This window comes from Cajanus cajan, chromosome 2, assembly GCF_000230855.2.
Source record: "Cajanus cajan strain Asha chromosome 2, NIPB_CcT2T_4, whole genome shotgun sequence".
Classification (NCBI taxonomy): domain Eukaryota; kingdom Viridiplantae; phylum Streptophyta; class Magnoliopsida; order Fabales; family Fabaceae; genus Cajanus; species Cajanus cajan.
In genome coordinates this window covers 14,216,717-14,288,805 of record NC_138518.1, presented here as the reverse complement: position 1 = coordinate 14,288,805, position 72,089 = coordinate 14,216,717, and the positions used below count along the sequence as shown (strand labels likewise).

The 72,089-nt window shown below is 36.0% G+C and overlaps 3 protein-coding genes across 7 annotated transcripts; all 3 read right to left on the bottom strand.

Moving 5' to 3' along the window:
• Positions 1–18,615: 18,615 nt before the first annotated feature.
• Positions 18,616–21,340, bottom strand: LOC109814005 (uncharacterized). Of its 2 annotated transcripts, none has more exons than XM_020378318.3 (4): positions 21,175–21,340; positions 20,524–20,638; positions 19,499–19,575; positions 18,616–18,878 (listed from the first exon to the last, which is right to left on the bottom strand). In XM_020378318.3, the coding sequence occupies exons 2-4, from the start codon at positions 20,622–20,624 to the stop codon at positions 18,736–18,738; spliced, it is 321 nt and encodes a 106-aa protein (XP_020233907.2). In that variant the 5' UTR covers positions 20,625–20,638; positions 21,175–21,340; the 3' UTR covers positions 18,616–18,735. The 2 variants fall into 2 exon arrangements, with proteins under 2 accessions (XP_020233907.2, XP_029130324.2); XM_029274491.2 differs by lacking the exon at positions 21,175–21,340 and adding an exon at positions 21,019–21,133.
• Positions 21,341–25,351: 4,011 nt separating this feature from the next.
• Positions 25,352–47,521, bottom strand: LOC109814023 (uncharacterized). 3 transcript variants are annotated; one of them, XM_083067942.1, is made up of 7 exons: positions 46,993–47,451; positions 46,854–46,898; positions 46,475–46,768; positions 45,991–46,160; positions 41,042–42,614; positions 30,613–32,152; positions 25,352–25,582 (listed from the first exon to the last, which is right to left on the bottom strand). In XM_083067942.1, the coding sequence occupies exons 1-5, from the start codon at positions 47,216–47,218 to the stop codon at positions 42,432–42,434; spliced, it is 918 nt and encodes a 305-aa protein (XP_082924068.1). In that variant the 5' UTR covers positions 47,219–47,451; the 3' UTR covers positions 25,352–25,582; positions 30,613–32,152; positions 41,042–42,431. The 3 variants fall into 3 exon arrangements, with proteins under 3 accessions (XP_082924068.1, XP_082924070.1, XP_082924069.1); XM_083067944.1 differs by lacking the exon at positions 41,042–42,614 and having other exon boundaries at positions 46,993–47,510; XM_083067943.1 differs by lacking the exons at positions 25,352–25,582; positions 30,613–32,152; positions 41,042–42,614 and adding an exon at positions 44,979–45,503 and having other exon boundaries at positions 46,993–47,521.
• Positions 47,522–50,617: 3,096 nt separating this feature from the next.
• LOC109814011 (uncharacterized) lies at positions 50,618–59,761 on the bottom strand. Of its 2 annotated transcripts, XM_020378328.3 has the most exons (8): positions 58,958–59,761; positions 55,969–56,265; positions 53,805–53,924; positions 52,255–52,335; positions 51,740–51,799; positions 51,585–51,667; positions 51,374–51,430; positions 50,618–51,079 (listed from the first exon to the last, which is right to left on the bottom strand). In XM_020378328.3, the coding sequence occupies exons 1-5, from the start codon at positions 59,748–59,750 to the stop codon at positions 51,771–51,773; spliced, it is 1,320 nt and encodes a 439-aa protein (XP_020233917.2). In that variant the 5' UTR covers positions 59,751–59,761; the 3' UTR covers positions 50,618–51,079; positions 51,374–51,430; positions 51,585–51,667; positions 51,740–51,770. The 2 variants fall into 2 exon arrangements, with proteins under 2 accessions (XP_020233917.2, XP_020233918.2); XM_020378329.3 differs by lacking the exons at positions 50,618–51,079; positions 51,374–51,430; positions 51,585–51,667; positions 51,740–51,799; positions 52,255–52,335 and adding an exon at positions 54,028–54,217.
• Between the last annotated feature and the right edge of the window lie 12,328 nt (positions 59,762–72,089).

Here is a 72,089-nt window from a genome sequence, read left to right as displayed (position 1 = left end):
GTTACACTTGTATTAGCATGTAGTAGTATATAATTTTTTTTTCACAAATAATGTCGTTCTAATAAATTTTCAGTTGAATTAATGGATGAATCTTCATCTTCAATACTACCGATTAATGATGACCATAATTTTAAACATATTATTCATATTCAAGTGCATGAAAGAGAATACGTAAATGCATTGAGAGCTAATATACTTGAGATATGTGAAGAAATGTTAGTTAAAAGAATATTAAAGTTAATTATTTGTCAAAAGATAGAGACAATTATTTGCCAAAAGATAGAAAAATTATATTGGTTTTACTTTTTTTTCTTCTTATTTTTTTACATTTTTTTATTAAATTTTGTAGTATTGCAAATCCAAGTTTTCTTGTGAAATCCTTTAAAATCTTAAATATAAATCCATCAAAATTCATTAGAATCTGAATTATAAAGTCTTGATTAAAATCTAAGTTTTAAAAATCTTTTTTAAAAAAATCTTAAAAGTCATGACGTTTTTACAACTTTTAAAATTCACAAGACCTTTTCATACTAAAATTGACTTAGTTACCTGAAATGAAATAAATTATAAATTAAATATGAGCTACTATTTTTATAATAAAGTAATGATAATTTAACAATTTGCAAGACTCGAGCACAAAACCAGAGGAAAGAAATAATTGAAATAAAAAAGTGCAAGGAACAATAATGGAGCTGTGACACCCTTTACCCTAACATATATATATATATATATATATATATATATATATATATAATATCTTATTGGATAAAAAAAATATTTAAAATTGAAGCAACAATTCCAATAATCGTGTGAGTAGAGAATTCACATTCATGTCCTTAATTCAAATAGCAAATAAAATTACAAAGAATAAAAATTGAATTTTTCAAAATATATACTTTAATAAATCATAAACAATGTCATATTCTAATTCTATCTATGTCCCGATGTCACATGTCCTATCAGAGCAAAATCCCACATAGAAGCCTAAGCTCCATCGTCCACATCCTCAGCCTCATGCTGCTAATGGTCTCCTGTATATCAAACAAGAGAAACAACACAAAAGAAGGGAGTGAGAAACATCTCACTCTGGCTCACGGTGTAGGAACGCACACCGGATAGCTAAACACAAACAATACAGTTACCTCATAGATCAATCAAAAACAATAGCTTATCCAATCATCAAAGTCATACAAATAGTAATTTATCATCATTTAATAATAAGAATGCACATGCATGGACACGGACTTCACTTTATCATGCATGTGGCGCCCGTAAAACATCACATGGCATATTGCCACTAGCAATACATGAAGAGTAGTCTAGGAGTACATGCTGGGTCACACCCTCTGCGCACTCTCACTAGAAGGATATACTACTAGAGCCTCGTCGGGATAGCTAAGCCGCGCAAGATACATCCCATGCACACAATGGGCGAGATTGAGACTTCCAAACCGAGCTATCCCCAAGGACTAATCCCCAAAGCTTTTACACTAGGGGGCCTTCTCTGGCGGTGTATTCCATATCGTACCCTTAAAACATTTATGCAAATGATGCATGTCAATCAAGACTCTATGCATTCTCATATCACATTATAATGTCTCATTCCCATATCACATTATCATGTCTCAACACATCTCATCATCACATCTCCTCATTATATTTCATCATCACATTCGCATTATCACATCATATTCACAATTTTCACAGAGCACTTTTATTCATATCAGAACTCATCTATTTGCGAAAGTAAACATATATTCATACATCTCGTACAACAAGGAATACAACAGAACAATCAGAAGGTAAAACAGAAAATATTAGAAATATGACCGTTTCTCATAGGGTTCCCACAGGAACCCACAGAGCACTCTAATTCATATCAAAACTTGTTTATTTTCAAAATTAAACACACATTCACACATCTCTTTTAATAGGGAATATAACGGAATAGACAGAAGGCAAAACAAAAATATTCCTATTTTGCCTGCTGCTCATAGGGTTCTCTCAAGAACCCATAGAGAGTTCCAATTTATGCAATAAATATTTAAAATAAGACAATTCACGTATATAATTATTATCACAATTAATTTACTCATACAAGCACCAATGCACTCCCTTAGGGTTTCCCGTAGGAACCCATAGGAGCACCAAATTCCACAATCATAGCCTAAACAAAGTTTTTATTCATACACGCATATTAATTAAGTAACTAGGAACATACAAGAAAAATATGACATACAACAAACACAAGATTGGGGGTCAATCCCACTACCCAGCATACAATCCCACACCCAGAGCGAGGTTTCTCACTCCCCCCTTACCTCGATAAACAGGGGTTGAAACTGAAGCAGGATCTCCTCCTCCAGGTTCCCCTTGGTCTCCAGAAAGTGTAGAAGAAAAAGGGTCAAAAGTGAAAAAAATGTGCTTTTCTGGAGTGCTGGAACACATTTATAGGCATCAGGATTTGGCCAGAACGGCCCGTTCCGAATCCGGAATGGCCCATTCTGGCCACATAGAACATGTAGAAAAGCCTCTCCCAGAACGGGCCATTTTTGTTCTTTCAAATCACATCCGAAACGCCCCGTTCCCAAAGTGGAACGGCCTGTTCTGGGTTGAAATTTTACCCATGCATTATCGAGTTGGAACGGCCCGTTCCCAAAGTGGAACAGCCCGTTCCGGGGCTATGAAAATCCAGAATTACTAATTAATAAATAAATAAATAACATATATATATATATATATCAAATTAAAATAAAATATCAAAACAATTTAAAACATGATTTCTTCAAATAATAATTATAACAAAATATCATAATTAATAATATTGTACAAAATAATTTTCATAAATGATTATTATTAAAAACCTTTACAAATTCAATCAAACCCATTTCATTAATCAAAATAATTATAAGGAAATAATCTTCATAAATACAAAAATAAATAATTATTATTCGTAGTATTAGTAGAAAAATTCGGGGTGTTATAGGAGCACTCTCCCAATCAACAAAGGAAGAACTATCTCTTAGTAAATGGTTTATAGGCACACACAAAATTAGAGGAAAAATATGTCAAAATAAGAGTTGATAATTGTAGACACCCAATTTCGTCCAAGGGCATCCAAACAACGGGACAGGATTTTAGAGGGCCCAAAAGCCCAAACAAGCTAATTTTAGAGGACTGGAACGGGCTGTTCCAAAATCGGAACGGGCCGTTCCAAGTTTTTAAAAGGGCCAAAAAATCCTAAATTGGAACGGGCCGTTCCAATATTGGAACAGGCCGTTCCAGGCTTATAAAAAGGGGGTTAAAATCTTTACTGGAACGGACCGTTCTAAGTTAAGAAAAAGGCCTAAAAACCTTTATTTGGAACGGCTGTTCCAGTCTACCAAAGGATGTGTTAATTTTATCCCTGGAACAGGCCGTTCCAATTTCAGAACGGGTCGTTCCAGTTACAAAATTAACACAGAACGGTCATATCCAGAACGGCCCGTTCCGATTTTGGAACAAGTCGTTCTGGACCCTTTTTGAAGTCTATAAATAGATAGCTTGGGCTCATTTCTCAGGACCTCCAAAATTTCGTCCAAAGCTCCTTAGAGCTTGAAATTTCTCTCTCTCTCCCTCCTATTGTATTTCTTGAGTTTTGTGAGGCTTATTGTAGTGTGAAAGGTTGCCACAAAGCACCTAAAACCTCCATAGTTGAAGATCCAATAAAGCTTGTTACGAGGTATTACTCATCAATCTCTTGTTTTATCTTTCTCTTCTTTTATTTTACATATTACTATAATAAACGCAATTATGTAGATATCTTAGGGGTTCACCGTGTAATTTAATTTTCATGTAAATAATCATTAATAAAGGGGATTAAATATTTAAACTATTAATTCTTATTATGTTATCTTCATCATAGGGTACCAATTTAGGGCGTTGTAAGGGTGCTTAATACCTTCCATACACGTAACCGACCCCCGAACCCAATTCTGGTTGTCAAGGCCATTATTGGACTTTTAAAAATCTTTTCTTTTTTCCAAGTTTTGAGTAAAACATTGGTGGCGTCTCCATGAACTTATTTTCAAAACCATTGATTAAGGATTAGTCTGGCGTCCGGGCATTCCTTAATTGATGAGATTTTCAAAAGGATGTCTAAACCATAGGTCGCAAGATCAAAAATTTTCGGGTTGCGACAGATGGCGACTCCACTGGAGACGTTTAAAGAGGGTAAGGCCCATTTAATTGATGAAGTTAATAAAATAAAATAATAATTTAAATATTTTTCCCCTTTACTTTGTTTGCTTTATTTTTTTGGCTTTAATATCTGTTTGTCTGTTTAAATTCTGCATCTTTTTGAATACAAAATTGTACACAAACCTTTGCACACAACAGTTCCCCCTACACCCGGGGGCATGAGGGTATTATACATAGGGAGTGGTTGACTTACGACCGGCCCAAGTTTGGCCTTGGAGCCTGCGAACCTTGTCAAAAATCACACTCAAGGTGATAACCGGTTACTCTAGCCTGAAATACTACGACAGACCTTAGAGTTTGCCAGGTGACGGTGACAGAGATACTGGGTCCCTATAATGGGGGCACCTTGGGGACCTTAAGACCAGTGAGATTAGAACTGTCCTATACAATGCACTTTTATTAACAGGGACCACAGACCAAGGATTTGAATGTGGTTGTTCGCGGGTGTACATTTGTTTGAGCATATGTGTGTTGCATTTGTTTGTGTTTATTTATTTCAAATGGATAAGAATTACAAACGAATAGATATTAATAAAAAAAATATGATAAAAAATTTAACTCCCTTCTATATACCTAAACCTCAAAGCATCATATAGGATAGTTTATTTCAAAAAAAAAAACAACAAAAACAAACAAAAAATATGGCAAAAAAAATCATGCATCATAACCCTTAGCCAAAAACATGATAAAATTTAGGCAGAAAATAAATATCATGCATCTCCTAGGATAGTATATTAGCATACATTCATTAGAAATGGAAGGCACATATAATAGTATGCAAAGAATGTTCTCTAAACAAAAATCAATGAGAATGATATCCGTTGAATTTCTCATATGTCTTTGCATCCTATTTTACGTTTCATATAGATAACACGCCTTCCTTGTAAATAATAAATAAGAATAAAAAGGGAAATCTAATTTGTGCGTGTTAACCGGATAATGGAAATTACTGTAATCAAATGCGAACCTGACACATCAAATCGAGGAACACTTATCAGTAATTGGAGGCATCACACGCCCAAATCGACGATTCAAACAGCGAGACTTTCCCATGACGAAATGACAATTGCCAGGATAGGAGGAATGATCAAGAATGGACGAATTCTTGCTTCTAGGGAATTAGAAGACAAAATCCAATTGAGGAATAAAGACATTGCGCGAAAAAAACCCGCTAGGATGAAAACCCATAAAGGGCGTCCTAGGCAAAAATTAGGGTAAAGAAAAAAAAATCAAAATCCCGATATGATACGTCCTATGAAAAAGTTAGGGATATATAAAAATGTCTATCTGAGTTGAAATCGAAATGTGGCTCGAGTATTCCCTTCGAAAGCAAGAATTCATAAAGATTTCACTCCTAGTTCGAAACACTGACGTGCAAGCAAGTGGAACGGTTTTTTGAAATTATCAAATCATCCATGACTTTCTAGGGGGCAACCTTCGTCTATCTCTTTGTGTATGAATCACGAACTCGGGGCATGCTCGGGCCTTTGAGCTTTCTTAAAGGGTCACGTGTAAATTGAAAGTATTATTTTAAATGCCATAACTCTCTTTCGTTTCTCTTCTCCCTCTAAATATCCACTCTAGGCCTCATCCATCAACCCTTAACAAACAAAATGTATTTGCAAAAAAGATGTTACTCAATAATAGCATGGAAAGGATAACAAAGGAACAATCAAGAATTCAAACATGACTAGGTTTTAATAAAATAAAGACATCCCATACCTCATTAGTGCTGCAAAAAAAAATGAAGGCCCAGCAGGAAACCCACTAAGGAGGCTGCACAAAAGTTGGGGCAAGATCTACTAGGCAACCCACAAGTAAAAATGGGTAACCTAGGCAAAAGAAAAGATCAAAAGAAAAATGTCCGCTAGGGAACACATCTCAAGTGACCTAGGTAAAAGTTAAGACGTTAAAGCAGCAACCTGAGTTGAAAATCGAAATGCGGCTCAGAGGAATCATCCAATTAGAGTACGACCCCGAGTCATCACTTCACTTTCCAAAAAGGCTAAACACAATGTTAGCTTCTTTGTAGCAAATATGCTTTGTTTAATAACCATAAACACTAAAGCCCACCTTGGCTAGCCATTCTTCTAAAAACCCCTTTTGAAAAATAATCCCTTCTAACAACCTTTTGAAAAACAATACAAACATCCCTTTTCTTCTTTTCTCTTGACCCTTATGGCATTAAAATGGCACTGAAAAGATACACGGAAAATGCACAGTGAATACTCACTGAGGGAAGACTAAGATGTCCCTTAACGGAGTTTAGAGACATTTGACTACACACTGATAATTGAGGAGCCATTGAAACCTTGAGTTCAAAAGAACATATCCCGGCAACAATCACAAACGACACGAATAAAAAGGAATCGTCAACTTTAACCTTAACGTGCACAAGTTAATCTCCCGACATAAAAAAAAATTGCATGTTTAGGACTAAACACATGAGCATAAACTGCATCGCATGCATATGAGTTAGGGGCATATGGAAGGGCGTTACACAAAAAAAAAATAAAAGAATCATTCCTGTCTTGCATTTTCATTGCATCCATGCATCCATGTATGCTACTTGCTATGGGTCAGAAGGAGTCGTCAGGACAAAGCACTCATAAAAGTTCAACAGCTAAGCATGAGTTGAAGCGGTGTCAAATGGCAACCCCAAGTAATTCTATGTGCCCACTAAGCAAAGACATATCAATAGTGGAATAGAATGTAATCGACCAAATAAGAAATCCCATAAGCATGAAGAGGCCATCGCGCCTTACTCCTCAATTAAATGAAGGATGATCCAAGAGAATGCCAAGAGCAGGCATGATTTCCTCACCAAAGCCAGGAGTGGCTTCCAAAATAATACTCATCAATAAAGGTTCAGCAAATAACATCATCATGGGAATAGATCCTTCCACCAATGATGACAATAAAAAGTAAAAACAACACGAGAAAAAGGAAAGCTTCATAAATGTTGAAAAAGCCGAACCATTCAGAAAAATAGCAGAAAAAGGCAAGCTTCAAACATGAAAGAGCTGAAGCTAAACAAAAATGAAATTCAGAAAAAAAAAAAAAAAAAAAAAAAAAAAAAAAAAAAAAACTTACCACAAGCAAGCACCTGGAAAGGCATCACAATACTCACATAGCAGGGGCAACACTAGAATCCTTGTCATCCATCTATCTCTGCCCACCAGCACAGGGGCACATCAAACATCTCCTGCCTATCCACTTAGGGGCAGTCTTTCATCCCACAACACCCACAAGAAGACATCAAGTGCAAGATCAGTAAGGGTTGCTAGATCCCTAAAACTAGTACAAGATCGGTAAGGGTTGCTAGTGTTAGAAAAGAATGGCACAATCCAAGAGGGGGGTGAATTGGATTCTATGACACTTAAAAAATTTTCAGAGTATTTAGGATCTTTATTTCAATTAAAATTTTCTAAAAATGAATTTTCAATGAAGTTTCTTAAAGATTTGTTATTGAAGAATGAATCCTATATGCTTTCTTTATTAACCAATAATAAGGTTCACAGATAATATCAATATGTAATGCTTTGATTCAGTTCAAACCAATGTTATTCATGCACACATGTTAATCAAGAACAATCTTCTTTAATGCACAATCAAGATATTACGCAAAGTAAAAGATAAGAGTAAGAGAAGATTCCACAAGTCTTTTATCCTGGTTCAGCCACTCCACATGTGACCTACATCCAGTCCTCAATCATAACCTGATCAAGATTTGTTCCACTATCTTAATGAAGAAGGTTTACAAGCATACCACACATGCATATACTCCTACATTCAAGATAACCACTTTCTTGACCTCAAGAAAGCACCCCTTGTAGAAATCCACTACAAGAATTCCTTACCACTTGAGAAACCCTCTCAAGATTTACAAGTATTCACAAAGAATTAAGGAACGAATTCACCTGGAATTCAGAAGAAAATCTTAATCTCTTCCCTTTCAAGAATGTGATGATGATGATGATCTTTTCTCAAAGTTTTTCACAAACGTTTTTCTTCTTGGATTCACAAAGAAAACTCTCCAAGATTGTCACAAAGACTTCACAAAAACGCTTTTCTAATTTTGATTCTCAATTCTAACTCTGTTCTGAAGTTTCAAAATGTTCAAACTATTTATAAAAATTTCAGAACCAGATAATCGATTATTTTAAAGAATAATCGATTATTTTGTTCTTCAGATTTTCTGAAAATCCACCAAGAAACAATTTAATCGATTATTTTGCTGGATAATTGATTATTCCAGAGAGTCATTTCTGGGATAATCGATTATTTCACAAATAATCAATTATTGCAGCAAGGCATCCCTTTTTGCCTGTTGCTGGAATAATCGATTATATTTAATGATAATCGATTATTTTGAGTTAGTTTTCAAAACTTTGTTTTAAGTCTCAAAATAACTTTTTAACCTTTAAACTCATCATCATACACTCCCTAATCAGATTAGATATAGATTTAGCTCATGCACACAGCACACAAAAGATAAACTCAATCAAAACAATTTTATACACTATAAACTACTCCTATTACATAGCATTTTCCTTTGACTTTGTTTTTGACTTCTTTGGTGTTGATGTCCTTGGCACACCTTTGTTATCATCAAAACTCTTCAATCTTCAGAGTTGATCTCATCAATCTCAACAACTAGATCCCTAAAACTAGTACAAGATCGGTAAGGGTTGCTAGATCCCCAAAACTAGTACAAGATCGGAAAAGGTTGCTAGATCCTCAAAACTAGTACAAGATCGGTAAGGGTTGCTAGATCCCCAAAACTAGTACAAGATCGGAAAAGGTTGCTAGATCCTCAAAACTAGTACAAGATCGGTAAGAGTTGCTAGATCCCCAAAACTAGTACAAGATCAGTTAGGGTTGCTAGATCCCTAAAACTAGTACAAGATCGGTAAGGGTTGTTAGACCCTAAAACTAGCAGTGGGCCGGCTGAAGCCCTAAATATCCAGCTTGGAGAGGCTAAGCTCAGAATATACTCTCTCTTTAACAAGCCACAAATAAAGAAACACACTACCATGAGACAAGTAGAAGTAGTAGGAAGCATCTACATCAAGACCAGAAGCCTAGATGTTTCGGTTTACCATCCTTATCACCCGACGGAGCATATAAACCAACACTCAGTTACTCTTAGGGACAAGGATATAGGTAAACACCATCTACCCGAAAGAAATAGTGTGGAGGCATCTACACTGTTAAAGTAAAGGAGAAGATTCAGACACAGAAAGCGACATGGGGCATTCACATGGATCTTGAAGCCTAGATGTTTCAGTTTACCATCCTTGACACCCAACAGAGCATACAACCCAACACTCAGTTGCTCCAAGGGGCAAGTATATAGGGAACACCGTCTACCCGAAGGAAACAATGTGAAGGTATCTATTGTCAAAACAAGAGTGAAGATCTGAGTTTTCACCTCACTATCACAAGAGAAACAATGGAGCTTCTACTCGAAGACTAAAGATCAGGTGTATAGTTTGTCACCCTTGTTACCCCATAGAGTATGCAACCCAACACTCAACTGCTCTAAAAGGTAATGATACGAGCAAATACATCTATCGAAGGGAAGAAACGTAGAAGCATCAACACAGAGACGAGAAGAAGGCCCGGACGAAATATCTACGTCTTTACTTGCCTTTGGAAAAACAACATAGCTATTCCAAAGGACAAGTAAAGAGGGGCAGCAGTAGACACCCAATTTCGTCCAGGGGCATGTAAACAACGAGACAACATTTTAGAGGGCCCAAAAGCCCAAACAAGCTGATTTTAGAAGACTGGAACGGGCTGTTCCAAAACCGGAACGGGCCGTTCCCAATTTGGAACAGGCCGTTCCAAGTTTCTAAAATGGCCAAAAAATCCTAAATTCGAACGGGCCGTTCCTAAATTGGAACGGGCCATTCCAAGATTGGAACGGGCCGTTCCAAGATTGGAACAAGCCGTTCCAAGCTTATAAAAAGGGGGTTAAAATCTTTTCTGGAACGGGTAGTTCCCAAACTGGAACGGGCCGTTCCAAGTTAAGAAAAAGGCCTAAAAACCTTTCTTTGGAACGGTCGTTCCAGTCTACCAAAGGATGTGTTAATTTTATCCCTGGAACGGGTCGTTTCAATTTTAGAACGGGTCGTTCCAGTTACAAAATTAACACAGAACGACCATATCCAGAACGGGCCGTTCCGATTTTGGAACGGGCCGTTATGGACCCTTTTTGAAGTCTATAAATAGACAACTTGGGCTCATTTCTCAGGACCTCCAAAATTTCGTCCAAAGCTCCTTAGAGCTCGAGATTTCTCTCTCTCTCTCCCTCCTATTGTATTTCTTGAGTTTTGTGAGGCTTATTGTAGTGTGAAAGGTTGCCACAAAGCACCTAAAACCTCCATAGCTGAAGATCCAATAAATCTTGTTACGAGGTATACTCATCAATCTCTTGTTTTATCTTTCTCTTCTTTTATTTTACATATTACTATAATAAACGCAATTATGTAGATATCTTAGGGGTTCACCGTGTAATTTAATTTTCATGTAAATAATCATTAATAAAGGGGATTAAATATTTAAACTATTAATTCTTATTACGTTATCTTCATCATAGGGTACCAATTTAGGGCATTGTAGGGGTGCTTAATACCTTCCCTACACGTAACCGACCCCCGAACCCAATTCTGGTTGTCAAGGCCATTATTGGACTTTTAAAAGTCTTTTCTTCTTTCCAAGTTTTGAGTAAAACATTGGTGGCGACTCCATGAACTTATTTTCAAAACCATTGATTAAGGATTAGTCTGGCGTCCGGGCATTCCTTAATTTGTGACGTAGCAGGTTGGTGTTTTAGTAGCCCAGAACGAGCCGTTCCAAGCTATTAAAATGGCCAGAAAATCGTAACTGAGAACGGGCCGTTCTGGAGGGAGAACGGGCCATTCTGGTTGGAGAACGGGCCGTTCCGGAGGGAGAACGGGCCATTCTAGAAGGGAGTACGGGCCGTTCTGGTTGAAGAACGGGACGTTCTGGATGAGTTCCAGAACGGGCCGTTCCGATTTCAGAACAGGCCGTTCTGCATGTAATTTTTGTACGTGTTGAGGGGGTGCAGAACGGGCCGTTCGTGTTTCGGTACAGGCCATTCTGGCCACTCCGGAATGTCTATAAATAGGGGCTGTGGGCAGTTGAGGGGAAGAGGTTTTTTTTTAGAGAGAGGTTCTAGAGAGAAGGGCTCTGGACTGGGAAGCTGACCTTTGAAGGATTGAAGTTTCGAGCTGAGCTTTGGAAAGGGGATTCCGCTTCTTGGCTATCCTGATCCAATCTTCAGGTAAGGGAAGCTAGTTGAGGTTAAGTTGATAAGTTTTTATAGATGTGGACATGTTTATGTTGTAAAGTGGTTGATTTTGCTGATTAATATTGTTAATGCTGTGATAGACTATGGCCAAGGCCAAGGAATCCAAGAGGTGATATACTGAAAGAACCAAGAGGAATGGGATGATCTTAAAGACCTTTTTCATATATTTTGTAAATAGTCTCTTGTATAGGTTATTTTGCCTTTGTATTTGTGAAGCACTTTACTTGCTTTTTCCTAGTGTTTGTATATTGTTTTTGAGGTAGGTTACTTGGAGAGTTTAACTCCATTTAACCTCCCTAGTTGATACATTCATCTTGTATTTTTTCAGTAGGGAAAAGGGGGTGACATTTAGCAATTCTTGAGGGTGTAACAAGTAATTGGGCTAGAACTGGGCCTAGGCAAAATTTTGCATATCGGACTCATTTTGCTCCTAATTTTTCATAGATTTGATTTAGTTAGGTCTCATCATCATATGATGAACCTAATTAAACCAAATCAAACATTTTTGAATTAATTCAAGGAGCAAACATGAACCAAGGCCGCCTAGCTCTTTTCCTTGTTCTTGGCTGAAATTAGCTTGTTACTCTTCAAGGTTTGAAGCTTGCCTTGCAAGCTTCTAAACCTTGGAAGGTTAAGACAACCTTACCATGGTTCTTAAGTGAACCATGGTCAAGGTTAGCTTCTTCTACAAGCTAGCTAAACCGTGGGAGTTAAAGCTTACCTTACCATGGTTCCTAATGAACCATGGTTAAGGTTAGCTTCTCCTAGAAGCTACCTCTCCCTATATATTTGTAATTACCTCATTTGTAGACACTTTTGAACATTTGAGAAATAAAATTCTGATTTCTCTCTCAAGAGTCCCTCTCCAAAACCGAATGAGAACTTTCTCTCCTAGGTTTTCTAGCAAAGTTTCTCAACTTTGCCTTGGTTCCTCAAGCTTCCTTCACAAGCTTTAGGAAGTGGCCGAACCTCCATTCAAGGCTTCTCCTCCATTGAAGGCTTCTTCAAGGAGAATTTCGAGCTTCTCTTGGAGTCAACCTCAAAGCATTTCGGTCCTAAGCATGGAGGTGTTGAAGTTCATCAATCTTCTTCAACTTAGCTCCATCTTGCTGTATGATGAAAAGTCGAGTTGTGAAGTATGTTGTTTATGTTGTTAATGATGTAACGCTGAGCCGTACTGTATGATGCTAATACTGAATTTCCTTGTTGAACTGATTAATGATGAGTTGTGCTGTGGGATGTTCATGCTGAATCATGATATTTGAGTCGTCTTGTATAATATTGAGCTGTTTTGATGAAAACGGGTTTTCGGGGTTTCTGAGGTTTTGATGAAAATCTTGAGGTTTTCTTGATTGTGGCTGCATGTGGGTAAAGCTGAGATTTTTGAGATGGTTGATGAAAATGGGAACTCTTGGCTGGATTGCATGCTGTTTTTCTGGCTGTTTTTGCAGGATTTGGTGAAGTTTTTCGAAAATAGAGTGTTGCTGTTGAGCTTCGCGCTGGGCGCTGTTCTTCACGTCGGGCGCGTGACCACCAGGAGACTCTATTTAGGTAAGCCCGCCGGGCGCAAAGGTGTGTGCGCCGGGCAAGCTTGAGAATGAGAGTCTTTGGTTGGCCCCCGCCGGGTGTGACTTGAGTTGCGCCGGGCGCGATATCAATGGTGATCTGTTTTGGGTGTTCTAGTGTCACGCTGGGCGCGCGTTTGGACTCGCTGGGCGCGGAGGCTCCTTTGGAGTCTCTGCCAAGAGGGCCTTGGGCGCAATGCGAATTGCGCCGGGCGCGAGACCTTGGTAGGTCTCTACCTTCCCCATGCTGGGCGCGGGTTAGGCGACGCCAGGCGCGTGAGACTCCTTGGAGTCTCTGCCTGGTATGCGTTGGGCGCAATCTGAATTGCGCCAGGCGCGTGAGAGTCTTGGGCTCTCTGGCTGAGGCACGCCGGGCGTGGGAACTCTTGCGCTGGGCGCGTTGGCCCCTGGTGCTCTCTGGTTGAGCCGCGCTGGGCGCGACCATGGGTGCGCCGGGCGCGTAGGAGGATGTTGACTTGATGTGCTATTAGCCGTTAAACTTTGCTGAAATTGCTGAGAGAGGTTGTTTTATGCTGAGCTGAGCTGTAGTTGTTAAATATTATTGTGCTAACTAGTTGATAACGCTGAATTATGTTGTTGAGCTGAAATTGACGAATATGTCGTGTTGTTAGATGTTATTGCTGATTAAGGATGTTTAGGTTGTGCTGTAAGTAGTTTAGCTGAGCCGTAAGCTGATAATTGTTGTATGCTGATATTGCTGTGCTGTAAGTTGTTTAGATGTGATGGATGCTGATATTACTGTGCTGAGCTGGGCTGTTATTGATGATTTTAAATGCTAAAATTATATTATTGTTGTGCTCTAGAATGATGAGCTGAGTTGTGAGTAGTAAGCTGTGTTGAATACTACTTAGCCGTGCTGTATGCTGATTTTTTGTGTTGTGCTGTGAGCTGTTTGGTTGTGTTGTGTTAGCTGAGTTGTATGCTGTGTATGACCACTATTGTGGTGCTGTTCTAGCCGCTATGTTGGTGCTGTTATTAGCCACTATTGTGGTGTTGTTATAGCCGCTAAGGCGGTGCTGTTATAGCCACTAGAGTGGTGCTAAAATAGCTACTATGTAGTGCTGATATTGTTGAATGTTGTGGTGTGGTATAAGCTGTGCTGGTGTGCTGATAGCTATAGCTGTTTACTGTCATATTGCTATATATGTATGTTGTTTCTTTACACTAGCTTACCATTTGTTGTCTCCATGATGTTTGGACTGCGATGATCATACTACGTATGGGAGCAGAGCAGGGATAGGTAGGTGGCTGATGGTGAGTCTGCAGCTAGCAGATGGAGTGAATCTTCTAGGATCTTTTGATGTTTAGCTACTTAGTGTAGTAGCTTTTGATGTATTCCGTACACTTTAACTCTATCCAGATTTGGATCATGTATATATATATATTCTAGACCCTATATGTATACACTTGTTCCTTTCTGTGTGGTGTTTCTAGTGTGCTGTGCAGTGTGTAGTGACCAGCCGGGTCGTTACATAATTGATGATATTTTCAAAAGGATGTCTAAACCATAGGTCGCAAGATCAGAAATTTTCGGGTTGTGACATTAATTACCTTGATCCCAAATCCAAACCATATGAATCTACATAACCACCACACCAAATCTAAGACTCATAGATCGAGTAAGATGCTACATGCTACGATGAAATTGCTGCACCAAGCATCAATTTAGGGCTTCCACATAGCTCCCACGTGGAAGTAAGAATCAACGAGTGCATTAGGGAGATAAAACTTACAACTTCACAATAGGAATAGGAAAAAAAACTCATTGTAACATCCTAAGATTTTTTTCTTCTAATAATTAGTAATTATTAATTAGGAGATGATGATAATAATGATTTTATTTTTATGATTAATAGATTTTTCTATTCATTTTAATAGATTTAATTATTCAAGGGGGTATTAGAAATAATAAAGATAAAAGGGGGTTTAGAGAAATAAGAGTTATATATTATAAGAGAAGGGAGAAAGGGAGATATTATTATTCATTTTTCGTTTTATGACCTTTGATGCTTGGGTGCTCTGAAGAGAACACACCCAGAGAGCAAGGAGAAGGGATCATTGAATGAGAGGAAGAAAATTAGGCTCATATGTTGCATCGGAGTGAGAACACTCATTTTTGGGGATTGAGTGTATGCATGAATGGTAGAGGGATTGACCCCCAATCCCATAAGTTTTTTGTTTGATGAGATGTGTTTGTTTGATGTGATTTATTGAGTATATTCTGAATATGTAATTTATTTGATGATTAGATCTCTACACTAAATTGGTGAATTTTCTGGATGTAAATTAGATTTCTACTTGAATATAAATTGGATGAATGATTTAGGTGATGCTTACTCCAAGATCTTGTTTTGTGTTGATGTGTTTGGGTGTTGGAATGCTAACGCTAGGCTTAAATGTTTGATGTTGAGCGTTCCTTCATGTGTATGAAGGCACTGCCCAAACGTGCTGGCGTCGAGTGTGGAAATGTCCACACCAGGTGCAAGGCATTGTGGTGCTTTCTGTTTCAGCTTAACGTTGGGTGTGGTGTGTGACACCGGGAGCGAGATGTTTAGATTACCCTCTGCCTTGGCTTAAAGTCGAGTGCGACTTTTGAAAGCCGAGCGTGAGAAAGGCTGAGTGTTCTCTGCCTTGGCTTAAAGCTAGGTGTGGGTTTCCAAGCTCAACGTGGATGGCTAGGAGGCTCTCTTTGATGTTTAAAATGATGTTAATGTGATGTTTATGATGACGAGTATGTGTGTGTGTGTGTGTATATATATATATATATATATATATATACACACACACACATATATAGGTGCCTGATGAATGATGATTTCTATCTTGATGGATGATAATTGATGTGAATGGGTATTAACATTGATGAATAATGGATGATATCATGATCACGATGTATTTATATAAAAGCATTGATAATTTATGTGAATGAGTATAGATGTTTATGAATTATGGATGATATGATGATCATGATGAAGTTATATAGAAGCATTTGCATGGTTGTGACATGCATCATATTTGCATGTTCTGTGATTATGGTGGGAACATGTTGTCTATTGTTCTGGTGGGAACCTATTGATGTTCTGGTGGGAACACTTTTGTGTTGGTATCCTAAGGTTAACTCAGGACTTAGGTATCAATTGTATATTCTTGATGATGATGGTTGAGTAGCCATACATTTAGATGTAGGTGTATATCACATTGCATTTTTGTGTATATGTGTGAATGGAATGGATGATGTTTATAAATGGAGTTGAAGTATGAGTCGTTATTACTATATTTGAAGTATGAAGTGTTATTATCATAGTTGAAGCATGAATTATTATTATAGTTGTTTATCGTGAAGGGATGGGATGCCAGGGTTGCGACCCATTCCCTATAGAGTGAGAATTGTTATCACTCCCTATTGTTGTTGGTGTGTTTTGTTTTTGTATGTTGCAGACAAGGACCCTCAACCTTGGAAGGAACAAGGAGAGGTCTAGGTGTGTGTGAAACTCTAATGCCAATGTGACATCGAGGATTTGGAGTAGATTAGGGATTTTATTACTTCTTGTTATTTCAATATTCTTGATTACAGTTTGTTTACTATTACTCTATTTATTTATTTTCCAATGAACTGGATTATTCTATTTATGATTTTTATAAGGATGTATTTGAGACTTTTACGAGTTTAAATTGGTATAATTCTTGAGGGTAAATGGGTGTCACACTCATAAAAGAGATAAAATTTGTTAATTTCACAAGAGAAATAGAGATCATCATAAAGAGTGTGGCTATGTGGATTGCAAAATTAAAGCTTGGAAAAATATTTTGTGTCTCTACAAATCCCTTTAAATTTAGGAGAAAGAGACAAATTACCTAAGGTTGATAGAGATGCGCTACATGGAGTGAAAAGGGGTGATAAATTTAGGCTTATTGAAAAAAATATATTATTTAGAATGAAGGGTTGAGATTAAAATAGTAACATTGTTTTAACAATAACCATTAAATTTCATTAAATATCATTAAAAAAATAAAAATCTTAATTTTAGTAATTTAACATAGCAATTTAAACATCATTAAAAAAAATTGATTCATTAAAGATAGCAATTTAAAAATCAAAATTTCATTTGACTCAATTTTAGTAAAAATTTAGTTTAAAAAATTATTTATAAAATATATTAATTTAATAATAATAAACTTTAGTAATAAATTAGTTTTAAAATAAAAATAAATTTATAAATAGTATTACTTTAATATAATAAAATTTACAATTTTTTAACAAAAAATTAGAAAAATTATTTTAAAATGTTGATCTTAAAAATTTAAATTTACCCTTAAGTTTAGGATAAATTTTATTAATAATTTAATTTTAAAACATTAATAAATTACTTTAATTATTATTTATTTTACATCTTAAACAAATTAACACAAAATAAGAAAAATATTTTAGTGACTAATTTGCAACTTTTATGTTCGGTCGCTAAGTCAATCACAAAAACATTTTTGCTATCGACAATTAACGAATTTCAGTCGCTATTTTGCCTTTTTTAGTAGTTGAACTCATTTGGATGATCAATTTATTTAAGATCTTATTTAATAAGTTCTTATGTAATAAGGATTTATGTTATAAGTGTTTAAAATACGATGAGTTATTGCATTTGAATATATATGTTAACAAGTACTTATACTATTTTAAAGTATTTGGGCGTATAATTGTTTAAATACTTATAAGATGTTATGATTGTTATCTCATTTTAAAAATTAAAAAATTATAAATTAGATTTCGACTGAAAGTAAAATAAAAATATAGAAAGTAATTAAATAATCTTTTTATATAACAATAATATTAAAATGAAAAAAGAAATTTTTTTGAAGGAGTGATGAAAAAAATATAAATCTGGCTTTTAGTAAAAGAATGAAAAAGAAATTATATCAATGATAATATCTGAACATAGGATATTTTACAATAAATTCTCACATAAACTAATCTGAACTTAGAATATTTCGTAATAAACTCTCGCATAAATTAAATAAAATTATACTAGATAACTTATCAAAATAAATTCAAAACATCTTACGAACTGCTCATAAAATATTTTATAAGTTTGTTTAAACATTCTCATAAACACAGATCAAATACAAAAAAAAAATAAGAACACAATTATAATAAGTAACACATTTTATATAAGACTATAAATCATTGAGTCGTGAAATGTGGGAGAGATAAGTATAAGTGAATGTGTTTACAAGTGAGAAATTGTTGTAAACAAACAAGAGCCAAACACTTGATTGCTAGTCTCCTATATATACATCTTTGAATCTAGCTATGAGGTACACATAAAACTGGAATATACATATCCTCTACAAATTGATCATGGGTCTTGCAAGAAAGTAGCCTGAGGGCATTAAATAAATCAAATTAAATACTTTAATTCAAAATGCAATAAATGTTTTGTTTCTTAAATAAAAATTATAACAAATCTACTTTTATTTCCTTAACCCTCCAACATTTGCCAATGCTTATAGACTAAACTAAGACCAACAATACACAGCCAGGTCAGTATCCAAATTATAAATAGTCTAAAGCAGACTTTATTTTGTATCCATATTCTGTTCAGTATTGGTTTTGGTCCTTTTAAAATCATTCACAGCTTTATCAAAAGTTCCCCTAACATGCTGGCACACATGCATCAGTTCCTGGCATCCATCTTTTAACACCTCTTTTGCCGGATCCCCTGAACATGAACATTGAACAGAAAATTGCAATGTCAAAGCAGATTGTAATAGATAATAAGTTTTATGCAAACATCAGATTCAGAAAGGTACTTTAAGATGCTCTATCTTTACACTGACCCTATCATTTTCTCCCCTGCAGTGATTATAGTGCATTACCTAAACCCTATGATATCCACAAAAACATCTCAAGTTCAACGTCAACAGAGAAAACCATGAGAAAATTTTTAGTATCATGATATCTAGTGTGATAAATTAAACTTGCTTTGACAATTTTAGTATCATTAGATGCCAAATGTCATGTAAACTATCTAACAAAACTAGCAAAAATATAGGTCCAGCAGCATATATAGATTGTGTAGCAGACTATAAAACTTGTGATTGTAAAAAAGGGCAATCCAGTGCAAAAGGACCCACATCCTTATACACATCCATGTTGAAAGACTTTTTCCAAGATTTAAACCTATAATAACCTCAAAACCTTATAGTTGGTTCAAGGCTAGCCCTTCATTTGTGATTGTGTTAATGGAAATAGAGATTGCAGCACTTGTCGTGGCACAAATTTGTTGATTGCAGTTATTTTGTGTGGACTAACAACTCAAAACATTTCATGTGTTGTTACCTGTTGTCTGGACTCTGATATTTACACGATTATCTGAAGGATGAGGAATGCTGTACCCGCAAAATGTCACTCTTGGACTGCAAAACAATATTGATGACCTCAACTTATCAGGATATATTGAACTGAACCCACGATAAGGAAGAAAGGAGGCACACAGAGAGACATTTAAAAGCCAAACAAAACTTGACATTTCTCATAAGTACAAAAAAGGAAAATGAAAAGTAAATCACTCCAAATATCTTCCTTTCAACTACTAAATTGATACCAAGCTAATCCTTTGGCTTCTTCCCTTCCTTTCCACAACCAAAAACCATTCCAAACAAAGGCTCAAACTTAATTTAACAAGCATCAAAATGGATTAATCAATTATTTCCTAAATAAAGTATACAATGAAATCAATACAAATAAAGATTTATATGTCTTAATCTTAGGTCTCTTCCTTCTTCAAAGAATGCAAGGAAGAGAGTAGTAGGGATACGTCAACCTATTTGTTGTTTCATAACACAAGGATACGGATTATGTTCATTTCACGATCCTTTGCAGATAATCATAATGATTTGGGTGCATTGTGTCCTATGTTGGAGCAAATTTTGACAGTCCATCATAATGATGGCCTAAATTTAGAGCAATGTGCAGTTTATGGTTTTGCACACGTGCGTAGTAAAATGATTTTGCATCTTTGTGTATTTCTTGGCTCCAAAATTTGATGCGGGACAGAATCTAGTTTGTACCACAACTACAAGCTCTGCACATGGCTTCTTCACTTTTTAATGTTCTTTTTGTGTCCACAATTTTCTGTTTTGGAGTATATCATATTTTCCACTTGTTTCTACTTTTGTTCATCTCTAAAAATATCTATGTTTCAATGATTTAATACAAATAAAAGAACACAACATTGATATTGCATGCTCTTTGGGCACCAGAGGACACAACATACTTCATTGATTGAAAATATATGAATTCACAAAATTACAGACAAATACAGAGGTAGTCACATAAGAAAACTCAAAATCCACACTACTAACTCTTGATTTAGGGTGAATCGGACAGGATTGGCAAATGTATGATCCTCATCCACCAGACAAAATGTTGATTTACTCTGATCAGAGTGTGACCCAATCTCCATCACTGACAGTCAATCTGAAACATCATATAACATGATTTAACAACAAACTTTAAAAATAACAGCCCATAGAACCATTACTAAAACTTAAATCACAAATTAACTTTCTTGTACAGTAACTATAAAATTGCTTTTCAAGTTTGTTCATATAATAATAATAATAATAATAATAATAACCCTTAAGTTCCATTAATTACTGACAGGTGACAACCAAATTGCAACCTGATGTTATCCTAGTTAACACAACCTTTAGGAACAAAAACTGAACACCTATGGTTACACTAAGCAATAGCATCGTAAGCATCTCAATGAAAATAAGTCCACAAAGAACTGGCATCCAATTAAAGAAAAAAGAAAAAAATTATCAATGTTTGCTAAAATTTTGCACTCTTTGTACTTTGCAAATGTCACTGTGTGGACAGAACCCATTAGTACCAATAAGCTAAAGATCGAAACTTTGATGATATTGATCACGTCTTTAATCAAATAAAATACACATCAAAAAATACAAAAGGACACACACGTGTGTGTGGAATTGAGGAAAACCCCTTACTCGTGGCAAAACCAAGTAGAACACAATGTCAGTGCTTCAGGTGCAATTTTGATTCGATAATCGAAGCAGGTAAATATAGGTTTTCACTTTTTTGGTCCACGGGTGTTAGGGTTTTTATTGTGTTCGGGCCACAAAATTGGATTTGTGTAACTTTTTCTCTTTTTCACCCTCTTCTTTTTTCTTTTCTTTTTTTAATCTTCTCTTTGTGAATATTGATGTAGATTATTAAATACTAGGAAAAAAAAATACTTCATGCCTTATTGATGCTATATGAAATGTGTGAAAATTACAAAATCTTTGTTGTTGAGTTTGCAATTTATCAAGGAGCAAAATGATTTTAGATAGATAATTTTTTTAAAATTAATAAAATAAAATTATTAAATTATCCTATACTAAAAGAAAAAAATGTGTAGTTATCATAATAAATAAAGGATAAAAATATCTTAAAAAATGTGTATCAAAACACAATGTATCATCTTTATATATTATTATACATTTTAACTTACTTTTGAATTATTAAATATTTATGATTTATGAATATTTTTAGTCTCTATAAAATAAGTGATTTTTAATTTTAATCCTTGCAAAATGTTTTCTTTTTTTTTCATCATTTAAGAGTTTTTAAACATTATTTTTAGTTCTTGTAAAACATTTTTGGTCTTTAAAGTAAGTTAATTTTGAATTTGGTCCCACTAAAATACTTTTTTATTTATTTTTATCCCTTTAAAATCTAAAAGTTATATTTTTTTTTTTATTTCTAACAATGATTTTCAGATAGATAAATAATATATATTTTAAGAACCTATAATGAATTTAGAGTTATCAATACTAACATGATACTACTATAAGTAACACTTGAGATGGTTACTTAACATTTTGATAAATAAATAATTAGTTAAAAATAATTATATAATAACATGGTCTAAATTTATAGGGATAAAAAGTAAAGAAATATTTTTAGAAAACTAAAATTAAAATCTATTCATTTTACTGAGACTAAAAATATATTTAAATTAATATTTAAAAATGATTGATATTTATTTTTGACAAATTTTAACATTTAAAATTCAAAATTTTTAGCATATATCTAAATCAAAATTTGAATATGATGGAAATTACCTTCTCTAAATTAAGTATTTTAAAATTTAAGAAATTTAAATTTAACTATTTAAAAAAATAAATAAAAGATATCTAAATAAAAAAAATCAAATTTAAAACATTTCAAGTTCCTTGAAATGTTAACATTAATCATCCAAATACAACTTAGAAAAAAAAAACATCGAGTTATTTACAAAATTAATTGTATCCTCAAAAGAGAAAATCGATAGAACATTGAAAAATATATGATGAGGTGATGAAGAAAGTGAAAGCTTCATTATCTAATACATGTCAAAAATCAATTTAAAAATAATTAAAATTTCTTTATATTGTAAAAAAATGTGTAAATATATATAAAATTTGTGTGAATATTTTGGAAATCATAAGAAAATGTCATAAATTTAAAAATATTTTTTCATCACAAAATGTCTAGTGAAATCCATCGAACACCTTTTGTGGTGGTTGTTCATCTCAAATGGAAGTGAAATTTCATATTTATTTGGCAAAAAGTAATTAAAATATTAGTTATTAAAAATCATATTTATTTTTCTTTTCTTCAAACTTTATCATTGTTATTTTTTTCATTGACTCTTAAAACTTTGATTTTTTTTGAAAAAAATGTGAAGTATTCTCAAATCTTATAAACTCAATAAGTTCCGTCAAATTTAATAAATTCTTAAAAGATATATTGAAAATTAAGATTTAAAAAGATTTTTCACCATAAAAAAATATCGACCTCATGATAATTAATCAAGATTCTTTTTCTTAAAATGAAAATATTGTTATATTCAATTAAGACAATCAAATTTTTTTAAAAATAATTTGTATAAATTTATTAGTATTTAATTAATATTTTTTCACTTAATTAAAGTTTTTTGATATTCAAAAAATATAAATTTCAATGGATTATTTTAAAAGATGAATTTTGTGAGATTTCTTAATATACTTTATAATCAATATCATATAAAATTTTGAGGTTTTGTGTAACTTTTCTATTTCTCTATTTCCCCCCCCCCCCCCCCCCCCTCCCCCCTTTTTCATTTCTATTTTTTCTCTCTCTCTATCTCTCTCTTTCTCACTCTCTCTCTCTATATATATATAGGGAGCATATCAAGTGAGAGAGAATTTATTATGAGAGATGAAAATGTTAAAATATAACCATTATATTAATCAAGTGAGAGAAAATTTGGGATTTAATCAAGTGAGGAAATTAATTTAAGGGTTATATTTTAACCCTCTCATCTCTCATAATAAATTCCTTCTCACTTGATATGCTCCATATATATATATATATATATATATATATATGGGGAATGTTAATGTACTCCCACCTATTTTTTAGTGGGAGTATTTTAGCAACCTACACCAATTTTTTAGGACAAAAAAGCCACTCATTTATTTTGATTTGGTTAATTTGTACAAAGGATATTATAGTAATTTAATTTAATTTTAAATGAAAACAAAATATTTTCTCTCTCTTATTAATTTCATTCTCTAAATCATTTCTCTCTCTTATTAAATTTCTTCTCCAACTCATTTCTCTTTCTTATTAAATTCTTTCTCTAACTTATTTATCTCTCTCCTATTAAATTCTTTCTTTAACTCATTTCTCTTTCATCTCTCATGATGTCTCCCTCCTCTCTCTCTGAACAAATAAAAATTTATTAATAGAAAAAATAAATGAATTGGAGAATGAAATTAATAAGAGAGAGAAAATATTTTTATTTTCATTTAAAATTAAATTAAATTACTATAATATCCTTTGTACGAATTAACCAAATCAAAATAAATGAGTGATTTTTTTGTCCTAAAAAATTGGTGTAAGTTGCTAACATACTCCCACTAAAAAATAGGTGGGAGTACATTAGCATTCCCCTATATATATATATATATATATATATATATATATATATATATATATATATATATATATATATATATATATATATATATATATATATCTCTTTCCCTCTCTCTTATATATCTTTTCCATCTCATTGTCTATTTTTTCATCTTTCTCTTCTTTATTTATGAATATTGACATAAAATTCATCAATATTTATTTTAATTATTATATAATTAAAATAATTTTAAATTATAAAATATTATTTATCTTAAATTTTGAATTGTTAAATATTTAAAATTTAACTAATACTTTTTTGATAAAATTTAATATTGAAATTTTTAAATATTAAAAAATAATTCTGCATATGGTGAAATATAAATTGTATTCTCTTAATTAATTATTTGAAATTTAAAATTTTGAATTATGTTATTTGGTCAAAATAACTATAAAATAAATAAATTTAAATTAAACAATTAAAATTTCTAGTATCTTAAATTATAAAATTTCCAATCTAAACATAACCTAAGATTTTTTTGGATTATTTATAACATTAGTATGTAAAATATACCTTCAAAAGAAATAAAATATAACATTAAAATTGTGATAATGATTTCTCAAGATTTTTTCAGTCATACTCATGGTGATAACTCTTGAAATAAAAAATCCCAAGCGTGTGGTTCAGCAGTAGGGGTTGATCCACACTTAAGCGAGATCAGGGGTTCGAATCCTGCCTTGTGTATGCAGCCGCGTAAAATCTTGGGGCCAGCTATCCCACCCTTTGAGGTGCCTCCAACATAGCGAGGAGATTAGTCACTGCTATCGGCCCTGAATACTCCAGGGACGAACCAAAAAAAAAACTCTTGAAATAAAAAAGTTATGTATCCTAAAGGAATGTGATGAAAGTGATATTTGATATTTTTAAATTACACATTACAATTTTAAAGTCAACACTTTCATTAATATTTAAGACACCATATAAACATGTATTAATATGTGATGGATTTTTTATTAAACCAGTAAATGAGTTTTCATCTTCAGTATTAATGAGTTATGAATATCATAATTTGGAACTTATATCCGTTCAAACTAGAAGATGTCAATGTACGAAGGATTATAAAAAAATGTTTCTTAGAATGACATGAAGTGTGACACCCTTACTATCCCAACTCATATATAAATATTAATCATATAAATAAACTAAAGAATAAAATTATCAACGTTGGTAAAAAAGTTCACAAAAAAACTTCATAACTGTTCTTTCTTCAATATCCAAAATAACTAGAAATAAAACTTGGAAGGTAAAATTTAAATGTTTACAAATTGTTTTCAAAAGACAAGGTATAACTCAAAATACATATAAAAATCTATATCCTAGAATTCTCTGCCCCGATGTCACAATATTAGAGCACACCCACAATTCAACTGTTGGCATCCTAGATGCCACTCAAGCCGGATCTTCCTCACCTAAAACATCCACAAATCGTACGGTGAGAAAAGAAAACATTTATATATATAGCACAAGAGAAAACACAACATAGTAACTTAATATTCATAAATATTTCAACATAACGTAATTCAATCAACCATGCATCGTCATCGCGTCATAATTCTCAATTACACCAATTTGCACTTCACACTATGCCAAGGTCACGCTACCCATTTAACAATTTAAGGCCGTGCTCACCCCTGATATAACACTGTGCCAAGGTCACGATTCCCCTGTAGCATATCTAGCCCAAGGTCGTGCTCACCCCCGACATGTTATTCAATGTCACGATACCCACATAACAATCTAAGGTCGTGCTCACCCCTGATATAACATTGTGCCAAGGTCACGTTACCCCTAACCTAGGGCCGTGCTCACCCCTGACATGTTAACTAAGGTCACGATACCCACATCACAATCTTGGGCTGTGCTCACCCCTGGTCATAGGTGTGAAGAACCACAATCACATCTCATTCACATTCCACACAACATCTCATAGTTCAATTACATACACGCATCAGATAAGTCCAAAATAATGGGTTTCATACATCTCAAGCAATTCATATCTAAGTCATCAATTTTATCAAGTAATATAGTAATAACATTCATAAATTAATATAATAATCAATAGAATTATCAATTTAATATAATTTTAACATAAACAGTAAAACTCCTAATTATTTCAAAACCTAACTCACAGGCACTTTTCTACAGTTTCGTTCTCCCTCTCAGATCATCATTCTTACAAATTAAATATGTATTTCTAATCCTCAACACATACAGAATCTAATAGGGTCATCAATTTCTCAAACAGAAATATTCCAATTTTTTCAAAACCTAGCCTACAGGCAGTTTTTTATAATTTCATTCTCTCTCCCAGAGCATTATTTTTACAAATAAATCATATATTCTTAATCCTAAATTCATACAGAATCAAATAAGACCAATAATTCTCCAAATAGAAATAATTATAAAATTGCTCATAATCCTAAGGGATTCTTCCCCTACCCAATTCCCTCATGTAACTTTACATATAAATAATTCCTTTTTCCCCCATACCTGGATATGTAGAAGCTGAATTTATACGAGATCTGGTTGGTCTCCCTCGCTGGGTTCTCCTCGGTCTAAAGTAGAAAGTAGAGGGAAAAGAAGAGAGAGCAGAAGAAAAGAAATCAGAAAATGAGAGGTGTGCCTTTTTGGGAGTGGCAGAGAGCTCAATTTATAGGCATCCAACTTCGCCGGAACGGCCCGTTCCAAATTCGGAACGGCCCGTTCTGGACCCTTGAATCATGGGTAAAAATCACACTCAGAACGGCCCGTTCTCAAACCAGAACGGCCCGTTCTGGTTGCATTTATTACTCACAACTGCCATAGCCCATTCCAGGCCCGTTCCCATTTAGAGTTAAAGGCAGTTTTTAATAGTCCAGAACGGCCCGTTCCAACTTGAGAACGGCCCGTTCTGGGCAACGAATTCTCATAAATTTTGGTAGTTTGGAACGGCCCGTTCCAATTCCGGAACAGCCCATTCCAAGCTACTAAATCACCCCTATACATTTATAAAATTTACCAAAATACCCTCAATTTAATAAAATAAAAAATGAAATAAAACTGGGGTGTTACAATTCTCCCCTCCCTTTAAAAATTTCGTCCTCGAAATTACCTGAAGCAAATAAAAATGGATATAATGCTTTCATCTTCTCCTCTAGCTCCCAAGTAGCACTTTCAGATGTAGCTCCTCCCCAAATAACTTTCACCAAAGGAATTTCCTTACCCCTAAGTTGCTTCACCATTCGATCCTCAACTCTCACCGGGGTAGCTTCCACAGTTAGGTTCTCCTTAACCTCAAGATGATCCGACTCAATCACATGCGAAGGATCATGAATGTAATTCCGAAGTTGGGAAATGTGGAAAACATCATGGAGATTTGACAGATTAGGAGGCAAAGCAATTTGGTAGGCAACACTACCGACTCTTTTTAGAATTCGGAAAGGACCAATAAATCGAGGAATAAGTTTTCTGGATTTTAATGCCCTGCCAACCCCAGTCCACAGAGTGACTTTCAAGAACACATGGTCACCTTCTTGAAATTCCAAGTCCTTCCTTCTCCTGTCAGCATAACTTTTCTGTCTACTCTGAGCTGTCCTCATCCTCTCTTGTATCAATCTAACCTTATTAGTGGTTTGTTGCACAATCTCAGGTCCTAAGATAACATTATCACCAGGCTCGCACCAACACAAAGGGGTCCTACATCTCCTACCATACAAGGCTTCATAAGGTGCCATACCTATACTAGAGTGGTAACTATTATTACAGGTAAACTCTATCAAAGGTAAAAGACTATCCCAACTATCCCCTTGGTCCAACACACAGGCTCTAAGCAAATCCTCTAAAGATTGAATAGTCCTCTCAGTCTGACCATCAGTTTGAGGGTGGTAAGCTGAACTAAGTCTAAGTTGGGTCCCTAAAGCTCGTTGTAGGCTCTCCCAAAACCTAGAGGTGAATCTAGGGTCTCTGTCTGAAACTATGCTAGATGGTATCCCATGTAATCTCACAATCTCATCAATATACAGTCCAGCCAATCTCTCTAGAGAATACCTAATGTTAATAGGTAAGAAATGTGCACTCTTAGTCAACCTATCAACTATAACCCAAATGGAATCATGCCCTTTCCTAGTCCTAGGCAAAGCAACTACAAAATCCATAGAAATGCTATCCCACTTCCACTCGGGTATACTCAAAGGCTGAAGTAGTCCTGAAGGTTTCTGATGTTCTATCTTAGCCTTCTGACACACTAAACAGGCACTCACAAATTCAGCTATATCTTTCTTCATCCTAGGCCACCAAAATATCTTCCTAAGGTCTTGATACATCTTAGTTGCTCCTGGGTGAAAACTAAGCTTGCTCCTATGACCTTCCTCTAGGATCAAACGTCTAAGTGTAGGGTCACTAGGCACGCACACTCGGTCTTTAAGTCTTAACACTCCATCTACACCCAAGGTAAATTCTCCTCCAACACCTTGTCCTATAGCATCACGTCTAGCCACTAGAAATGAATCCACTAACTGTGCTTCTCCAATTTCTCTCAACAACTCACTAGTCACCCGAGTCATACTTAGTCTCACACTACTAGGGGTCACCTCACAAGTCAAACTCAAGTCTCTAAATTGAGCCAAAAGGTCCATCTCCCTAATCATAAGAGAAGACAAATGCAAAGATTTCCTACTTAAAGCATTAGCCACCACATTGGCTTTGCCCGGATGATAACTAAGATCAAAATCATAATCCTTAAGGAACTCTAACCATCTCCTTTGCCTCATATTTAATTCCTTTTGGTCAAACAAATACCTAAGACTCTTATGATCACTAAACACCTCAAATTTTGAACCATACAAATAATGTCTCCAAATCTTAAGTGTGAATACCACAGCTACTAATTCAAGATCATGGGTAGGGTAATTCTTCTCATGTATTTTCAATTGCCTAGATGCATAAGATACGACCTTTCCCTCTTGCATTAACACTCCACCCAAACCCATCTTAGAAGCGTCACAATAAACCACAAAAGTCTTACTAAGGTCAGGCAACACTAAAATAGGTGCACTAGTCAACTTCTCCTTAAGGGTTCGGAAAGTATTCTCACATTTACTATCCCATACAAACACAACTCCTTTCCTAGTTAAACTTGTCAAGGGTAATGCTAATTTAGAGAATCCCTCTATGAATCTTCTATAGTATCCAACCAATCCAAGGAAACTCCTAATCTCACTAACTGACTTAGGTGTTTCCCACTTAAGCACCGCCTCAACTTTAGATGGATCTACTACTATACCCCCACTCGAAATCACATGTCCTAAGAAACTCACCTCCTCTAGCCAAAAGTCACACTTAGACAACTTGGCATAAAGTTGTCTCTCCCTGAGGGTTTGAAGTACTACCTTTAAGTGTTCCTCATGTTCCTCTTTAGTCTTGGAATAAACTAGTATGTCATCTATGAAGACAACTACAAATTTATCCAAGTACGGATGAAAAATTCGGTTCATGTAATCCATAAAAATTGCAGGAGCATTCGTCACACCAAAAGGCATTACTAGATACTCATAATGTCCATAACGAGTCCTAAATGTTGTCTTAGGTACATCCTCACCCTTAGCTTTAATCTGATGGTACCCCGATCTAAGATCAATTTTACTAAATACGCAAGCACCCACCAACTGGTCCATAAGATCATCTATCCTAGGCAATGGATATTTATTCTTAATGGTCACCTTGTTCAACTGGCGATAATTTACACACAATCTCATGCTACCATCCTTCTTCTTGACTAAGAGTACGGGTGCTCCCCAAGGTGATACACTAGGCCTCACAAACCCCTTCTCCAACAAGTCTTCTATTTGTTTCTTAAGCTCCACTAACTCTACGGGTGACATCCTATAAGGTGCAATAGAAATAGGTCTTGTTCCTGGTACTAAGTCTATGAAAAATTCTACTTCTCTTCTAGGTGGTAAGTTAGACATATCATCAGAGAAGACATCTGAAAAGTCACACACAACAGGTAGTTCATTCACCAAAACATTACTCTCAGAATTCAAAGAAGCTAACAACATGTACACTTGGGCATCCTCTTGTAAAAATACCTTAACTTGGTTGGCAGTCAAATAATCCTTACTCACTTTTTCAACAGGCTCACCAAAAACAATAGATTTATCAGCACAATTCAAAAGGACATGATTCGAAGATAACCAGTCCATACCCAGAATAACATCTAGCTGACTTAGAGGCAAACAAATTAAGTCAACCATGAAATCTCTACCATCAATAATCAAAGGAAACTTTAAACAGACATCAGAAGTAGACACTGAATCACTAGTTGGTGTCTCTACTATTAATTCAAAAGACAAGGAAGAAACAAGTAATTTTAATTTGGACACACACGCATGTGATATAAAAGAGTGAGTCGCACCAGAGTCATACAAAATAATTAGAGGAGTTCCATTGATGAAACACATACCCTGGATTAAGTCTTTGGATTTCGAAGCTTTAGCACCACTCAAGGCAAACACCCTTCCTGTCGCTCGAGGTTTACTAGCACTCCCTCCAACCTCTGTTGTCTTGTTCTTGGGGCAATCACGAGCTCTATGTCCCTTCTCTTGACATTTGAAGCACGTTATTACTTTGGGCAACGAACATTCATATGCCCTATGACCTGGCTTCCCACAGTTGTAGCAGTTGTTGTGTGGAATAGAACCCACACTTCCCCCTCTAGAAGTTTGGCTAGCCGTGGGAACTTGGCTCCTTTGTTGCACATAACCTTGATTATTCACCTTAGAACTTTAGTCCCCAGCAGACTTGGTGTAAGGTTTACTCTTACTAGACGAACCAAACTTATTATTCCTCATGGGTCCTCTACTCTTATAATGAGTTACCCTAGCACGGTTGTCCTCATCATATACTCGGCACTTGTTTACCAATTCATGATAGTGAGTGATCCCTTGATAATTGAAAACTTGTTTAATCTTGGGGCGAAAACCACTCACAAACTTCACACATTTGTCCTCCTCATTGCCCACACCATCATACATGGGACAAAATCTGACCAAGTCTTCAAACTTAGTCACATACTCAGCCACAGAATCCTCTCCTTGCTTCAATTCAAGGAATTCCACCTGTTTCTTATGTCTCACATCTCGGGGAAAGTATTTCTCCAAGAATAGCCGCTTGAAATTCTCCCAGTTCACTTGGGTACCTGCAACTATCATTCTTTGTAAAGCACCTTGCCACCAGATGCCAGCCTCTCTAGAAAGCATGAAGGCAGCCAAAGTCACCTTTTGTATCAAAGGACATCCCATAGCTTGGAATATCTTTTCAACTTCAAAAATCTAGTCAGCAGCTCCATCAGAATTATAACCCCCACAGAAACTTGGTGGATTATTTCGCTGGAATCTCTCCAACCAATCTACCTCTAGTTGTTGGTTCATATTACCAAGAGCCTGAGCCATCACTTGTAAAGCATCAGTGATTGCACGATCGTTCCTACCTCCTACCATTACTTTTCTGATTACCAGAAAAGTTACCAATTATACTATAAGTAAACAACAAACTTAATCAATCATAGCACTAACATATCAACAAATTCCACAATCAATTCATTCCATCAATTATCTACCAAACAAGCATAGTAGACTCATAACTCACGGTCGATTGGATCGACCTACTCTAATACCACTAAATGTGACACCCTTACTACCCCAACTCATGTATAAATATTAATCATGTAAATAAACTAAAGAATAAAATTATCAACGTTGGTAAAAGGGTTCACAAAAAAAACTTCATAATTGTTCTTTCTTCAATATCCAAAATAACTAGAAATAAAACTTGGAAGGTAAAATTTAAATGTTTACAAATTGTTTTCAAAAGACAAGGTATAACTCAAAATACATATAAAAATCTATATCTTAGAATTCTCTGCCCTGATGTCACAATATCAGAGCACACCCACAATTCAACTGTTGGCATCCTAGATGCCACTCAAGCCGGATCTTCCTCACCTAAAACATCCACAAATCGTACGGTGAGAAAAGAAAACATGTATATATATGGCACATGAGAAAGCACAACATATTAACTTAATATTCATAAATATTTCAACATAACGTAATTCAATCAACCATGCATCGTCATCGCGTCTGTAGACCCCTAAAATTGTCCGGGTCGGAAATAAGACTCAAAGACTCTCGAAGACCGAAGGAAAGTCAGCCGGAAGGACTCCTGGAAGACCCTAGGATGATTCTTTGTAGGTCTAGAAGTCTTAGAGTAGCTTAGAATAAGGGTATGTGAGGATTGGAGCTCAATACACCCTCCTAGAGGTTCAGTACGGCCGTACTGAGCCATTTGAACTACAATACGGCCGTAGTGAAATCAATACGGCCGTACTGAAGTTTTTGAACTTCAGTACGGCCGTACCAAATTCAATACGGCCGTACTGTAGTTCAAAAACTCAGTACGGGCCGTATTGACCCCCTAGGCCGTACTGCGCCTCAATCCTATAAATAGGACGTCATTGGCTCGTCCTTCCACACTTTTGGAGCATTCCTCCACCCTCTGGCTGAGTATTCTTGGGTTTTTGAGCTATTCTCTGCCCTAGAAATCTCTCCGGGAGCCGATCCGACTAAGTTCTTGAGTTCACGAGCCATTAGCTTGAGACTCGAACAAGTCGAAGGGAAATCTCTTTGATTTCCATAGTAAACATTATTTTTAGGGAAAGGAGCGAGCGAACGTGTAGTGGGAAGGAGCGCCAAAAAGCCTCCTAGATTCCTTTTTGAATATATAAAAGCACGCTTCGAAGGTTTCTTTCCAAATCCTTTCTTTTACCGCTTTTTTGATTGTTGCATTGCACGTTTAAAGCTTTCATCATGTAGATAGTTTACTTATAATCGTTCCAATAAATAGGGGTAGTTTAATAATTTTACGCTATTATTTATGAAATAATCCGTCATAGGGAACCCAAAAGGGGCGTTGTGGGGTGCTAACACCTTCCCCGCACGTAATCGACTCCCTTACCCAACTCTGGTTGTAATGGCCAAAGTTGATTTGCGAAAATCAATTGCCTTATGTCTTTTTCCAATGTTTTGAGTAAAACATTGGTGGCGACTCCAAGAACCCCTTTTTGCGAAAACCATTAATCCATGGAGGGTCCCGTTTGGGATTAACATGGATTGGTGAGAATCATTTAACAAAATTGTTAGTTCGATGAGGTCTCAATTTGAGAATAAGTCGTTCTAACAATCCATCATTTTTCAAAACTAAAAAGAGTCCGACCATCGTCGCGAATGCCAATGTCCGTTTCGGCGGGTGGCGACAGATGGCGACTCTGCTGGGGAAGCCTCGAGAGTCAGTCCCATTTAGTGATGGATTATTTCTAAAATGATAGTTTAAAATTACTTCATTACCCCTCGCTTGTACGATAATATGTTTTACCTAATTGGCTTTAATAATTGTTGGGTGTTTAAATTTTCGCAATTGTTTGAAATATAAACTGCACACGAACCTTTGCACACAACAGTTCCCTCTATACCCGGGGGCATGAGTGGAAAGCCATAGGGAGTGGATGCTAGTACGGCCGGTTGTCGAATGGGTCTATAGGTGCCCGTAGACCGTTGTCGGAAAGCATCACTCAAGGTGAAAACCATGAACTCAAGTCCGACAGTGCGTTGGAGCTTTCCATCGACTTACGACGAAAGGGATTGGGTCCCTATAATGGGGGCACCTTGGGGGCCTTAGACCGGTGAGAACAGTTAGAACCTCCTTGAATATGCAATTGTCTGCAGGATACCCCTACCTCGTGATTCGCTCGTGACTGTTCGTGGATGAGTGAATTGTTTGTGCATTGTTTATGTGACATTGTTTGAGCATACATTGCATTCTTTAAACATACAACATTCCCCTTTTAGAATAAGAATAAATAGGAATAAGAATCTTCCATTACATGGTGTTAACATCTACCCTCATCACATTCATGTAGGTAGTTTCCCTTTTCACCCAAAAAAATATAAAAAACAAAATACCCAAAAAAAAAGTTATTTATCCAAACCAAGCAATATCATGCATCATCTTAGGAGCATCCTGAAAACATGATAATGCTTAGTTGAATAAACACAATGCATGCATATTCAACGCCATCATCTCATATCATGCATTCTTATCGAAGATCATGGAGGGATCTAGGTGCATTTCATAGTCATTCATTTGCATACATCCCTCCTAGTAATTCATTAATAATAGTAATAAAAAGAAAGGATTAAGCGATGCGTATGTTCAGAATGGATCGCATGCCGTTTGTTATTAAGTGTAAGCCAACAACCGCGCCAAGCGAACGCACATCAACTCCGTTGTTGGTAATCAAGACGAATAAAGGGGAAGGTCCGACACCGTTGAAGATCACTGCTCCAAGACCTTTTTCCTACGAATCGAATAAGGCTGTGCCATGGATATACGACATCCATTCTTCTGCCGACAGCGATATCTCTAACATCGCTGGACTTGGGGGCATGACTAGGAGTGGCAGGATCTACACTCCCGAAGATCTTCATGATAAAGCTCCCAAGAATAAAGGAAAGGAAAAAGAAAAAGAGAAAATCGAGGAAAATAAAGAATCCGAGGAGGAGACTGACGAGCTGTTAAAATATATCCGACAGAGCGAGTACTCCATCGTGGATCAACTTCATAAGACGCCAGCAAAGATTACTCTGTTGTCGTTGATCCTATGCTCCGAACCGCATCGGCAAGCTCTGTTGAAAGTCTTGAACGAGGCATACGTGTCGCACACTATCTCCCAAGACAAGTTTGAGGGGATTGTTAGTCACATCACGGCTAATGATCACCTCACTTTCACCGATGAAGAAATCCCCGCTGAGGGACCGAACCACAACAAGCCCTTGCACATCTCTGTAAAGTGTAAGGAATATCACATCGCTAAAGTCTTGTTGGATAATGGATCTTCCTTGAATGTGATGCCAAAAAGAACGTTCGATCAAGTGGCAATCAAGGGAATCCAAATGCGCCCGAGCAACATGATCGTCCGAGCTTTCGACGGTTCTAAAAGAGAAGTGGTGGGAGAAATTAATCTTCCAATCCAAATTGGACCCACCATCTTTAATGTCGAATTTCAAGTGATGGACATTACTCCCGCGTACAGCTGTCTCCTCGGCCGACCTTGGATTCATGATGCGAAAGCTGTTCCCTCTACGCTCCACCAGAAAGTCAAATTCATAGTGGGTGACAAGTTGGTGACCGTACAAGCCGAAGATGACATACTCATCAGCAAGCCATCTGCCATACCTTACGTGGATGCAGCAGAGGAAGCTCTAGAGACCGCCTTCCAAGCATTGGAGATTGCCAATGTCGAAACGTTTCCCCGAGAAATGAAGAAGGTAGCCTACATGCTCACCAAGAACGGATACTTGCCTGGACAAGGACTTGGCAAGGATTCCCAAGGAATTCCCGAGCTACCCATTATTAAGGATAATCCGGGGAAACAAGGGTTAGGATACAACCCTAATAAAGATCAAAGGACGAAGAGGAACCAAGATCCTTCTCGACGTTCTTTAAGCCAGATCTTTAGGAAGGTCGGTTCACAAGCGTCAAGGCCGGTCGTCGTCATCAAGTGCTCTTCTTCTTCCGATAGGGATGTATAGACCTGATGACTGTTAGAGATCACTCCTCGGGGACAGCCCGACCCCCGAGCCTCGATAGGGCACATGTTTCCGCTAGAATTATAATAAAATCGTTCTTTATTAGTTCTTATTGCTTCTTTTCTTGCTTGCAATAAATTTCTAGACCACATTATTTTTAACCCTGTTTGAATAAGCATGAATGAGGTTAAAATCGTCTTAATAACAATAAACCCGCATCATTTTTATGTGGAAGTGTGTGTGACAACTTGGAGCACCTTTCCTTGGCCTCGACAAGTGCCATCATGGATAAAAAAGAAATCCTTTAAGGACAAAATCCTAAAAACAAAAAAAGCTCGGCAGGAAACCCAAAAAGGGGGCTGCGCAAAAATAAGAGCAAAGAACCCGCTAGGAATCCCACGAAAGGGTGACCTAGGCAAAAATTAGGGTTGCAAAAATGAACAAAAACAAAGGTCCGCTGAGACGCCACAAAGGGGTGTTTTAGGCAAAAATAAGGACAATCAAAAAGCAAAAGAAATCCATGATGGTACCATGAGCTGAATTCAAAAAGAAAGGTTCAAGGGAAACTATCTAAGTTGTCGAATCACAACGTCAATAACAAGACTTTCTTAACTTTATAAGTGTTTAATCAAACAAGCCTAAACACATGAGCCTACCTTGGCCAGCCATTCTTACAAAAACCATTTTCAAAACAATAATAATCCCCTCTAAAACACAAACTTTTGAACAAAAATATCTTTCCTTTCTTTTCTCTTGTCCCAAACGATTTTAGAATAATCTAGTGGAAACATGGAGATATAGTGGTCAATAGGAAGGTTGATACGTCTTCTAAAGGAAGGGAAGGATCACTGGGTTGATGGCACCAATCTCGATATAACACGCATCATTCCTCGGTTACAAAAATCGGTAGCGCGCAGCCCTTCTAGAGGAATGGCAAAAATCCAAGCAAAGAAACGCATCGGTTAATTCTTTTGAAAAATAAATCAAATAGAATTAGGTGCATCATACCGCATACATGCATACAGATGATAGGTGTACTGGAAGATCACTTATTCTCTGTTTATTGAAAAAAAAAAAAAATTGTACGAAATTCCTTTAATAATCGGTCAATAAAGAAAGTTGGAGGGGTTCCTATAAAATCCGTAATCTCCTGCGTAAGAGGCTCACAGAAATCCTCCCTCACATCGACGACAGAAATTCCTCCAAGAAGAGGAGGATAGGGAGAGCCATTCATTTAAAAAAAAAAAAAAAAAAAAAACATTAACAAAATGATTAAACTTGCATTTTGTGCATCACACACATTAGTTGCACATTCAAAGACCTTATCATGAGGCAGTCGCATAAAATAGAAAAATAGGAAAAATTTCTTGTGTATGACAGCAGCCAACAGAAAAAGCCGAAAAATCGACAAAAAAGGCAAAAAAAATTCAGAAAATCCAACAATCGTACAGAATAACTGAGCCTGGAGAGGCTTGCCGAAATAATACTCCCCAGAGACATCTCAGCTTGCACTCTTGGGCCGAATTCCCAGTGAAAGCTATCAGAGCAAGATCAGCAAGATTCCCCAATGGAAGCATGATCATCCAAACAAAATATCCGAGTCAAAGGACTTAGACTTCCTCAGTGGAAGATAGCTTTCCAACTCGAGCGACGAGTGAAGCTAAGCCTGAAGAGGCTTTCTAAATAATACTCTGGGATACATAAGATCCTCAATCCCCATTCGCCTACTCAGAGGCACTCCTTCAAAAAGAGAAAATCCGAAAAGATCAATAACCATTCCCCAAGCGGAATTCGGTATTCAGCTAAACACCGAACGTCAAGATAATCCGCCTAACAGAAGAGGCCAATCAAGATCAATACGACAGAATCCCCCAGCGGATAACAGCCTACGCAGAGGCAACAAAACCAGAAAATCAAAAAAGTCACCCGAATAAGGATAACCGGGATACTCCACCAACGTCGAAAGGACGTCAGCCAATCATAAGGCATCGCTCACCTCAGAAAGAGCATCTTTGTGTCTGCATCCCCAAGGAATCAGAATTTCCCCAGTGGGCACCAACTACGCAATGGAAAGTTGGGACACAAGAACCTATGAGTAACTGCACATCCCCTAGACGGATCCCTGCGTTATCCAGCCCTCAGCGGCACCAAAATCAAAAACAACCGTCGAAGCAGCATCGTGGACTGTGGAGACAAAATCATCACAAATCCCTGGAGAGGGCAAACTCACGCTACCAAAGTGACCAGAAGCACGGAGGTATGCAACCCTGGGGAGGGCAAACCGCAGACCCTGGAGAGGGCAAACTCACGCTACCGAGGTCGTCAGAAACACCGAGGTATGCACGAGCCTGGAGAGGCGACGACTAATACTCAGCTACCGACGTCGTCAGAAACACGGAGGTATGCAGCTGCCAACGTCGTCAGAAACACGAAGGCATGCAGACCCTGGAGAGGGCAAACTCACGCTACCGAGGTCGTCAGAAACACCGAGGTATGCACGAGCCTGGAGAGGCGACGACTAATACTCAGCTACCGACGACGTCAAAAACACGGAGGCATGCAGACCCTGGAGAGGGCAAACTCACGCTACCGAGGTCGTCAGAAACACCGAGGTATGCACGAGCCTGGAGAGGCGACGACTAATACTCAGCTACCGACGTCGTCAGAAACACGGAGGTATGCAGCTGCCAACGTCGTCAGAAACACGGAGGCATGCAGACCCTGGAGAGGGCAAACTCACGCTACCGAGGTCGTCAGAAACACCGAGGTATGCACGAGCCTGGAGAGGCGACGACTAATACTCAGCTACCGACGTCGTCAGAAACACGGAGGTATGCAGCTGCCAACGTCGTCAGAAACACGGAGGCATGCAGACCCTGGAGAGGGCAAACTCACGCTACCGAGGTCGTCAGAAACACCGAGGTATGCACGAGCCTGGAGAGGCGACGACTAATACTCACCCTGGAGAGGACAAACTCAACCTGGAGAGGCTACTCAACAATTTTTCTCACCTGAAGACACTACAAGTCGGAAGGATGGCTTACTCCCCGGACAATTGGGTCAACTCCTTTACTTGTCAACCGGTACACCAAAAAAAGCCGTTCGACTAAGTAAAGGGGGGGCAGCTGTAGACCCCTAAAATTGTCCGGGTCGGAAATAAGACTCAAAGACTCTCGAAGACCGAAGGAAAGTCAGCCGGAAGGACTCCTGGAAGACCCTAGGATGATTCTTTGTAGGTCTAGAAGTCTTAGAGTAGCTTAGAATAAGGGTATGTGAGGATTGGAGCTCAATACACCCTCCTAGAGGTTCAGTACGGCCGTACTGAGCCATTTGAACTACAATACGGCCGTAGTGAAATCAATACGGCCGTACTGAAGTTTTTGAACTTCAGTACGGCCGTACCAAATTCAATACGGCCGTACTGTAGTTCAAAAACTCAGTACGGGCCGTATTGACCCCCTAGGCCGTACTGCGCCTCAATCCTATAAATAGGACGTCATTGGCTCGTCCTTCCACACTTTTGGAGCATTCCTCCACCCTCTGGCTGAGTATTCTTGGGTTTTTGAGCTATTCTCTGCCCTAGAAATCTCTCCGGGAGCCGATCCGACTAAGTTCTTGAGTTCACGAGCCATTAGCTTGAGACTCGAATAAGTCGAAGGGAAATCTCTTTGATTTCCATAGTAAACATTATTTTTAGGGAAAGGAGCGAGCGAACGTGTAGTGGGAAGGAGCGCCAAAAAGCCTCCTAGATTCCTTTTTGAATATATAAAAGCACGCTTCGAAGGTTTCTTTCCAAATCCTTTCTTTTACCGTTTTTTTGATTGTTGCATTGCACGTTTAAAGCTTTCATCATGTAGATAGTTTACTTATAATCGTTCCAATAAATAGGGGTAGTTTAATAATTTTACGCTATTATTTATGAAATAATCCGTCATAGGGAACCCAAAAGGGGCGTTGTGGGGTGCTAACACCTTCCCCGCACGTAATCGACTCCCTTACCCAACTCTGGTTGTAATGGCCAAAGTTGATTTGCGAAAATCAATTGCCTTATGTCTTTTTTCAATGTTTTGAGTAAAACATTGGTGGCGACTCCAAGAACCCCTTTTTGCGAAAACCACTAATCCATGGAGGGTCCCGTTTGGGATTAACATGGATTGGTGAGAATCATTTAACAAAATTGTTAGTTCGATGAGGTCTCAGTTTGAGAATAAGTCGTTCTAACAATCCATCATTTTTCAAAACTAAAAAGAGTCCGACCATCGTCGCGAATGCCAATGTCCGTTTCGGCGGGTGGCGACAGCGTCATAATTCTCAATCACACGAATTTGCACTTCACACTATGCCAAGGTCACACTACCCATTTAACAATTCAATGTCGTGCTCACCCCTGATATAACACTGTGCCAAGGTCACGATTCCCCTGTAGCATATCTAGCCCAAGGTCGTGCTCACCCCCGACATGTTATTCAAGGTCACGATACCCATATAACAATCTAAGGTTGTGCTCACCCCTGATATAACACTGTGCCAAGGTCACGTTACCCCTAACCTAGGGTCGTGCTCACCCCTGACATGTTAACCAAGGTCACGATACCCACATCACAATCTCGGGCCGTGCTCACCCCTGGTCATAGGTGTGAAGAACCACAATCACATCTCATTCACATTCCACACAACATCTCATAGTTCAATTACATACACGCATCAGATAAGTCCAAAATAATGGGTTTCATACATCTCAAGCAATTCATATCTAAGTCATCAATTTTATCAAGTAATATAGTAATAACATTCATAAATTAATATAATAATCAATAGAATTATCAATTTAATATAATTTTAACATAAACAGTAAAACCCCTAATTATTCCAAAACCTAACTCACAGACACTTTTCTACAGTTTCGTTCTCCCTCTCAGATCATCATTCTTACAAATTAAATATGTATTTCTAATCCTCAACACATACAGAATCTAATGGGGGTCATCAATTTCTCAAACAGAAATATTCCATTTTTTTCAAAACCTAGCCTACAGGGACTTTTCTATAATTTTGTTCTCTCTCCCAGAGTATCATTTTTACAAATAAATCATATATTCATAATCCTAAATTCATACATAATCAAATAAGACCAATAATTCTCCAAACAGAAATAATTATAAAATTGCTCATAATCCTAAGGGATTCTTCCTCTACCCAATTCCCTCATGTAACTCTACATATAAATAATTCCATTTTCCCCCGTACCTGGATATGTAGAAGCTGAATTTATACGAGATCTGGTTGGTCTCTCTCGCTGGGTTCTCCTCGGTCTAAAGCAGAAAGTAGAGGGAAAAGAAGAGAGAGCAGAAGAAAAGAAATCAGAAAATGAAAGGTGTGCCTTTTTGGGAGTGGCAGAGAGCTCAATTTATAGGCATCCAGCTTCGCCGGAACGGCCCGTTCTAGACCCTTGAATCATGGGTAAAAATCACACCCAGAACGGCCCGTTCTCAATCCAGAACGGTCCGTTCTGGTTGCATTTATTACTCACAACTGCCATAGCCCGTTCCCACTTAGAGTTAAAGGCAGTTTTTAATAGTCCAGAACGGCCCATTCCAACTTGAGAACAGCCTGTTCTGGGCAACGAATTCGCATAAATTTTGGTAGTTGGAACGGCCCGTTCCAATTCCGGAACAGCCCGTTCCAAGCTACTAAATCACCCCTATACATTTATAAAATTTACCAAAATACCCTCAATGTAATAAAATTAAAAATGAAATAAAACTGGAGTGTTACATGAAATAATAATCAATTGTCTATTAAAAAATTAAAAAATATATTAATTTTACTTTTATTTATTTAAACCTTATAATTTTAGAAGAATAAATACAATTTCATTTGCATCAATAATTTGTTGAAATGGAAAAGGCTAAATTGGACTTTTTCCCTCTTAAAAAATTCATTATGTAGTTTTGATAATCTATTTTTAATTTTATAATTTTAGTTTCCTAATTTTATAAAATCTGCAATTTGATTTCTCCATTTAGTGTTCATTCGCTTAATGTTAAAAATTATTACATAAATATCTATAAATGACATGACAAATAATATTTAATAATATATAGACTAAATTTTATTAATTATTTTTATTTTTATCTCAAATAAGTGATAAAATAAGATAAAAATAAAAATTATAAGTATAAATTAACCTAAATATTACTAAATATTATATCATGATCAAAATTACAATTTTAACAACCAATAATTAAATATTTAATGACTAAAATTAAAAAATTAAAAAATAAAGAAATCAAAATTCTAGATTTAATATATGAAAAGTATAATTTAGTTAATAAAATAATAATCTTAAAAGAAAAAAAAAAAAGTGGACGTGAGTGGAGCAGTCACCGAGCCCAGCTCCAAGTTTCACCGCAAGAAAAATCATTACACAATGCATGATCATTGAATTACGTAACGCATACGCAAGCATGAAAACGTACCACACACCTTCAATTTTGCCACTGTTCTAAAAACAATTCTATTTCTGCCCATATTTAATAACCACTGCAAAATTGAGTGAGAATTCCAAAGAAATTAAGAGAAGACTCTTTTTATTCTTTTTTTTTTTTTTACCCCCATTTTTTCACTGCTTCTTTCACTAGCAAACTTTGCAATGGATGAAAAACATGTTTTTCCTTCTTGTTGTCTCTCTTTTCTTCCTTATCCATGAAAAGCACCCTCCTTGCCTGCAAACTTGCTCTTCTTTCTTCATGCATTCACCATTCACTTCTCTTGCTTTTTCTTTTCTTGTGTCCCATCTTTCTTTTTCCTTCACTTCCACCTGCACATGCATTTCCACCTCACATCAATCTCATGTTTGCATGCTATCTTCTACTTCTTAATTCCATCAATCATTTCTCATCAATGTCACTCTATTGGCTAGCCAACTTTTTCCAATTACACCATCTTCCCCTTATTCATTTATTATAATAATAATAATAATAATAATAATAATAGGATTTGAATCGAATTAATATTAAAGGTTTTGTACATTTTACCTTAATCGGAGTTTGAATAAAGTTATTATGAGTATCAAGTTCTATTCTCAATGTTTGAGTATTTAATGCACTTGGATATAAGACCTAAAATTGAAACTAGTGGTAAATTAGCTAAGCAACCCATTAAACATCTTTCTCTAATTTTTAAACAACTTAAAATCTCATGTTATATATCAAAATAATATTTTATTATTAAATATAATATATTTATTTATTTATTATTAACTATAATTTATTTTATTATTAAAATAATAAAGTTTTAAATATAATTTATCTATTTATTATCACTCAAAATTACTATAATTATAACAAAATTTAAATTTAATATTCTATATGCACTAATAGATTGATCATGCTGACTAAATACAATTTACTCGTAGTTTATGTCTGGTAGAAAGAAAAAAAATAGGTGAAAAATAAAGTGAAAAATATAGATAAAAAATAAAATAAAAATTTAGTTATTTAATTAAAGAAAAATATATAAAAAATAATATATATATATATATATATATAAGAGATGAAAGATAAATAAATAAATAAAAAGATGGGATCCTTCCTTTTCACTTTCTTTCTTTTCAACTAAACAATCTCACTTATTTTTATTTTCTTAATTTTACACTCACTATCCTATTTTTTTATCCATTTTTATGTGTATAAAATGATTTTAGATTGTGCCTAGTATATAGGAACGGGGTCACTAGAAAACGTAACTTCCTGCAAACCACACGTGTGGCCCTACGTGCGTAAGATTTGGGAAATCACTCAAATGTACTACACTGAAGGACAGTTTGGGAACCTTCTCCTTAATTTAACTCAATTGGCACAAGTTAAATGTCCATTTGGTTTTAAAAAAATGATTTTGTGATCACTACAAAATTTATGATTAGATTAATTTAAGCCTACATTTCAAATGCATTAATAATTTAAAATCAATTTTATCGATATTTATTTAGTTAAAGGTAGAAAACTACGGTGAGTATCAAGTTATGGTGAGTTTACCATCAAAATAATTATTTATTATTTCCAAATATCATAATCTAAACAAGATTTTAGATTTAAACTTTAAGTTAAAATATTTTTTTTTCTATAATTTCTTCTACTTTACCTTTTAATCTTTATAATTTAAAATAATTATTTTAATTTATATAATTATTTCTTTCAAGTTTTGTCACATCAAGATAACAGAAACATTGTTATAAAACTGAAAAAATGAGAAATCTAGGGACTAGCAAGATAAAAGATTGAAAATAATAAATATAAAAACTCAAAAGAATTATTTTAAATTATAAAGAATAAAATGTAAAAAAGTTAAAAAAAGTATTTTAACATTAACTTTATTATCTTTATTGTAACGTAAAAGGGAAAACTATCAATTTTTCAGTGTCACGTTTTGGTCTACCTAACAAGTAACAAGTTACACCCACGTGTATCCATTTTCAATGCAATAAAAAGAGGGTAAAATGTATTCGCAGAAAAAGGTAAAATAAATAAATAGATAAATAAAAAGTACATGTCAGTTACCATTTGTCCATTTCCCATGTCAAACTCAAATAGTCAAATTTCCTTAATTAGCCTTTGCATGAATACTAGAAAGAGAAAAGGTATGAAAGAAAATATAAACAACTCTTTTTTAATTTTATTATTTTTAATAAATTTTAAACAAATAACAAAGTGGGTTAGAAAAAGAGTGTATTATTAGCATTGAGAAGGCATTGTTTTCATTAATTATCAATGACAAAATGATTTACCTAGATTCCAAAATCTCTAGAGACTTCATATGAAACATGGAAGAAAACAATTACACTGAAAGAAAATAGCACAAGTATCTTAAATCATTCAAGAAGGAAAAAAGGGTGGATTGAATGGTTAATTTTGAAAGGGCTTATCATGTGAAGAAAATTTTATGATCACTTGAAAAACTTGCTTCCCCAAAAAAGCAGACAAGTGCAAGTGTACGTGTAGACAGCAGACAACTTGGGGTGAGCATGAAGGGACCAAAACTAGAGTGGCATGTGCTCATGAAACAGAGATAGGGACCAATATATCTAGTACTGCCCACACATTTCACATTGGAAGGTTGTAATCTATTATATGACAACTAGATTTGATTCTCTTATCTTGGAAAACACACTCTTGGCCTAGGTTTCTTCTTCTTTTTTTTTTCTTCATGAATTTTCTTAATAGATTACTCACATCTTTTACGGAAAAATTATTCGAATTAGATAAGACTATTATGAATAATAATTTTTTTTTTGAGTATTTAACATAATTATAGATCCAATATTTGAATTTGAAATTATTGATTAAACCGAGACAATCTCGTATTAATTGATCCATGTATCTTGTATTTGAAATCATTGATTAAACTAGAACAATTTATTATCGATTGATCTATCTATTTATAATTTTTTTTTATTCATTTTGCATTTTAACTTTTGAGAGATGATACAATAGAGCTGACTTTTTGTGTATGGTTTTAGTACTTTGTCAGGTAGTGATAAAAATGATATATACTCAACCTTTAATCAATGTCGCAATAATTTTTTTAGGACATGCTATTGTTCTTTCTAGCATCGAGATGCTTGAGTTCCTATCACAAGATGCATTTTTCCCCATGCTTTCTTGATTTTATCCAGCATTATAGTAGGGTCTTCTGAAAGTAAGCAACTCAACTTTACAGGATAAAGGAAATCATTTTAGTCATTTTGATAAAAAAGAATTAATTTATTAATATTACATGTACCTATATAATAACAAAATTTTAAATTTTTATACTTACCATCTGATCATATTTTAACAAATTAAATCACTAAATTATCAAATTTACAGTGAAGGTACAACAAAAAGAATTACAGAGAAGGTTTTATTCAAAAGTAAGCACGATATCTTCATAGGAAAAGGGATGATTAAGTATAACAAACAGGGCATAAAAGTAAAGCATCACCATATTTTTAAAAATAGCACATTTTTAATGTTACTATTTTTATCTTCATTTAATGCTAGTCATTAAAAGGGGAATATTAATGGCTTTGACACTTTAAGGACCAAAGAAAAATGGATCTGAAGCTAAAATATTAAGATCATAACTGGAATATATTAGATTATTCTGATTCTGACCAAGTCATGAAAAATAAAGTGGAAGAAAAATGAAGCACATACCTTATCCTCAGTTATAGTTTTGGTATTGGAATTTAGAGGTTCTTCAGATAGATTTATTGGTCTCTTTATGATGGATGGAGTTAAATCAGTGCTGGGGTTGCTTGAACTAAGATAAGGAGGTGGTGTACTTTGAGTACCTGCATCTCTTGTCATTCCCTCTTTTCCTTTTTCTGTATAGAATCAGCATGTTTTGTTAAGTTCCTTACAACTATGTCATAAAGTTAAAGCAAGCATATAACTATCTTAATCATTATAGTTTCATACATTTTATTTTTTAATTTCTATTTATATTATTTTAGTTATTTTTTAGTTTTAATCATTTATTTCTATATAGACTAAAAAAATAAAGTTTATAAAATTATATAAACTAAAAGAAAACAAAATCAATATATATATAAATTAAAATAAAATATTTTTAATTATAAAAACTTAAAGGTAAAATTTATGAAATATAATGATAATTAAACTATTAAAGTATGTGAACCTGGAATGTGAAAATGAAGAGCTAATTCTTCTTGTGTGAAACTATTGCAAGTTGATGTCTTTGTTTGCATTTGTCTTGAAGAATAGACTAGAGGGGCAGACATGGTGATTTTGTTTGTTGTTGAGTTTCTAAATGATCTTCCACTAAGAGTTTTGGCAGATAAACACTCCATTGGTACCTCTCCTGAGAAGGGGTTGCATATGTATTTTTCAGCTTCATTCCACTTGGAATTCAAGGCAAACCCTTCTGGAGATAGGCACTCCCAACTTTTATAGCCTGACCTTGCTTGCAATGCTGCAGTGGACCACCATGCAATTGGTTGAAAAAAATTCAGCTAATATTTATAAACCCTCTATACTAATTATTCATTCTCTGGTACCTTTAAGAGCAGTGGTGAAAGAATAGGTTGAAGGGTCTATTTCATCTGTCACAAAATTGGGAGAGATTGAGAGAAACCAAAGGTTGGAAAAAGAAAATTTTCATCAACTCATTGAATTGGAGAGAACAAAGAAATGCACCTTTTAAAGGGTATCCAGGAGAAGAAGCAGTGCTGGAAATGGTTATGTTTGATCTAAAAGACCTTGTGTCTTCTCTGAAGCTTCTTATATATGATGCTGAGTACCTTCTTGACTTGCTGTTCTCTCTACTGATTCTAGCTTTCACTGACCATTCTGTCAAGTTGAAATCTGAATCATCTTGTTTCCTGGAACTATAAGATGGTTGCATTTCCACAGTGGAGGCCATGAATGAGTTAGAATGGTTTTTAAGTTCTCAAGGTGTGTAGTGTACTAAAATTTGCACTGGCTTAAAGGTGGATGCAGCTATATGACATGTCCATAAAAGAACTTGAGAATTCAGAAGGTGAAGCTTTTTGTGTAGGTGGCATGTAGCTTTTGTACTTAATTTGTTCTGGCACAATTTGCTCTTTTACCTTTTGAATTTCCGTCAACAAATTGTTGATCAGTATGATACTATATTCAATCTTTTAAAATAAAGTTTGTTCGAATTTTGTGGATAGAAAAAAATGTTATTGATAAAGAAAACCTTATTATAAATGACCCGTCAAGTTTTTCAACAAACATTAATTAAATTTAGTGAATATTTTGTATCAATAATATAGTTAAAAAAATCTTTTGAATCTCTCGGATACAACTATCGTTCAAATATCTTTCTGTGTTACAACCCTATCTTTACTTTTATCATTTTTTATCTCTGCATTAAAGTCATAGTACTGCACCAGTAACTTTAGCATTCTTTGACATAACTTGTGCCGGGTAAGGTTGTTTTCTTATATAGTTTATCAATGGATACAAAAAAAAAAAACAATTGGATTTTATACGGTTCTCTGTTGAGGAAAGACAAAGTATAAATTTGTCTACATTTTCCCACTTAGTTCCATTAATTAGGATACTGTAGTAGTTGGTACTACAATCTATGGGCCACACAAAATTCCATCAATTTAGACAATTTTAAAAGAAGAGTTTTATCCTTTCTTATAACACTCCTACACGTACCTAATATAATTTTACTAACAAAAAAATAGATATACTTGAATTTATCAACTTAGCTTTAGAATATACCTTAAAAATCATTTGTTAAAGATGTCAATGATTGATTGAAATCTTTATGCATGAAAAATGGGAAGAAAAACTAAAGAAAACAAAAATATGATAACATTTTTTTTTAATAAAAATCTCACATGACTTGTATATTTTGATCTTGATCATTTATTATATATGGTCATATTTATTTCTTTTACTCAAAGATAGAATATATGCTTTAATTTGATATATTTTAATCTTACACTCTTTTTTATATGGATATTTCAAACTTACTGAACTACAGCATATAATTGATCAGTTACATCATAAATTGCCAAAACAATAAACGTGGCCACTTTTTGATTATGAATTTGCGGCAATCAGATAGAGAAAGGTTTACATTTGTGGGTTACCCTTCTTGTTGTTTTGCACTTAAAAAGGCCAACACAGGCCGTAATGTGTATCACTTATTCAAATGGATGCTATACCAGCTCACAAAATCATTAACTTCTGTTTGAAAAGACACAAACTCTTTATACCCAATTCAGGAAACTTCTCCTTTAGCTACTATATTAGATGTTTGATGATTATCAATGATAAACTTACATCAGAAAGCTCACAAAGAAGCTTCCGGGAAGCTTTAAAATAGATAGTAAACATAAATGACATGGCTTACATCTTTCTTGGTAATTTGAACACTAAAGATTAAGCGCTCTTTTTTATTTTATTTTTTATTTTTTATATTTATAAATAATACTATAACTTTTATTTTTTTATTTTTATTTTTATTTTTTACATTTACATTATTAAATCATTGGAGAATTACATTTTTTTGAGATAAGATTTTGGGAATTTTCTTTATTTAATAATGTTTTGTAATATACATATTTAACAAATTGACGAAATCATTGTGTGTTTGAATATGGGTTAATATAAATGATTTTGAATTAACATGATTTTATAAAATTAATTGAGTAAACATGAGATAAAAGTAACGTGATTTTCGATTGGATGACAAGAGATATGAACTTGATTTTTATATTGAATATTGTTTGAAAACTTATTATTAAAATTGATTTTGAATGAGAATTATAAATTTGGACAGATAAAATCTCAAAATTGATTAACTACTACTAGTTGCTTCCAAGTGAATGCAAAATTTGAAATGTTGAAATCAATTTTGCTAATCGTAAAATATGTAATAAACATAATTCAGACCATTTTGCATGCAATGAAATTGATTTTATACATGTCTGACGTGAAACCAAACATATCCTATATTGAGATATTATCTGGGTGATTATACATATAAAACTAACTTTAGATTTTTTTTAAACGTAAATTGTAGATAAATCGAACTACTATAAATATGTAATTTTATAGACCTTATTCACATCATGACCCATTAAAAATATGGTAAATGCATTCTTACCTGTCACTTCAAAGATAAACTCATTTTACAAGAATCTTCTATTTAAAGTCACATGAAATTTATACACTTGGTTTATATAATAAGAAATTTTAACTCAGCAGTTATATTGATGAAATGAAACATGAAAAAGTTAATAAATGATACAAGTATGTCACAAAAATAAATTTCATCCGTTATTAAGTTGACCTAATTTTCTTTTAAAAGAAGTTTAAAAAATTAAATTGTCTCCTTTACCATATCAAAATTGAGCTACTTTCTCTTGCTGTAACCTAGGAAAAGCCCAATGGGGGTGAATCCCTATGCATTATTACTGTTTTTCAAGTTGGGATTTGGGAACGCGATGGCATAGCATCGGTAAGCACTGTTGGGTTGCTTTCAGTATGGGCTGTTAAGTGATTGTCAAGGTGGATGTCCACTACTTGTCAGCAGAGTGGAGAGGGGTGAGATTGGACTGATAACGCCTTTGTGGTTGTTCATGTGCAAGCCACATGCTTCTTGTAATCCTCCAAAAAATGAATGAGGCAAGGGTCCTCATAATGGAAGTAGAAGGGTCCCAGACGGACCTCTTCATAGTCATCAGATTTGTCTCATGTGTATGCCAAGTAGGTATCAAGAACGAAAGGTTCTGTTAGTCGGGGTCCATACAGTCCATTAATTTTATGAAGTTTTTCTGCTTTTCTAGGATATGATTCACCCCTATTTCAGTGAATCGTCTTATCTTCTCACTTACACAAACACCTGTGCGGCAAGATTTTGGTTGATAGCCATGATCAATTATTAGGCACCACTTTGGGAATAACATCAGCAGCAGCATGATTAATGCTTAGATAAATGGTATATCATTGCTTTAGTATACTCTAAAAGCATTCGCATTATAACTAGGGTATTGACTGTTAAAGAAGCAATATATAATTCCACCCTAAATCCTTGTTAAAGGTTAGAAGTCCCCCTAACCTTGCATGCGGACAATCCTTCCCTTAAACTAAACTTTTTGTACCCAAACAGTGATATGAAAACTGGAAACAGGAAATAGCAGTGTAATGGTCAATTTCACTTCTCAACTCATCTCCAGTTTAATGGACAATCCATTAGTCCTTTTCTTTCACTACATTTTTCCTATTTTCTTACGACTTCTCTCTTTTCATCAGACAGAATTCAGAGGCATCAAACTCGAACATAAATTCATCATAATTAATAGGTAAAGCATTAAAGGCATCGAGATTGTTAAGTCAAGACACCAAAATATAATAGACTAAAGGTTGCATCAATAACTAGATAAGCCTCTAACTCCACAACCTAACTTCCACAAAAATAACAAACCATAGATATAGCTAGAATGAGAAAATTGCAATCAAATAAACACTATTCCAACAAGCGGAGCAATCCAACTGCCAAGATCATGTCTTTTATATCGAACCTTGATCAGTTCTCTGGCAGAAAACCGTGATTTCAGCCAACCTCCAGAAGATGAGAATCAAGCAACTTGGATTAATAGCCAACATCTTTGTTGGAGGTATGTACTCCAGCAGTTGACCGACAGGTTTGCAGGACAGGTGAATTTAAGCTGTTGAAATTCACAGCTCCATAATTATAGAACCCCACGGATATTACCAGTCTAATGATCCTGTCAATCTAAAACAAGAACCAAAAAAGGTATTGGTTCGTATTCATTTTATTTAGAGGAAAACAGATACTTTCCATAACCTAGAGTTGTAAAATCAGCCAATTTTATCTTCAAATAAAAAGAACCATAAATATTCAACACAACTGATCCAGTCAAAAACTAACAAAACAATAGGCGAGATAAAATAATTATCAGTAATATGCTTCAGTCATGATCATATATTATCCCTAATAGCCAAATATATGAACCTAAAGTTTAAAAACAGGTATGACCCCACTAGGGTTGCATCACAATTAGCATACCTTTCACAATCTCCAGTATCTTAGGAATGCACTACACGGAGAGGGCAACCAGAGTACCTGATTCAGAATTATGGATAGATATGCCAGCCATGTTATTCAAATAATTTATAATGGGAGGGGGAATTCAAGAGAAGGAAAATATTAGTTCATGTTCTGCAACATCTCACTGTTTGGGCAAGAATGAATTTGTTATAACTGAAAGTATACGTACCATGAAAGATAGAATTGATCGAAGAACCACGCAAGTACACAAGTACACTTTAGAACGTCAAGGGGGACAGGAACAATGGTTTCCTGCAAACAAAGCTAATGTCAATACTTCATAGCATGTGAAAACAGGTCACTAAGAATGAGGCACATGCTTACCATTGAAAAAGATAAAAAAAGCAAAGCAGCTTCAGGAGATAGCATATGCATATAAGCTTCCTGTTGAGCAGGGAAGATTTTACACGGTGAATAAGCGAAATATAAGATATATCAAGCTAAGAACTGCCTAAGAGAAGTAACAAAAAGTAGTTTAGATCATATGTAATAATTTATAGAATGGAAATAGAGGCTGAACTAAAAGGGTGCAGCTTCCACCATTATGGGATCCTGCTGTCTTGGGAAGGGTTAGGTGTAAGCAACCTTAGGCCCATGGAAACAATGTAGGAAAGAAACAAAACAGCCTATAGCAATTATGAAACTCTAAATATGACACACATGTCCCAAATAAAAAAATTTAAATTGCTAATATCACAATTCACAACAGATGCATAATGAGAATTTGGCAAAATCTTAACTGCAAAATGCCACAAGAACACTTATTTTCTCTTTCCTTTTATTATGGTTTGTCAAAGAATTTAATCAAAAGTTGTGATGAAAACAAAAGTAAATATTACCTTGTCCAAGAATCAGAATGGAATTTGCAGCTAGAGAAATGATATCTTGGATCTTCTCACTGGAGAAAAGAACACGATTAACTGAAACAGATAGCAGACATTACTTAGATTGTGCAGAAAAAGTGAAGTGAAGAGAAACATAAGGCACTCAAGGATCCTTAATTTGTGTTAAAGAAACATAGGATAAATGTCATTTTGTAAACAGCTTATCCAATAATGGGAGAAAAATTAAATGAAAATTGAAAATATAGTCAATGGTTTCCAAGTTACATGAGCTTGAATATCTATAGTGTTCTGATTTCCATGTTAATGAGCTGAGATGAAATTTCCACTAAGCTTTATTTACATCAATATTATCATTTTCTCTCTTTTCCACAGCTGCCATCTCAAATCTAGGCTTCACTGGTCTCCTTCCAGATCTGGCCCCACTTAACCAACTAGTCACCAAAATATATCCATCCAACCTTTCTCATTGGGATGCTGCTCCTATTCCTTTTGCTTGTTTTGCTGCACCATCTCTGGTTAGGCCTGGTCTCCATTCCTTTTTTTTTTCCACCTTCCTTTGAATGTTTGCTCCCTTAGGCTATTTTCTAATCATATTTGATGTTCTCTCCCTCTCTCTCTCAAGGTTTGGCATGTTTCTTAGAATTCTTTCAGGAGGTTAACTTTGGTTTGTCATTGTTTAGGTTACTGTTATGCTCTTTTACAGTACCAGCATGGCATTGACAGGGAGAGTGAATGAGAATGATAAAGCTACATATTTTCTTGCTGATAATCAGTCTAGTAATCTACAAGTGATCATACTAGTGCTGACTTTTCTACCAGTACCATGTCCATAATAATTCTGATGGTGATTTATAATGGCTGAAGTGGCTTGTGCCAAGCTATGACTCATCAACCCTGTTTCCAGTCCCAGATGCAGTCTAGCTCCATCTCCCCTGACATGTTTGCTTGGCACTGCATTATTTTTTTGGTTTATTTTCTTATAGTATGTTTAATTGTAACAAGCTTTAACTTAAGGGAGCTTTAGAATACCTACAAAATATCATAATACCATTATTACATGTTTAAATTTTTCATAGTATCTTAGATGATCTCTCAGGAGTTGCTTTCATGTTTCATTACATCTCATGGTTTATTTCCTTGTTTAATTAGGATTAGGGTCTAGTATCATAATACCTTTATTATTTTTATAACTATCAATATCACTTGAGATTTAAGAACTTAGGATGTGAGATCATTGCTGTGTTTGTGTATTAGGTAAACTCTCATGAGTTTAAGAGCCGTGTATAAGTTGAGTTTATGGACTCTATGAATTTACACAAATTCTTGAGTTTGACAACCTTGAAAATGTGTTAATAACTTGAGATGTTCATTTTGTTAAGCATGAATATGAGATAAATTATATGCTTAAAAATGTTGTATAAATTAATTTTAGTTTGGTTTGTCGAAAATTTTAGTTCAAGTGTGCTACTAGATGAAATTTTAGCAACGTACAGATTTATGGGTCAACAAATAATTCAATCAGGTAATGGTATTAGTTTGTGAACCTGGGATATGCATCAACTTATCATTGCAGTCATTGGCTTCATTTAAAGCATTTTCTATGTCCATTGCAGTGAACATGTGCACAGAATGGCATCCATCTGATATCCAGATAGTCTGGGACACTGCAAAATAGTAACTAATTTTAGCTGCAGGGAGAACAAAAAACAAGGGAATAGATTTTTTCTTTTAAAAAATTAAATCTAGAACTAATTGAACAACCATAACTTTAACAATCTTTGTTATCCAAGTGATATTGACATTCTGAATCTTAAATTTTGAAGCAACCAGGTGTGTCTATTATATTCTTCACTCTTTTGTCATTGTTATCTGAACCAAGGGTGAGGTCATGCATGCAGCATGTAGACTAGAAGCCAGGGCAACCTTTCCAGCCAATAAATGAACCTTCAAACTCCTTCTGTTTTTAGGAGGAATTGTAAAATCCCATGGTAGACACATCAGTTGTTACAGATACATCTCCCAAACATGAATTTAACATAAGAACGTCATAGCAATATCTAGCTCATCTTATACCAATGATCTTCCACAAAAAAAACTCTAAAACATCTCATAAGAACGGTAGGTTTGAGTGAACAAGAAAACAAGTGCCCAGTTCATACCGGTCAAATTGAACATCATTGTGAAAATCATGGTATTTTAGGAATATATAAATGAGAATAAAACACAAAATTGATATTAACTTAAACATATTACAATGTGATGGGATGTTTATGAAACCTAAGGCACTAACCCTTATTTATACTAATCATGATTCTAACTAAATGAGGAAACAAATCAAAAGAAATAATGGGAAATAGAGATATTAATCCTAAAGGATAGTCTAATACATGAAGCTTATTTAGATACAATCTAGAAAAGACTTTTGAGAGCTTCTCTATTGAAAATAAAGAGTATTTTCTAATAGAGAAGCTCTTAAAAGCCCTTCTAGGATTGTATCCAAACATGTTCATGAAAAGATATAATATGCTAATTTCATATATTCTAAAAAGGGTAATACATCAAAATTATTAACCATTTCTTTACACTAATTGTCAAGTAATAAGTCACTCAAGTTTATCTCATTAATTTTTTTTAATAACATATTAAGTTTGAATGCAAAAATAAACTTCAAATTGATTTCAAAATTGGAGCAGATTTGTTCACTTTAATACCCTGACAAAGATATTAGCCAAAGAATGAAGGCATATTATTCTCATAATTTGATTATTCTTCGAGAGTACACAATAGATTTTTTTTCCTTTCAATTTTTTATAAAACAACTTGTTTTATAAACCCTAAACCCTAAGCTAATTCATGATCCAAATAAAGGAATATTCAAATCCTCTTTTACTAAATCAGTATCAAGCAACCCGTTTCCATCATCATATTTGAAAAGGTGGCATACTTGTGCTTCAGGCAATCTCAACCACAACAGTTATAGATTTATAGGGTCCCCCCCAACTACAATGTCAGATTTATGTTAAGCATCTCTTCAATCCTAAGTTCTATAAACATAGGCAATTAGGCATAAAAAATGTGACTTCTACATTTGGTTTTGTATTCAAACTTATTGCATATAGAAACTAGTATTTCAACAGGATTAGATAAATCATATGATACCTTCTTGCTTCTATTCTCTACCCAATTCAAAAAGTTTATAAATACAATGTAAACCTTCCCAATCAAACAATGACTATATCTAGTGTAACAAATCGAAACATATAGAGAAAGCAAGAGATACTAAGTATATATCACTTCAATTTGCAAAAGCAAGCCTCCCAATGTAACGGATCTTCCAATCTGATAAAAAGAAAAGAGAACTAAATTTTCAGTCTTCCCCATTCCCCAGTGCCTTTGTCTTTTCTTTATAGATGAAACAAATTGATTGGGAAACATTTGGTCTCTTGGATGCACACTGGTGCCATATTTATAGTGCAATTATAATCAATTAACAATGAACAAGGTAATTAGAAGCTATCAGCAAAGACATGATTATCATCAACATCACAGCCAATGGAAGGACTTTAACAGAATATTTCAACCCCAGCAAAATCATTCCATAATTAGCAGTTTTTTCTAACATCAACATAAAATATTTCATTCAGAAAGAATCCTCAAATTGAATTTTGAGTATACACAAACACACAAGACATAGAAAGTGACACTTACTAGTAGATAGATCAGGAAGAACAGCAAGACTCTGAACTTTCATAATACGATGCAGTTGCTTAACATTACTGGTGATATCTACTCCTATGCCAGAGTTTGACAGGCATAGCAAATGTAAATCACCACGAGAATCCAATATCAGAAACATCCTCTGGGACACAGCCTGAATGGAAATAGCCTTTATAGACATGGATACCTTAGTTGTGGATTTTGTTTTAACCTCATTTCCCTTCAACGCCACAAAACATGAACCTCCATCTCTGTCATCGTGTTTAAATTTAACATTTGTCTGCTTCACTAAAAGTAGAAAAACATGATTATGCAATATACTGAGGAATATTAGAACTGGTTAACAATTACATATAGAATCAAGTAATCAGAGCATGAAATCCCTACAGATCTACCCTGTAGGAAATCATAGATAGACAATGAAAGTAGATTGCCAGTATGCTAGTTAGGGATTCCATTTATATCACAAGATATTCAAAATACAGCTTGCTGTTAAAGATTGTTCTTAATATTTAGTTATTTACCATTAAAACATCTTCAGATTAAACAAAGGTCAGGACAATGAATTGCATCCATATCCTGGTCATTGAGAAAGATCTAAAAATTGTTAGCAGAAATTAAATATAAAAACACAATTTTTCATATTTTTCCAGGGTAGGATCTTTGGCTACAGCCACTGTGACTTGTGAATAGGCAAAAAAATAACACCATGCTGTAATTCACATAGGCCAGCTGTGTCAATCATTATAGTGCATTAATTACTGGTAGAGATGATAAAAGAACAGAGAATAGAGATCAATGCCCTTTAGATCTTACGGTTGGTATTTGTTAAGTTCTAAAACTGCAACAGAGTCCGGTAAATTACTCATCAATTTATGCCTAACATAAATGGTTTAAATAATCTCAAGCTGGTCAAAGAGAAATTGTCCAGTGAATATGAAGGAACTATCACCAATTAATGAATTAAAAAATGCGTAACCACTGGAAGCCCCTTTTAAGTTTGAACATACTAAACTTGTACAACATATACAACGGAGGCAGGACCATTGACAAAGATACTTCTAGCAGAAGAAATTTCCCAAGTAGAACTGTTTTGGGTTTGAATAGTACATAAAATGTTTTTACTCTGTTGTTTGACAAGGTAGTTAGAGAAGAGTGTAATTTTTTATAAAGTTTTTTATTTCCAGTCAATTGTCAGCAATATATATATAGGAAATAAATTCCATTTTACAAAGGACTAATAGTTAATTCATAGAGGAGAGTATAATGATAGACTTCTTTGGAATCAGCAGCTTCCATATTTTTTGAGGGATAAAGTAGTCTTCTTAGGCCCCTAGTGGTGCTTGGCTACTGTTTATGAGAGGTATCTTTGTTGGACAGTAACACTGATAAGGACAATTACATTGGACCACAAGGTCCGTGAATAGGGCAGAGGAAGACAGAAACACAGAAAGGACAGATCAGGCCTGTCAAGTGTGAACAGAGGCTAGCAGAGAAATGTTATAACAAGGGCCACAAACCGATGTGCTGACTTTTGGCTGGAAAATGGCCATCCTAGGCTGGATAAAGCATGACCAGCTGAAAAAGTGACAGAAAACATGTGGGTTGAATATTGAGGGATGTGGGAAACTAGGTTTCATAGAAGCTAAGTAGTTTCCTATTCTAATCCTCAAATGGTTCAAGAGAAGATATGTCAACTTGTCAAGTCATAAAATCAACTCTAAAAATAGCTAACTGATAAAAAGAGAAAAAGGAGGGGCCAGAATCCAATTGTCACATAGCACTACCCTCAGCAATTTGGCAGCAACTTTGGCTGCTATCCACACACCACTATGAGTTCCCTGTAGCAGCCAGCAAGCACAACATTCTTGCACAGCATGATAGGGGTGATATGCCACAATTGGCTACTCTTGTCAACACACAGTACGCCATTTGTTGTTTTAAAATTAAACTAATTAAGCTCAATGGATCAGAGGATTGGAAACTGTATCAAACTCGGATGTTTACAGGTCCAGGTAAAGATGCTCACTATATAGGACATTGAATACCACAAGTAGTTGATATACAATAAATAGACAAACAAGATAAAATGTGAAAATGAGATTTTGCTCATTCCTTGAGGGTTAAGACACGGATAATGATGAATGAATTTCCCTCGCACTAGTAGTCTGTAGTGAAGCACTACAATTTATATTTATGTATGAACTACTCCCCCCCCCCCCAACCCAAATAATAGATAGATAGGGCATGGGTGCACATCTACTAGCCCAAAAAAAAGTCTCTTTCACCTATTCATCACAAATATTAGATGGTACTACTTTAAGTGGCCATGAATAATACTGAATTATAATGCCAAACACAACCCCGTATTTATTGAGACTAAAATGTAAGTATACCTACCAACTAAAACAGAGTCATGACAAAAATAATGGCACGTTGAGGCTGTTATTAAAAATTATGTAGAACACAAGAATAGACACGAAACAAGATTACAACTAGGGTCTCAATCAGTACTCACAAAGATGACAAGTTGAAAAGCAAAAAATAAAACAGTATATATGGAGAAAAGAAAGATACAAAACATGTAACTCTACAAAAAGAAATTCAAGAAGACACAAATTAGTCTTACTCAGCACTTTTGCCTTACAAAATCCCAGAGAACTTCATGTTACTAACTTTCATGGATCATCAGTACAAACAGTTTTATACTGTCAAACTAATCAGAAATCACCGGAGACATGACTTTTAAAGTAACAATCACGAAAGTCGTTATTGTTTCCAAACGTGACAATCCTTCATAAGTCATCTCAGATACGACTTTTAAAGTAGTTATTGTAAAAGACATGAGCCTTACCACATGACAATCAATGATAAGACGACACTTACACTACAACTACATATACATTCTAACTAAATTCAAAACCAAAACATACCAACAATACACTACTCTACAACAAAGTTAACACATTCAAGTGCTTACCAGCAACACCATGCCTTTCCATCTTCCCTTCCAAATCACTATTGCAGTTCACCACCTCCAAACCCCCTCCTCGATTCCTCAGCTGCTTCCTCTTCCCGCCCCTCCCCTTCACGAGCCTCCTCAGCCCAAAAACCCTAACCCCATTCTCCTCCCCGAGAATCAAGAACCCCAACGCAACACTCATCGAAAAAACCGGCCGCGCGCACTCAATCACCGCGCACCTCATCAATCTCACACCACCGCCGTCGTCTTCATCGCCGCCGTCGTCATCTTTCACCGCGAAAACCCATACCCTGTTGCTGGAGAGGGCGTAGAGCGCGAAGTAATTGACGGAGCCGGCGAGCCTGACGGCGGCGCCGTGCTTGGCGTCGAGGAGGACGCCGAGGCTAGGCTCGAAGCGGAGGTCCTTATGGCAGCAGAGGACGCCCGTCACGCGGGCGAAGGAGGGGGGGTCGCGGCGGAGACGGTAGAGGCGGAGGAGGATGCGGGAGCGGTGGGGGGAGGATACAATGAAGAGGACGGCGGCGGCGGCGGAGGAGGAGGAGGAGGATGGTTGTTGGAGGAGGAGGAAGGTGGAGGAGGAGGAGGGGGAGGGGATTAGGGTTTGGGGGTGAGGGAGGGAGTGTGAGTGAGGAGAGAAGGAATTGTAGAGAGAGATAGAAGAGTCAGAGTGGGTTAGGGCAAGGGAGAGGGAGGAGGGTTCAAAGAGGATGGAGGTTGTGTGAGGGTGGGGAGGGGGAGAGAGGGAAGAAGGGTGTGGGAGTGGGACCTTGGAAGATTGCACAACAACCATTACAAAAACAAGTGAAGAAGATGATAAAGAAGGAGAAGAAGATGAAGAAAATGAAATTTCCTCACTCACTCTCTCACTACTCACTTGCTAGGAAGGGAACTGATGTCTAATGTTGTTGTGAAGGAGAGGAAAGGCATTGATTTGGGACTTGGGTGGGAGAAAGGGGAAGTGATGTCTAATGTTGTTGTTGTTGATGTGTGGAGGACTTGGTAGTTGGTAGGGTTTTGTTTGAGGAAAAGATGGATTGGTTGATTTGGGTTGTGTGAGAGATGGTGGCAAGTGAGATTGTGGGATGTTCAAGGAGGTTATTTTAATGGTCATGGAAAGGAGTCAATGAGAATCAGTGCTCTTGAGGAAGGAATGGAGTTTTGATTTCTGGGAACAGGTTGGAATCTGTAATTTGGATGATAATTTTGTGATAAAAAAATTAATCCACAAGTGGATTTTGAAAGATTATTGATTAAAATAATTTGTTTGGATAATAATTTAAATATTCTTTTAGGTTAAAAAATATATTTTCCCTAAAATGTTTATTTTTTTCGTCTTTAGTATTTAAAAGTTTTTTTCTTAACTTTTGGTTCTTCCAAAACATGTATACATATTTTTTTTATACCGTATCAAACATCAAATACTTCAAATTTACATAAAATAGTGTTTAAATGTTTAACATATCATTTAAAATGATGAAAAAAGTTACCACAAAAACTAAAACTAAAAATAAAATATTTTATACGACCAAGAGTAAAGAAAAAAAAAACTTCTAGGAATTAAAAGCGAAAAATATATTTATATTGACAAAGAAAAACAGATATATTTTACGAACCAAAATGCTATTTAAGCTTATTTTTTAAATCTTGAAAATTTTTAGGAGTTTTTTTTTTATAAATAATTTATGTTTTTTAATATTCTTAAATATATTTTTAATTCATCAAATTTAATATAAGTTTTTTTTCTCGAATTTAAAAATTGATTTTTAAGTCTTATAATTTTTTAAAAAAATATTTTCAGTAGGTGAATTTTGTGTTATAATATTTGATAGAGTCATTAATAATATTAAATAAGTGGGACTAAAATAAGTTTTTTTTTCTTTTAAATTACAAAACTAAAAATATTAATTTTAAATTTGAAGTATAATTTTTTGAAAACAAATTGAGGGATAAAAGACAAATTTACCTCATTTGATGTACTAAAAGCATATTTAAGTATTTTAAAAAATATCAACTTAATATATTAAATATGAACAATTATTTTGTACTCAAAAATACTTTTAGAAATTTCTCTTTAATGAATTTTTTTTAGACATTTTTCTTTGGATAAGAAAATTTTTAGTGACTCTTTTTAGCTTTTTATCTATTTCAATTTTTATTTATCATTTATTTATAATATAATTTTTAATATTCAAAATAAATCATCAATAATTAAAAGTAATATGATGTCACATTATAATTATTTATTATAAATATAAAATATAATTTGTATGTAAAAAATATTTAGACAAATTTTATATGTAATTTATATATTTTTATTTTTTTTTATAAATTTAGTTATATATAATAGATATTTAGCTTGTGTAATGCATAAATTAAAATATTAGTTACTAATTTATGTTTAAATCATTATATTTCCTATTAATACTTATTTATTAAATTAGTATAGTTTTATTAATAGTTATTTATTACTATGTTATTAATATATAAACTATTTATTTAGAATATGTTTGGATTGGTGGTAGAGAGTGGAATAGAGTGGATAAAATAAATGGAATAAAAATTTCATTGTTTGGTTTTATATATATAGAGATGGGGAGGAATGGAATCAAATATAATACCTCAAGATTTTCACTTAATAAATAAATATTAGCTTTCATAAATGATGTTGTTGATTTTTATAAATGCATTTTATTTATATGAAATATTTGATTTTTATTAAAATATGTTTTATTTAATAATTGAGGAAGGAGAGTAAACCGTAATTAGATTATTTTTACTGAAGGATTAATGTTTAAGAAAGGGGATTATGATAGTTCTTGTAACGACTCACCTAGTCGTCGTACAACAAACAACACCACGCAGAATAGAGTATGCATATAAATAAAATATATATATATAAGCATAGGTCTAGCTTGGGGCTAAAAAGTCAATATACAAAATACATCATCCTAGCTACACTAAGTAGCCTATCAACAACAAAACATCAACTCCATCTGACAACTACAAACCTGCTACTTTACTCCAACCTATCCCTGCTCTGCTCTCATACACAGTATGATCATTGCAGTCTAATCCACATGGAAACAGACAAGGGTAAGCTAGTGAAAAGAAATCAGCATATAATTCAATTATAAATAGCTTTAACTTATCAGCACATCATCAAATTCAACAAAGTTGACACGCAACACATAACAGCACACATCTACATCTCAGCTTCACAGCACACTACACATATATAGCTTACATCATTCAGCAAAATCACATCAAACAGCTTATGGGTCGTCACGCATTTCAACTCGGAGATCTCCTACAGCTCAGCCTTACGACCTACAACAACTCAGCCTTACGACCTACAACATAGCTCAGAATCAACATTCAGCACAGCACAACTTAGACATCATACAACTCATCTTGGCATAACAACATTCATCAATCAACACAAATAACATACAACACTGCTAAACTTTACATCAATACAACATTAATCAGCATTAATCATCATTAATCAACATTACCAAAACAAAACACATTCGCGCCCGGCACAATAGTACTTGCGCCCGGCTTAGACCAACCAGAGAGCTCCAAGGCTCTTACGCGCCCGGCGAAAAAGAAGGCAGAGACTCTCAGGAGTCTCATAAGCCCGATGTACCCAACCTGCGCTTGGCACTAGCAAGGCAGAGACCTCCCTAAGGTCTCACGCCCGACATAATACCAATTGCGCCCGGCGCCACCCCTGGCAAAGACTCTCATGGAGTCTCTACGCCCGGCGAGATCAATTCACGCCCGGCACCGCACCAGTAACCCAAAATTGTGAGTCCCTGTCTGATATCATGCCCAGCATGATTTTTCCACACCCAGCGTGAGCCATTCAGGGGCCTCCATTCCCAAACTCGTCCGGCGCAACCAGTCTTGCGCCCAGAGTGCTTGACCAATGGAACTCTCTAATGGTCACGCGCCCGGCGCCAAGAACTACGCCCGGCGCACTATCAAGTAGTAACCCTTAAACTTCAAAAATTTCACTCAAAATCCCCAAATTTTCACCCTTTTTCCCAAAACCCCAAAAATGCAATTTCTTCAAAACAACCCATCAATCTTCTCAAATCAAACAGCACATGAGTTTCTAAACTCATTTCCAACCAATCCATGCGAAAACTAGCTTCCTTTACCTCGGAGAAGAAGAAATCCGAGCTCCGGGGAAGCGGAAGAGAAGGAGAGAAAGGAGAAAGAATTCAGTTTCCGGCTAGCTTCACACGGCTTACATTTGAAAGGAATGGATCACCTATGCTATCCGACCCAGCCTTAGAGGAAGAAAACCAAAATCAAGTTAAGAAGCTTGAGAGAATAAGGAAAAAAGAGGAGAAGAGAATGAGAAAAGAGAGGGAGAGGCCGCGGGTTTTACAACCTCCCCAACAACAGGAATTTTCGTCCCCGAAAATAGACTTATTTGGGAATAAGAAAGGATACCGCTCTCTGCACTGCTACTCAACTTCCCAAGTAGCTTCACCAGTAGCTGCATCCCACAACACTTTCATCAAGCCAATAGACTTGCCTCTCAACTCCTTCAACTTGAAATCAACCACAATTATAGGCGACTTCTCAAAAGTCAGATTCTCCTTCACCCACACTTCATCCAACTCAACCACATGATGGGGTCATTAACATACTTCCTCAATTGAGATACATGAAACACATCGTGTAGGTTTGAGAGAGATGGTGGCAAAGCCAACCGATAAGCGACCGGACCCACAGGATGGATGATCTGATAGGGACCAACAAACCTAGGTGTCAACTTCTTAGCCCTCAACGCTCTTCCCACACCATAGGTTGGGGTCACCTTCAAAAACACATGTTCCCTTTCAGCAAACTCCAAAGGCTTTCTCCTTTTATCAGCATATGATTTCTGCCTACTCTGAACAGTCTTCATTCTCTCCTGAATCAGCTTTACCTTCTCAGTAGTCTATAGGATCAGCTCCGGCCCTACAACCGCTAACTCACCATCTTCATACCAACATAGAGGAGTCCTACACCTCCTACCATACAGGGCTTCAAACGGCACCATCCCAATACTAGCATGAAAGCTATTATTGTACGTGAATTTCACTAATGGTAGGACTTCCTCCTAGCTTCCCAAGTGGTCTAATACACAAGCCCTCAGCAGATCCTCCAAGGACTGAATTGTCCTCTCTGACTGACCATCCGTCTGTGGATGATAAGCATAACTCAACCTCAACTTAGTGCCTAAGGCTTGGTGCAGACTCTGCCAAAATCTGGAAGTGAACCTCAGATCTCTATCTGAAATAATACTAGAAAGCACCCCATGCAACCGTACTATTTCCCTCACATACAATTGCGTCAGCTTCTCCAAGGACCACTTGATATTGACAGGCAAGAAATGCGCATACTTGGTCAACCTATCAACAATCACCCAGATAGCATCACTATTCCTAGCCGACCTAGGTAATCCCACAATGAAATCCATAGTGATACTATCCCACTTCCACTCTAGAATCTCCATCAGTTGCAACAAACCACCCGACTTCTAGTGCTCCACCTTTGCCTTCTGACAAGTCAGACAAGCCGCCACATATTCAACTATGTCCCTCTTCATACCAGACCACTAGAAAGTCTTCTTGAGATCTTGGTACATCTTAGTAATACCGGGATGTATGCTAAGTCTACTCTTGTGGCCTTCCTCTAGAACCTCTTTCTTCAGCTCAGAATCATGAGGTAGGCAAATTCTGCCCTTAAACCTCAAAATTCTATCTCCGCCCAGCTCAAAACCAACTACCTTCTTGGTACCTAGTAAACCAAGAATCTTCACCAACTCTGCATCTTGCAACTGCTTCAACCCAACTTGCCTCAAGAACTCACTAGTTATGGTAGTCATCCCACAACTAATGTGATTATGAGCTAACTCCAAACAAAGATTCAAATCCCTGAATTCCTCCACCAGCTCCAACTCTTTCATCATCAAACCGGACATGTGATGGATTTCCTACTAAGAGCATCCGCCACTACATTGGCCTTCCTAGGGTGATACATTAGCTGAAAATCATAATCCTTTAGAAATTCCATCCACTGTCTCTATCTCATGTTCAGCTCCTTCTGATCAAACAAGTACTTCAGGCTCTTGTAATCACTAAAGACGCTGAACCGAGCACCATACAAATAATGCCTCCATATCTTCAACGCGAAAACAACTGCTGCCAACTCCAAGTCATGAGTAGGATAATTCCTCTCATGGTTCTTCAATTGCCTTGAAGCATATGCCACCACTCTCCTGTTCTGCATCAACACACACCCCAATCCCTAGTGAGAAGCATCACAATACACATCAAAAGATTCACCAGAATCAGGCAATACCAACACAGGAGAAGTAGTCAACCTCTTCTTCAGCTCATCAAAACTCCGCTCACAAGCATCTGTCCAAATGAAAGGTTGATCCTTTCTAGTCAACTAGGTTAGAGGCGCTACTATCTTGGAGAATCCCTTAATGAACCTCTTATAGTAACCCGCTAGACCCACAAAACTCCGAATGTTCGTGACAGTTTTTGGACGCTCCCACTGCAACACTGACTCCACCTTAGCCAGATCAACTACAATCCCCTCAACTGAAATTACATGGCCCAAGAACTTCACCTCTTCCAACCAAAACTCACACTTCGAAAGCTTAGCGTACAACTAGTTCTCCTTCAGAATCTCCAAGACTAACCTCAAGTGCTCTCCATGTTCCTTTAGGGTTCTTGAATAAATGAGGATGTCATCAATGAACACCACCAGAAATTTATCCAAGAAAGGCCGGAAGATCCTGTTCATGTAATCCATGAACATTGCCAGGGCGTTGGTCACACCAAACGACATCACAACATACTCATAGTGACCATACCTAGTCCTGAAAGCAGTCTTAGGTATGTCACCCTCCTTCACCCTTATCTGGTGATATCCTAACCTTAAGTCAATCTTTGAGAACACCGATGCTCCCCTCAATTGATCCATTAAGTCATCTATCTAGGGAAGTGGATATTTGTTCTTAATGGTCAATTTGTTTAACTATCGGTAATCAACACACAGTCGACTACCTCCATCCTTCTTCTTCACCAACAACACAGGAGCACCCCATGGAGATACACTCGGCCTCACCAACTGCTTTTCCAGCAACTCTTCCAACTGACTTTTCAGCTCAACCAACTCTGCTGGGGCCATCCTATAGGGAGCAATCGACACTAGCCCTGCACTAGGAACCAAATCAATGCTGAACTCCATCTCCCTAGTAGGAGGTAACCCAGGCACCTCATCCGGAAACACCTAAGAAAAATCCTTCACAACCTCTATCTCAGCAATGACCCTCTCGGTCTCTACATTCATGGTAGCAAGCAGAATACAACACTCTGCTCCATCTCTCATCAATGTTTCAGCTGGCTAGCTGAAATCAACAGCTCATCCTTTACTTGAGGAAAAATCAACCTCCTATTGGCACAATATATAAAGATGCGATTGGCAGACAACCAATCCATCCCTAAGATTATATCAATATCTACTAAAGGCAAACAAATCAAGTTTACCTTATACCTCTTCTCATTCACCACTATCGGACAACCAACACATAGCTTAGACCAAACTACAAAAGAAGAAGCGGGTGTCGACACTAGCAGTCTCAACCCCAAATTACACACCGGCACACCCAACAATGCAACACATGCATAGGAAATAAAAGAATGGGAGGCTCCAGAATAAAAAAGAATCATCACATCCTTACCAGCAGTTTTTCCCTTTCCCTTCACTAAATCTGATGAAGTGGAAGCTTTAGCCCCGGTCAAGGCGAACACCCTCCCAGCAGTAATAGGTCTATCACCTCTTGGAGCACCCCTATTCGGTCTATTTTTGGCAGGACAACTAGTCGACTCGTGACCCATCTGGCCACACCTGAAGCATCGGCTCTCAGTTTGAGGACAATCCCGAACAAAGTGGGGTCCAACACACCTATAACATCTGAGAGTGGCACCTCCACCCTGACTCCCACCTCTAGTTGCATTAGTAGGTTGCCTTGTGACAGGACCCCCTTGTTGTGGTTGGGGCCTATCGTAAGGTTTCCTCTGACCTCCACCCTTCTTGGACCCAGCTGGTCCCTCAGCACTTCTCATCATCCGGTTGTCACCTTCTAACCGCTCAACAACTTTTTCCTTCTCAACTAAGGCCGAAAACTCAGTGATGGCCATAGGCACCACCACCATCTTCAACTCCTGTTTCAATCCTTCAGCAAATTTCCTGCACTTTCAGGCTTCAAAAATGGCTTGCGAATAGAAACGAGCCAAGTGCTCGAATCCCATCGCATAGTCAGACACTGTCATCCCACATTGGTACAATCGCATAAACTCCGCCTCCTTGGCATGCCTCACACTCTCGGGAAAGTACTTCTCAAGAAACACCCTCTTGAAGAACTCCCAGTCAACAACCACTCCTCTAGCAACCAACATGTGGTGGGTGCCTCTCCACCAATATTCAGCTTCCCCTACCAACATATAGACGACATAAGCCAACCTCCTCTCCCGAGAACAGCCCAACACGGTAAAAATCTTCTCCAACTCACAGATCCAGTGGTCAGCTACCTCTAGGTCTGCATCACCCTTAAACTACAGAGGATGGCACTTGCAGAACTCTGCTAGATCTCGGCTCTCCTATGACCCAACTGGTCTTACTGCACCAGCTATAGCTCTATCAGCATCTATCCTAGCAAACTAGGTATTCTACTGTTGCATAGCCATAACCATCATCTCCATGGCACGGGCTATCTGCTCATTGGTTCTAGTCATCGTCTACAAAAGTAACAACACCTTTAGTATACAACAACTAAACCAGTCAACAAATATCAGTACAACATTCAACACAACATAGAGCTCAGCACAACAAAAGCCTAAAGGAACCACCCCCAAAGAGTGTCCACTAGACTCGAACTGCTCTGATACTAAAAAGTGTAACGACCCACCTAGCCGTCGCATAACAAACAACACCACGTAGAATAGAGTATGCATATAAATAGAAAATATATATATATATATATATATACACATAGGTCTAGCCTGGGGCTAAAAAATTAATATACAAAATACATCATCCTAGCTACACTAAGTAGCCTATCAACAACAAAACATCTACTCCATCTGACAGCTACAAACTTGCTACTTTACTCTAGCCTATCCCTGCTCTACTCTCATACATAGTATGATCATTGTAGTCTAATCCACATCGAAACAGACAAGGGTAAGCTAGTGAAAAGAAATCAGTATATAATTCAATTATAAACAACTTTAACTTATCAACACATCATCAAAATCAACAAAGTTGACATGCAACACATAACAGCACACATCTACATCTCAGCTTCACAGCACACTACAAATATATAACTCACATCATTTAGCAAAATCACATCAAATAGCTTATGCATCGTCACGCATTTCAACTCGAAGATCTCCTACAGCTCAACCTTACGGCCTACAACAGCTCAGCCTTACGACCTACAACAGCTCAGCCTTACAGCCTACAACAACTCAGCCATACGACTTACAACAGCTCAGCCTTATGGCCCACAACACAACCCAGAATCAACATTCAACACAACATAACATAATAGTATTCACAACTTAGACAGCATACAACTCAGCTCGGCATAACAACATTCATTAATCAACACAAACAACATACAGCACAACTAAACTTTACATCAATACAACATTAATCAGCATTAATCAACATTAATCAACATTACCAAAACAAAACACATCCGTGCCCAGCGCAATAGTACTTGCGCCCGGCTTGGACCAACCAGAGAGCTCTAAGGCTCTTACGTGCTCGGCGCAATACAAATTGTGCCCGACAGAAAAGAAGGTAGAGACTCTCAAGAGTCTCATAAGCCCAGCGTACCCAACCCGCGCTCGGCGCAAGCAAGGCAGAGACCTCCCCAATGTCTCACACCCAGCACAATACCAATTGCGCCCGACGCCACCCCTAGCAGAGACTCTTATGGAGTCTCTACGTCCGGCGAGATCAAATCACGCCCGGCGCTGCACCAGTAACCCAAAATTGTGAGTCCTTGTCTGATATCACGCCCAACGTGATTTTCCCACGCCCGGCGTGAGCCATCCAGGGGCCTCCATTCACAAACTCGCCCAGCGCAACCAGCCTTACACCCGACGTGCTTGACCAATGGAACCCTCTGATGGTCATGCGCCCAGCGCCAAGAACTACGCCCGGTGCACTATCAAGTAGAAACCCTCAAACTTCAAAAATTTCACCCAAAACCTGTAAAAACAACTAGCTAAACCACATGCAATCCATTCAATGAACCACATTGTCATCAAACAACTCAAAAATCATTACTTTTCCAACATGCAACCATCAACACTCAAAATCCCCAAATTTTCACCCTTTTTCCCAAAACCCCAAAAATGCAATTTCTTCAAAATAGCCCATCAATCTTCTCAAATCAAACAACACATGAGTTTCTAAACTCATTTCCAACCAATCCATGCGAAAACTAGCTTCCCTTACCTCGGAGAAGAAGAAATCTGAGCTCCGTGGAAGCGGAGGAGAAGGAGAGAAAGGAGAAAGAATTCGGTTTCCGGCTAGCTTCACATGGCTTGCGTTTGGAAGGAATGGATCACCTATGCTATCCGACTCAGCCTTAGAGGAAGAAAACCAAAATCAAGTTAAGAAGCTTGAGAGAATAAGGAAAAGAGAGGAGAAGAGAATGAGAAAAGAGAGGGAGAGGCCGCAGGCCTTACAACCATAATTAGATAGTAAACCATAATTAGATTATTTTTACTGAAGGGTTAAGTGTAGATTAATGTTTAAGAAAGGGGATTATGATAGTTCTTTAGTTTTACCCTTCTCATTTTCACTTTTCTTACACTTACATTCTGAAGAATTGAGAAAAGAATCAAAGTTTGTGGGAGATCACCCCAAAAATCTACATCCTTCGACTAGTGTTCACTGAGATAAGGGGAAAGTGAGTAATCTCGCTTTGGATGAGAGATAATTTGTTGGGTAGTGAGATTGACCTCAATCTCTCCTTTGATATAAATATTGTAAGAATGGGAAATCCCAAATTGTGACTTGTATTATATGTTTATCTTCTATATGATTCTTTAGTGCTCTAATTAATGTCTTGAACGTATATGTATGGAATATTTTGCATGTTAAAATAATCTTGTGAATCTTGGATTGTTCATGGGTTCCTATGAGAACCCTAAGGGAATTCATTTTTGGTGATTGTATGAGAAGTTGATCTGAGTATGTAATTATGTGTGAATCTTGGATTGTTCGTGGGTTCCTATTAGAACCCTAAGGGAATTTATTGGATTTATAAATTGATAACTTGCGCTCATCATATGAAATTTATATTTTCTACAAATTTTGGCTTTTTAATACAATGTCAAGCTCCACCTTGAGCTTGTCAGGCAGTTATGGTCGAGAGCAAGGTTTACTCTTTATGCCACTCACATTGGTCATGGTTGGTCCTCGTTGAGTGTGAGATCTCTAGGTAACTCCCTATGGTGATCTTGTCGGGCACAAGTTGTCCAAAGAGCTACAAGTGTTCTTTGGCTACGCCAAGCGCATGATGGTTGTCATTAGGCCCCTTCCTATACTTGTTACCTATTCTTGTTGTAGCTAATGGTGAATGATTTGGATGTCTTGTGCTAATTGATGAAAATGACTAAGTATGATGATTTGAGTATGAATTTATGATGTTATAATGGATGAATGTTGTAAATGAATTGATGTTGGAAAATCATTGTGAATGCATAGTGATAACATGATATTGCATTAAGTCTCATATGACATGTATCATATGTATATAAATTAGCAAATCAATACATACATACATATAAATATATATATATATATATACATGATATTTTGTTAATGTGTTTTTGGTTATTCGACCTTATTCTACGCCCTGAGCCAAAGTAAGATATTTCTCACTCCCTATTTTTTGTGTTGTCTTGGGTATATATGTAGCTATAGGTGAGGCTCATCATGATGTTAATGATGCTGGTATCGAGGCCTAGACCTTTTGTGAAAGTGCTCTAATAAAATGTGACATATAGTTAGTATTCATTCATGTGTTTAGTTGTATCTTAAGACATGGTGTTAGACTTATTTGTAAAGCTTTTAATTATAGGTTATTATTGGAGCAGTGACATGTTTAGTTATTATGTAATATTCTCTTATAGACTTGATATTATTTAGTTAGTTATTTATATATGAACTCGGTTTTTGGTTAAAGCGTTTCTTTATTGTACTTATTGTTATATGTAGGGTAGAATGTGTCACATTTAGTAGTATGAAAGCCTATTGATTCAAACTTGACACATGTGTTATGTGTCATGATTGTGTAACACCCTGATTTTCAGAGTTTATACGAAGGCCCAAAGTCCAATAAGGGGGATTTAGTAGCTTAGAACGGGGCGTTCCCAAATTGAAACAGACCATTCCAAACTACTAAAATGGACTATAAACTCTAGTTGGGAATGGGGCGTTCCAAATTACTAAAAAGGCTTGTAACACTAGTTGGAAACAGGTCGTTCTGGTTTAAGAACGGACCTTTCCAAACATGACTGTTATAGGTTAAAGTAGAACCCTAGAACGGGCCGTTATAGTTCAAGAAAGGGTCGTTCTGGATGTGAATTTTACACATGATGAATGAGTCTAGAATGGGCCGTTCCAGATTTAAAATAGGTCATTCCGGCCACTCCTGATGCCTATAAATAGCACGCTCTAGCACTCCCAAAAACACACTTTTCACTTTTGACTTCTTTTCTTCTACACTCTTTGAAGATCGAGGGGAACCCAGAAGAGGAGTCCAACCAGATCCTGCTTTAGTTTCAGCTATTGCTTATCGAGGTACGAGGGAAAAAGGAATTATTTGTATGCAAAGTTACATGAGGGTATCAGGTAGAAGAGGATTTCCGTAGGATTATGGGTAATTTTATAATTATTTATGTTTGAGGAATTGATGATCCCATTAGAGTTTGCATGTATCGAGGATTAGGAATATGTAATTAATTTGTAAAAATGATGATCTGGGAGAGAGAACGAAATTGTAGAAAAGTGCTTGTGAGTTAGGTTT

Coding starts and splice junctions, on each gene's coding strand:
- LOC109814005 (XM_020378318.3), bottom strand. CDS start 20,624: ATGGAGATTGGGTCACACTCTGATCAGAGTAAATCAACATTTTGTCTG. Junction 19,576..20,523: donor CGATTCACCCTAAATCAAGA/GTTAGTAGTGTG, acceptor ATTGTTTTGCAG/TCCAAGAGTGACATTTTGCG. Junction 18,879..19,498: donor TATCAGAGTCCAGACAACAG/GTAACAACACAT, acceptor GTTCATGTTCAG/GGGATCCGGCAAAAGAGGTG.
- LOC109814023 (XM_083067942.1), bottom strand. CDS start 47,218: ATGGCCTCCACTGTGGAAATGCAACCATCTTATAGTTCCAGGAAACAA. Junction 46,161..46,474: donor TCTTCATTTTCACATTCCAG/GTTCACATACTT, acceptor GATTCTATACAG/AAAAAGGAAAAGAGGGAATG. Junction 42,615..45,990: donor AAACTATAACTGAGGATAAG/GTATGTGCTTCA, acceptor ATGCATGTGCAG/GTGGAAGTGAAGGAAAAAGA.
- LOC109814011 (XM_020378328.3), bottom strand. CDS start 59,750: ATGGTTGTTGTGCAATCTTCCAAGGTCCCACTCCCACACCCTTCTTCC. Junction 56,266..58,957: donor GGAAAGGCATGGTGTTGCTG/GTAAGCACTTGA, acceptor TTCTACTTTTAG/TGAAGCAGACAAATGTTAAA. Junction 53,925..55,968: donor TCTTCCTGATCTATCTACTA/GTAAGTGTCACT, acceptor ACTATTTTGCAG/TGTCCCAGACTATCTGGATA.